The following is a 67404-nucleotide window of genomic DNA, read 5'->3' on the forward strand; positions in this document are numbered from 1 at the left end:
AGGAGTACTTGTGGCACCTTAGAGACTAACCAATTTATTTGAGCATAAGCTTTCGTGAGCTACAGCTCACTTCATCAGATGCATACTGTGGAAAATACAGAAGATGTTCTTACACATACAAACCATGAAAAAATGGGTGTTTACCACTACAAAAGGTTTTCTCTCCCCCCACCCCACTCTCCTGCTGGTAATAGCTTATCTAAAGTGATCACTCTCCTTACAATGTGTATGAGAATCAAGGTGGGCCATTTCCAGCACAAATCCAGGATTTCTCCCCCCCCTTTTTCACACACACAAACCCACTCTCCTGTTGGTAATAGCTTATCTAAAGTGATCACTCTCCTTACAGTGTGTATGATAATCAAGGTGGGCCATTTCCAGCACAAATCCAGGGTTTAACAAGAACCTCTGGGTGGGGTGGGGGTAGGAAAAAACAAGGGGAAATAGGTTACCTTGCATAATGACTTAGCCACTCCCAGTCTCTATTCAAGCCTAAGTTAATTGTATCCAATTTGCAAATGAATTCCAATTCAACAGTCTCTCGCTGGAGTCTGGTTTTGAAGTTTTTCTGTTGTAATATCACAACTTTCATGTCTGTAATCGCGTGACCAGAGAGATTGAAGTGTTCTCCGACTGGTTTATGAATGTTATAATTCTTGACATCTGATTTGTGTCCATTTATTCTTTTACGTAGAGACTGTCCAGTTTGACCAATGTACATGGCAGAGGGGCATTGCTGGCACATGATGGCATATATCACATTGGTAGATGTGCAGGTGAACGAGCCTCTGATAGTGTGGCTGATGTTATTACGCCCTGTGATGGTGTCCCCTGAATAGATATGTGGGCACAGCTGGCAACGGGTTCAGCGTTTTTATTCTGTGTTCTACAAAAGTGTATAACGATCCATTCACTCTTGGGAACAGGCTTCTGAAACATTTTGATGTATGGATCTTGGGCCCCAAAATTGTACACGGATGCACCAGGGAAGCAACTCCAAAGCAGACATGTGTTATTGCCCCTCATTATCAAAGTGGCTCCTCAAAGCCTCTCTGATGTTAATAACAGCACTCTGGGCTCCTCTGACAGCCCTAGCATCTGGCTATTCAAACTGTGCAGCCAAGCGCTCTGCCTCAGTGCTCCATACCTGAGCAAACATTTCACCCTTAGATTCACACAGATTATGCCAAGTGCAGCACACGGCTATGATCATGGGAATATTATCCTCGGTAAGGTCTAGCCTGCCATTGAGACACCTCCGGCGACCTTTCAAACGGCCAAAGGCACATTCGACTACCATGCGGCACCTGCTCAGCCTGTTGTTAAAACGCTCCTTGCTGCTGTCCAGGTGCCCTGTGTAAGGTTTCATGAGCCAGGGCTGTAAGGGGTAAGCCAGGTCTCCCAGGATTACTATGGGCATTTCCACATCCCCCACTGTGATTCTGTGGTCTGGAAAGAAAGTCCCCACCTGCAGCTTTCTGTACAGGTCACTGTTCCTGAAGATGCATGCATCACACACCTTTCCAGACAAGCCTGCACTGATGTCCATGAAACGTCTCTGGTGATCCACAAGCGCCTGCAACACCATGGAGAAGTATCCCTTCTTATCGATGTATTCAAAGGCAAGATGGTCTGGAGCTAAAATTGGAATGTGTGTGCCATCAATCGCCCCGCCACAGTTACGGAAACCCATGTCTGCAAAGCTATCCACTATGTCATGCACATTTCCCAGAGTCACGGTCCTCCGCAGCAGGATGCAATTTATTGCCCTGCACCCTTGAAGTAATACAGCCCCAACAGTGGATTTCCCTACTCCAAACTGATTTGCAAGTGACTGGTAGCAGTCTGGATTCTCCAGCTTCCACACAGTGATTGCAATATGCTTCTCTACCGAAAGGGCAGCTCTCAATCTGGTGTCTTTGTGCCTCAGGTTGGGGGCCAGCTCAGCACATAGCTCCAGGAAGGTTGCTTTATGCATCCTAAAGTTCTGTACCCACTGGGCTTCATCCCACACCTGCATGACAATGCGATCCCACCAATCAGTACTTGTTTCCATAGCCCGAAAGCTACGGTCTACCATATGCAGCTGCTCTGTGAATGCACAAACCATTGATAAGTAGCTGCTGTCCATATCCCACTCAGGTGCCTGTGATTCCTCCTCTGTCAGTAACTCTGCGAGTAACTGTGCTGCCATGCGCGATGTCCTCACGACAGTTAACAGCACATAGGATGGATCCCGCACGTCTCTCCTTTCTCACTGCAGATGCTGGCGCGCACTACAAAAGAATGACAGTTGGAAAAACGGCGCGAAAGGAAGCCAGAAACCATTGGAGGGCTGGGACACAAAGCAGTGCATGACGGGACATTTTGCATGTCCCAGGATGCGCTGCGCTCTGTTTCTGCATTCCCACAACACCTAGCCACAGATGGTGTCGCCAGGCACACCCACAGTCCATTGCTCTCGCTGTCAACAATGGTGCCCCGAATGTGGACATGATCTGTCGGCAGAGGAAGCAAATGTAGACACGCTTTGGCAACTTTGCTTTTGTCGATTTTTCCTTGTCAACATTAGTTTCATCGACAAAACTTGCCAGTGTAGACAAGCCCTTAGTCTGGACTCAACCCTTGCCTTTCCCACATGTAAATTCCTTTGTCTCTTCAGATACTATCAGCAGTCTTTCTTCTTGGGCAGGAAGGCAATGGAGAAGAGCCCTGTTTGCCTTACTTCCCAGCTTTAAATAAGATTTACATAAGGCAGGAATCTTTTGTTTCTCAGTCTTGACCTCCCTCTCCTTTTAGTGGCAAATTACTAGAAGTCCAAGATAGTGTTTAGTACCAGGTGACAGGACCACCTGACCTAGTAGTGTCACAGCTACAGCCCAAGAAGCCTCTCAGGAAGGAGAGAGATTAGTATCTTCAAAGTCTTATTGTTTCTTCCTAATGGCCCATCAAAGCTGATGGCCTGTTGTCTGGTGCGTGTCTCCCAAATGCACACACAGTTGTAATTGTTACATAGTCAATATTCCTAACTTTAGATGCAGAAATGATACATGCATACAAACTGGATAATCACATTCAGTAAATCATAACCTTTCCAATGATACCTTACAAGTCCCATCTTGCATAAAATATATCTCAGTTATGCCATATCCATATCATAAGCATATTTCCATAAAGGCTATGGGATGTAACGTCACAGAGTGCTAGGCGGGTTCTGGGTGTATGGGGTGAGGCTTGGCAGGGGTGTCTGGGTATGGAAGGTCCAGATGCACAGGGTTTGGGAGGATGGGGAAGCAGCTCCCCATACAGTGACCCCTCCCCTCGACAGCTGAGGTGTGATGGGGCAGGAAGCAGGGGAGGATGTTGAACTTCCTGCAGCTGGGGGAGGTTTCTGGGGGTGGGTCTGACACAGCCCCCGCCACTCCTTGCAGGGGAAGAGGAAGTCCCGTCTTTTCCTGCCTTGATCCCAGCTGGGACTAGCAGCTGATCCCGGCTCAGGGTAGGAGCCACTGGCTGAGGTGTCCCCAGCCCTGCGGTGATTTACCTGCTCCGGATGCCTGAAACAATGTACCTGCACTGGTAGGGAGTGGTGTGTGACTGCTCTTGCGGTTTCCCTTTGCTTCCTTGTCAGAAAGTCATTTTTCTGCGGGGAAGCAAAGAAATCTGCAGGGGACATGAATTCTGTGCACATGCAGTGGTGCAGAATTCTCCCAGTAGTAGCCCTTGGAGAGAAAGCACAATCCAGGTGCTGGCCTTTAGGCAGACTGGTTTTCTGAGGAGTTCACAGTGCATGGCAGGAACTGTGCAGCCTTAAAACCCCCAGTCAGAAGGGAGTGGGACAAGTGTCCCTGCCCAGAGACAGGTGAGGCTGGAATTCTGAGGCATGACTGGGCACTCCTGGAGAGGAACAGAGAGGGAGAATACAGGTGGAGTAACCCTGAAACTGTGACAAAGGCAAAATCTTACGAAGGAATCATAAGCATCTGCTCAAGACACCTGACAGCTTGGACCCTGTAATTGACCATGAGGTTGAACAGTCTGTTGCAGACAAGGATTTGACTAGAGACATTTTGCAATACAGCAGATTGGGAAGATTGCTGAAATGACCTAAGATACTGATCAAGACATGGTAGGGTTGTGTTTAAGCAACCTGAAGAGTTGTCAGTTATCGTATTTGCTATAGTAAGTTCTATAGCTTAATATATTGGCATTTTAGTTCAGTATGGAAATTTTAAAAGGGGAATCTAAAAATAGTGGGGAAGTGCTATGGAGTGAGTCCTTCAGGAAGTGTAGAGATGCCACAAATTCCTGTAAACTCTAGATGCAGTCTTTGGCTTCCGATGATACTTCCTGCTGGGGCAGAAATAAAGAACCGTAGGACAGGGCAGTTGCAGACTGCAGTTACACAGGGTAGTAATACATAGTTCTGTTCATAATAAAGCATTTACCTTGACACAGGTTTGCTCATTGGTAAAATACTACACTGAACCGACTGATCCCCGGGGTGGCTACAAGGGTGGCAGTGGGTGCTGGAATTCAGCCCCAATGAGAAAGACACTACACTGGTCATGAATGGATGGACAGGAACACCACTGAAGCTGCTTTCACCACATTAGCAGATGTCAATGAGCAAAATCTAAAAGGTCTTCACCCCTCTCTGTGGTAGGGGTTGGAGGGACTGCAGCATTTTTAGAGAGAGGCCTTCACTTACAGTGGGCTCAGGTCACAATATTCATGTGTATGAGAACATCTGAATTAATACAGATTAAGGCCCCAATTCTGCAACCACTTCAGTGGGACCACTCAGGTTCAGATGAGGAAAATTATGTACATGCTTTCCTTCTGATGGAATTCTGTGCCACTGCACAATGCAGAATTTGCACAGAATTAATGTTCTCCACATAATTTTATTTTTTTTCACACAGAATTTGTGATTTCCATCAAAATGCTTCCTTTTTCCAGTTTTTCCTCATCTGACCCTAGTGGCGCCATCCTCCCTCTTATTTTTAGGGGTCCACCAAATTTACGTTCATGAAAATCGTGCCACAGACCGCAAAACCTGGTCTTCCCCATGAAACCTGGTCTCCAATCACCGAGCTCTGAAGATAGAGTGGAGAGCGGCGGCTGCTGGCCAGGTGCCCAACTCTGAAGGCGGCGCCACCGCCAGTCACAGCACAGAAGTAAGGGTGGCACTTCCTGAATCTTTTTTGTTGTCTGTATTGTCACAGCCATACTTGCTGACAGGTATTTTGAAATAAATTACCAAAATAATTGAAATTGGCATGATTATATTGTGTTATTTTGACAAATAAAATATGCAGAATTTTAAAATATTGTGTGCAGAATTTTAAATTTTTTGGCAAGGATTAGCTCTTACTATGTGTTTGAATAGTGTAATACAGTAAGACCCCTGATCTCTAGACACTATCGTAATACAAATAAATAATAATGTGCTTGGATTAGAACCTAAAAGGGTGACTAACACAGTTCTGGTCTGTAAATACAGGTGCATCCAGCATGTCTATGTAGGATATAGCCTCTTTAATCTCAAGGTTTGCTGGGAATTGTAGTCTCTGGACAGAGCACATGATCAAGAAGGTCTCTGAGTAAGTATCATCATGTGACTGCCTGCTGGCAGCTATATAAAGGAAGGCTGCAGGACTGCTTAGAGAAAATGAGGGTGGAGGTAAGAATTAGAGGAAATTCCTATATGAGGCTCTGGTAGGAGAGCCTGGGAGGGTATGCTTTTCCTGCTAGGACAAGTGTTTTGAGTAGGAGATGACTAGTATCATGCGGTCTCATGCAGAGGTTTTGAATGTGAAGCTCGGCCAAGTGCTTGTAGCTTTCTAAGGGGCAAATGAGTCCCAGCTCCATCAAGCACCAGTATTGATGGGATCCTGGAGGAGCTGTGTGTGGGACCTCCTCTCTGCTGTGATTAGAACCATTTTTAAGTAGAGCTGGCTTCTGATCAACATCCTAAGGCAGCATTAATGTAGCAGGAGCCCTGCCTGGCCAGCAACTAATATGCACTGCACAAAGGAACAACTCTGTGGACACTCACCTGCCTCAAAAGAGAGATGGGTGGAGGCCATGCATGTCTTTGCAGTCTTGAGTTTGGAGAAAAGGAGGGAGTAACAGCGAACAGAGCTGAGGTGGTGCATGTAGACTGGGTGATGAACCAGGACGGGGGGGGATGCGTGCGTGTGTGCGAGAGAGAGATGTAAGTAGGTTATGGACCAGGACCTGGGGCTGGGAGAAGTGTGTACACTAGAGAATGGACCAGACAATATTGCGGGGGGGCAGTGTGTGTATGCTAGGTGATGGACCAGGAGCTGTTGGTGGCAGGGTGTGTACACTAGGTGATAGACCAGGAGCTGGGGGGGCAGCATGTACACTAGCTAATGGACCAGGAGATATGTGGAGGGGAAGAGTGTGTGTACACTAGGTCAGTGGTTCTCAACCAGAGGTCCGGGGCCCACTGGCAAGCCCTGAGCAGGTTTCAGGGGGTCCACCAAGCAGGGCCAACATTAGACTTACTGTGGCCCAGGGCAGAAAGCCAAAGCCCCACCGTGTGGGGCTGAAGCCTGGGGCTCCAAGCCCCACCACCCAGGTCTGAAGCCGAAGCACCTTCGCTTCACAGGGCCCACTGTGGCGTGGGGCCCCAGGCAATTGCCTTGCTTGCTACCTCCCAATGCTGCCCTGCCTTTTGTATGCAGAAAAACAGCTGTGGCCCAGCTGGGCCCTGAAGTTTCTATAGCATGGGGGGCTCAGAAAGAAAAAGGTTGAGAAGCCCTGCTCTCGATGATGGACCAGGAGCTGATGGGGGGGGGGGGTGAGTACATCAGGTGAAGCACCAGCCCTGGGCTTGGGGGGGGGGCGCACACAAGGTGAGGCCCCAGCTGCGCTCCACCCTCTCTCTCTTTGACTGGGCCCGAGGACTCGAGCTGCGGACCCGGCGCCTGGCGATCGATCGGCTCGGCGTTCCGCTACAGACCGAGCGCCCGGCCTGTCTCCTGCGTGGAGGCGCTCGGCGCTCTGCTGGTTCTCCCTGGGCGCCGGGTGGGTGTCTCTTTTCCCACTCGAAGATGGCGGCCGCAGGCAGCGGCGGAGGCGAGGCGGGAAGCAGCGGACCAGAGTGAAGCCTCCGCGGAGCCCCCTCTCCCCTGAGCGGGGCCGCCGCGCGGCAGGCTGCTCCCGCCTCCGGCCTGGGCCGCCGCCGCCGCGGGGGACCCCGGGGCCTGCTCTAGGGGCAGAGCCGCGGGCTGGAGCGAGGCTGGAGCCCGCCGGGGTGAGAGGAGACGCGGGCAGGGGGCGGTGAAGCGGCCGGGCTGGTTCAAATCGAGGAGGCGGGAAAGCGAGGGGGGCGCGCGCGCGCGCGCGAAGCCCCGGAGGGGAGGGCGGGGCGCCGCGCTGGGGGCAAGTGCGAGGGTTGCCGGCAGGGGGCGCGCGCGCGGGCTGGGTGACCGTGCGCCCCACCGAAATGCAGGGGGCGCTGACTGCGCTGATAGCCCCGGGTCTCTGCACCGGGCCACTGAAACCGTGCTAATGGCAGTGATCCTGCAAGGCCATCGCCCCCCTGCGCCCTGGAGCACCCTCCGCTGCTGGGCCAGCCACAGGGGCACAGCACGCACACAGCTGCCCAGGAAGGGAGAGACGGCCCCGGGCTCTGCCTAGGGCAGGGTGCTGCCCCGGAGGCTTCTGTTGTCCTCGTTGTTCCTTACACCGTTACCCTCCTTCCCCGTGGGCTGCTGTGAGTTCATTGCGTTGTCTGAGTGAGGGCCTGGTGCTGCAGCCCTTAGGTCCTCGGTCACACAGGTGGGCTTCAGTTGGACTCTTCGCATGGGAAAGGTTTGGAGAGTAGGGACCCAAGGCCCCCATCCTGCTAACGCACCTTCAGCGCTACATGTGTGTGTCCCATCAAAGTCCATAGGACTGCTTGTACATAAAGTTAAGCACGTGCTTTGCAGGGTCAGGGGCTTAGTTTGTGAGCCCTTCTGGGCAGGGACCTTGTCTTCTAAGCTCTACTCTTGTCACTTCCTTTCCCTAATGGGACTAATAAGGTATGTGCATAACCGTACACAAATCTGTTTTCTCTTGGTGTTACCCTCATCTTTCCCATCACACCCCACCACCTCTGTTGTCTCTTGACGAGCTGTATCTATGTTAGGTGCTGATCCTATAAACATTTACCATCAAGTATAGTGCCTTCTATCATGAGTGGTCCCATTGAAGTCAGTGGGACAGATCACAGAAATAAACATGGTGCCTTGTAGTGTTTGCAAGATGTGGCCCTTAACCTTGTAAGCTCATTGTGCGGAAAGGATCTGTCTTATTTTTATTTTTCTGTAAAGGGCTGTGCTGTGGTGTTCAATAAATTCTTTGTGTGAAATGCCAAGAATTATAGCACTAGGGATATATTACCTACCACCTGACCAGGATGGTGATAGTGACTGTGAAATGCTCTGGGAGATTAGAAAGGCTATAAAAATAAAAACTCAATAATAATGGGAAATTTCAACTATCCCCATATCGACTGGGTACATGTCACCTCAGGATGGGATGCAGAGATAAAGTTTCTTGACACCTTAAATTACTGCTTCTTAGAGCAGCTAGTCCTAGATCCCACAAGAGGAGAAGCAATTCTTGATTTAGGCCTAAGTGGAGCACAGGATCTGGTCCAAGAGGTGTATATAGCTGGACCGCTTGGTAATAGTGACCATGATATAATTAAATTTAACATCCCTGTGGTGGGGAAAACACCACAGCAGCCCAACACTAGCATTTAATTTCAGAAAGGGGGACTACTCAAAAATGAGGAAGTGAGTGAAACAAATTAAAAGGTACTGCACAAAAAGTGAAATCCCTGCAAGCTGCATGGAAACTTTTTAAAGACACCATAATAGAGGCTCAACTTAAATGTATACCCCACATTAAAAAGTAAGAGAACCAAAAAAGTGCCACCGTGGCTAAACAACAAAGTAAAAGAAGCAGTGAGAGGCTGTTAGGGTTCCTTCCCCACTCTGAACTCTAGGGTACAGATGTGGGGATCTGCATGAAAGACCCCCTAAGCTTATTTTTACCAGCTTAGGTTAAAATCTTCCCCAAGGTACAAACTTTGCCTTGTCCGTGAACAGTATGCTGCCACCACCAAGCGTTTTAAACAAAGAGCAGGGAAAGAGACCACTTGGAGACGTCTTCCCCCAAAATATCCCCCCAAGCCCTACACACCCCCTTTCCTGGGGAGGCTTGAGAATAATATCCTAACCAATTTGTTACAAAATCATCAAAGACCCAAACCCCTGGATTTTGGAACAATGGAAAAATCAGTCAGGTTCTTAAAAGAAGGATTTTGTTAAAAATAAAGAAAGGTAAAAATTATTTCTGTAAAATCAGGATGAAAAATATTTTACAGGGTATTCAGATTCAAAACACAGAGGATCCCCCTCTGGGCAAAACCTTAAAGTTACAGAAAACAGGAATAAACCTTCCTCTTAACACAGGGAAAATTTACATAAAACAAAAGATAAACTAATCCGCCTTGCCTGGCTTACCTATACTGGTTGCAATATTGGAGACTTGGATTGGGATGGGTTAGAGAAGATGGATTTCTGTCTGGCCTCTCTCAGTCCCAAGAGAGAACAACCTCGCAAACAAAGAGCACAAACAAAAGCCCCGCCCCCCTCCCCAAGATTTGAAAGTATCTTGTCCCCCTATTGGTCCTTTGGGTCAGGTGCCAGCCAAGTTAGCTGAGCTTCTTAACCCTTTACAGGTAACAGGATGTTGCCTCTGGCCAGGAGGGATTTTATAGCACTGTATACAGAAAGGTGGTTACCCTTCCCTTTATATTTATGACAGAATCAAAAAGGCATCCTTTAAAAAGTGGAAGTTAAATCCTAGTGAGGAAAATAGAAAGGAGCATAAACTCTGGCTAGCTGTTCTTCAAATTCTTTTTTGGTTACTTAATTATATTTTTACACTTTATTTGCCAAAGACAAAAAATAACAGAAAAAAACATTTTTAAGTACATCAGAAGCAGGAAGCCTGCTAAACAATCAGTGGGGCTGCTGGGCGATCGAGGTGCTAAAGGAGTACTCAAGGACGATAAGGCCATTGTGGAGAAACAAAATTAATTCTTTGCATTGGTCTTCACAGCTGAGGATGTGAGGGAGATTCCCAAACCTGAGCCATTTTTTTTAGGTGACAAATCTGAGGAACTGTCCCTGAGTGAGGTATAATCAGAGGAGGTTTTGGAACAAATTGATAAACTAAACAGTAATAAGTCACCTGGACCAGATGGCATTCACTCAAGAGTTCTAAAGGTACTCAAATGTGAAATTGCAAGACTACTAACTGTAATCTGTAACCTATCATTTAAATCAGCTTCTGTACCAAATGACTGGAGGATGGCTAATGTGACGCCAGTTTTTAAAAAGGCTCCAGAGGTGATCCCAGCAGTTACAGGCCGGTAAGCCTGACTTCAGTACTGGGCAAACTGGTTGAAACTATAGTAAAGAACAAAATTGTCAGACACATAGATGAACATAATTTGTTGGGGGAAGAGTCAACGTGTTTTTTGTAAAGGGAAATGATGCCTCACCAATGTACTAGAATTCTTTGAGGGGGTCAACAAGCATGTGGACAAGGGGAATCCAGTGGATATAGTGTACTTAGATTTTCAGAAATCCTTTGACAAGGTCCCTCACCAATGGCTCTTAAGCTAAGTAAGATGTCATGGGATAAGAGGGAAGGTCCTCTCATGGATTGGTAACTGGTTAAAAGATAGAAAACGAAGGGTAGGAATAAATGGTCAGTTTTCAGAATGGAGAGAAGTAAATAGTGGTGTCCCCCAGGGGTCTGCACTGGGACCAATCCTATTCAACATATTCATAAATGATCCAGAAAAAGGGGTAAACAGTGAGGTGGCAAAATTTGCAGATGATACAAAACTGTCAAGATAGTTAAGTCCCAGGCAGACTGTGAAGAACTACAAAAGGATCTCTTAAAACTAGGTGAGTGGGCAACAAAATGGCAGATGAAATTCAATGTTGATAAATGCAAAATAATGCACATTGGAAAACATAATCCCAACTATATGTATAAAATGATGGGGTCTGATTTAGCTGTTACCACTCAAGAAAGAGATCTTGGAGTCATTGTGGATAGTTCTCTGAAAACATCCACTCAATGTGCAGCAGCAGTCAAAAAAGTCAACAGAATATTGGGCATCATTAAGAAAGGGATAGATAATAAGACAAAAAATATCATATTGCCTCTATATAAATCCATGGTATGCCCACATCTTGAATACTGCGTGCAGATCTGGTCACTCCCCTCTTTAAAAAGATACATTGGAATTGGAAAAGGTACAGAAAAGGGCAACAGAAATTATTAGGGGTATGGAACGACTTCTGTATGAGGAGAGATTAATAAGACTAAGACTATTCAGATTGGAAAAGAGACAACTAAGGAGGGATATGATTGAGGTCTATAAAATCATGACTGGTGTGAAGAAAGTAAATAAGGACGTGTTATTTACTCCTGATAACACAAGAACTAGAGGTCACCAAATGAAATTAATAGGCTGTAGGTTTAAAACAAACAAAAAGGAAGTATTTCTTCACACAATGCACAGTCAACCTGTGGAACTCTTGCCAGAGGATGTTGTGAAGACCAAGACTATAACAGGGTTCAAGAAAGAACTAGATAAATTCGTGGAGGATAGGTCCATCAATGGCTGTTAGCCAGGATGGGCAGGGATGGTGTCGCTAGCCTCCCTGTTTGCCAGATCTGGGAATGAGCGACAGGGGATGGATCACTTGATGATTGCCTGTTCTGTTCATTCGCTCTGGGGCATCTGGCATTGGCCACTCTTGGAAGACAGGATCCTGAGCTAGATGGACCTTTGATCTGACACAGTATGGCAGTTCTTTAGTTCTTATGCCATGTCTGCCAATGGCATTGTACATGTTTTTGTAATATTGAGGGTTTTTAAAATTTCTGTGGTGGATGATTTTCCTAAAATATTTAAATGAATGCTGATTAACCTCTACCCCATGTGAATTGTAACAAAAATGTTTCCTACTTAGTTGGGGTGGTAGTGGTGGGTGTAGAGTGGTGGTAGGTTTGTTTTTTGTTTAGAAACCAGTAAAGCATGAATACATATTTATATTATAGTGTCAACACTTGTTTCTAAAGGCTGTAGGTATATGGAGAGCTTTACAAAACACACACAAGACAAGTTCCCTACCCCAAAGAGTTTAATCTCTTAACACCAGTATGGTGTCATGTTTGTGTCTCAGCCAGTCAGAAAACCGGCTGCTTGGTCTCTTACTCACAGATGAAAAAAAAGTAACTTCAGCCAGGTGAGAACTGGATAATCCCTGGAAGGATAACTTGGTTTTAAAAGTTGCACTTCTACCAAGAAGCTGGTCTCTGACTGAAGAACACAAGTTGTTTTCTGTGAGATAATCTGAATTCAGCTATTCCACAATGACAAAAGGTGCAACCTCTTACCTGCATCAGGATCCCTAATAGAATGACTCAGTCAGGAGAGACATGGAACTTCCTGAGCTGCCAGAGGCTGGGAGTGCTGCAGAATCCCTAGGAAAAGGGAGTGCTTTTTCCTTCTACTTCCTCTCCTATCTCCCAAATTGGGCATCAGAATTGCTAAAGTAGCCGGATGGGGGAATACAAGAATTTCAGAAAAGATGCACACCTCTACCCCAAAATCTCCAATTAATGTAGTAGATCTAAGGTCATTGGACATTGCACAGGACTGGTATCCAGCTGGGGTCCTCTCTCTCTCCACCCCAAATTCTTCATCCAAGATTCAGGGGTTTAGCATTTATCTCTTTAAAGACCCTACTCTTTGCTACAATGCTGACAAGAAGGGGTCATAACACCAACTCTGTTTTTAATTGTTTGTGTCAACATGGAAGCTAAAACAAGCCATTTGGTCACTCGTTTTACATTTTATTGAAATAAATGACATGATGTTACCAATTTGAGGTTTCATGAGGAAGAGGGGATCCTTGTTATCTCCCTGTAAAATCAAGCAACCCCTCCAAACTTTTAACATGTGAATCAGCTAAAGCAAACTACCCTGAAGTTTGATCTTTTTCTACCAATCTTCCCATCCCTTAGGTGTGAGCAAGAGCAGACAAGGAGGCACACTTCCTTGCTTTTCCTCTGCCACTTTCTTCCTGCGAGTCTCCATTCAGTTCCCCATGGGAAGTTCCCTTTTCTCCATTATGATTCCACTTTATGGGAGGGTTATTCTCATTCTCTGTTTCTTAGACCTTGTCCTGTAGACGGGAACGGGGGAAGGAGCCCAGACGTGGCAACACATTCTCAGGCTCCTGCAGGACCACCATGGCTTATGATGACTCCAAGAAAAAAGAAGGTATGACTGCTTCATAATCTGTGAGGGTGTTCAAAAAGGGTACCCTCTACAGCCCCTGCAAGCCCATGGAGTTGAGAGAGTGGGAAAGGAAGCCGGTCTCCTGCATGGCAGTACAGAATGCAAAGCCCTAGGGCATCAGGCTGGGTTTCTGCAGCATTCCAAGTCTCTCGTGGCGTCAGGAAGTGAGATACTGGGACTAGAAAATGGGTTTCACAGGTGGCATTTCAGACTGCTAACACCTTCGTTACTGAACTCTGCTCTTGCAGCATTTATTGTCCCTGTCAACTCCATAAAACAGGAATGGGGATAGAATTTAAATCTCCTTCACAGCAACATAGTAATCTCTAGACCCTGGTTTTAGTCTCAGCAGCATCCTGAGCTCCTTCTGTCTCTGGGGAGAAAGAAACCAAGACTAGGAATTGAACCTTGATCTCTTGTGGGGTACTGTACAGCACTGAGCCTTTTCCCTGCAGTTGGGGCAGCACAGCACACAAATTCCTAGTCCCCAGTATTCTTTTTTTTTTTTGCTTGGTTGGTTGGTTTTTTTTGTACATCAGTCTGCTTCAACTTTGGCCTCTGTGATTGTGTTGCATTTTATGCACAATGAATTTGATTTCATTGTTCCTTAATTGGGTATCTTCATCCTTCCCTTTCTCACCACACTCACAAATGCTAGAGTGCTTAGAGGGTGACCGAAGCATTGACGACGTGGGGCTGGCAGCAGGTAGAACCCAGCGAGAGAAAAAACGCTCTTACAAGGATCTGCTGCGGGAAGAGGAGGAAATAGCAGCTCAGGTCAGAAAGACCTCAAAGAAAAGGTTGAAGGTGAGAAAATGCACTTAAAACAGCAGTTCTCAAACTTTAGCAACCCGAGGACCCCCATTTTGATTTAAAATTTTTCACAGACCCCCAAACCTCACTCAGCCCCAGGCCCTGCCCCCACTTCACCTCTTCCCGCCTCCACTCCACCCCAGCCCCTCCTCTTCCCCGTCTCTTTCCGCCCCCGAGTACGCCCCGTCCCTGCTCCTCCCCCTTCCTCCCAGCGCCTCCTGCACGAGGCACTGGGAGGGAGAGGGAGGAGTTGATCAGCATGGCTTGCGGACCCCAGTTTGAGAAACGTTGACTTAAAATCTTCTGCTGGGATTGGGGTGGGTGAATTTGTTGTTTTCCTTTTGTAAAAATGGCCAGTGACGGACTATGGAAAGCAGAGGGAGTACTTCACATCACTCATTGGCAGCATACAGTCCTTCAAAAAGTGGTATTGATTAATTCTGAGAGGTAGTCAGGCCCAGTTATTGTCTGTGATTTGTGGCCTCAGGATGGATGAGTGGGGACTTCCTACCCCAGCCCTGAGAGGCATGGGAGAGCAGGAATTGTAAACTTTCATATAAAAAACAAAATTCTAGACCTTATGGTTGCATAGATAATTTACAGAATATGAACAGAATATAAAGTGATGCACTGTTGTCCTCTTGATTCTGCAGGCAGCCTGAAATGGTAGCTCTGAGAGGTATGAACTGCCCTATTCATCACCTGGAGGTGTTAATACTGAAACCTGATAGTAACCACTTTGAGCTGAAATTTCTGCTGCCTATTGTCAGTCCAGAGGTGACTAGTTTAAGATTGGGAGGGTTAAGACCTTTGCAAGTGTGGAAAAAATTGTTTTCCACTCTTTTTTTTTTAATTTTCCACCACTCAAATGGAATTCCCAAACTTCATTTTAAAACTTCAGAATGGTCAATACACAGAGAATGTATTTCAGTGGTGGGCAATCTGTGGCCCTTCCCACAGCTCCCATTGGCTGGGAATGGCAAACCACGGCCACTGGGAGCTGCAGGCGGCAGTGCTTGCAGATGGTCAATGTAAACAAACTGTCTCATGGCCCACCATCGGATTACCGTGACAGGCTGCAGGTTGCCCACCACTGATGTATTTAGTGACAAGAGTGGTTTCCAGAATTATCTGTATCAAGAGCCAGTATGAATTTGTTTTTGTTTCCTACTGGTTTTTCATCTCCTTTTCTTCTCTGATTCCAGGACAGCGACCTCTTCTTCTTGGGGACAGAATCTCATAAGAAGAAGAGGAGGCATTCCTCTGATGAGTTCTTCTACGGAGGTGAGAATAGGAAACATGTAGGATTGATGCTATGGGGCAGGAAGGCTGATCGGTAGGGCCCTACCAAATTTATTGTCCATTTTGGTCAATTTCACGGTCATAGGATTTAAAAAATTGTAAATTTCATTATTTCAGATATTAAAATCTGAAATTTCACAGTGTTGTAACTGTAGGGGTCCTGACCCAAAGGGTAGCTGTGGAGGGGGGGCGGGGGGGGTGTCTCAAGGTTATTGTAGGAGGATTGCGGTATTGCCACCCTTGCTTCTGCGCTGCTGCTGCTGGCAGTGATGCTGCCTTCAGAGCTGGGCGCCTGGCTGGAAAAAAAAAATCCTGACATTTGAGTGTTTTATCTCCAGATCATGCGTGAGGCTTAATTTCACTTAGAAATCGCTGTCAGCCCTGAGCTGCTGGGGCTCCTGCTGTCAGCCTCCCCTGTCCCGCCACCCTGGGGCTGACAGCGAGAGCCCTTTCTTGCAGACTCTGGTTGTCAGCCCCAGGCAGCTGCTCCCCTGCCACCCTGGGAAGTGGGAGAGGGGACCCCACTGCAGCCCCCACAGACCTGGGGAGGGTGAAGAACCCTAAGAGGAGCAGAAGTGAGACTGAGAGGGCTAACTATGGCCTGGGGGCTGTGGAGGAGCTGAAGTGAAGAGGTTGGGGACTGATGCGATTGGGGGGGGGGGGGGGGTCTGTATTGATGGTAGGCTCTGAGCAGATGTGGTGAGTGCTGGGAGGATGAACTGAGTAAGGTGTCACGTGGAGTAGGGGGCCTGAAGTGATGGGGTGGTGATGATGGAGACTGGAGGACAGGATTAATTGCTGGGCAGGAGATGAGCAGATGAGAGTTCCTGCAGCAGGGGCCAAAATCCCCTTATCCAGTACATGTGGGAGAGTGGGCAACACTAATTGTCACATGCACACACCCTGGGGATGGGCAGGCGTGCAAAAATCAAGAGACTGACCTAAAAACTCAATATAATAATTTTTTTAAATCTTGTGATTTTGGGGCCAATCTCATGATTTTGGGAGGTCCGACTCCTGATTTTTTATCTCTTGAAGTTGGCAATACTGCACATCCCTTTAGGTGGCTTTTGTGCTTGTTTTTACTCTCTGAAAGATCAAGCTATGGATTTTCTTAGCTCGTAAGCTCTTTGGGACAGGGACTTTCTTTTTGTTCTGGTTATGCAGTGTCTAGCACAATGGGGTCCTGGTCCTTGACTGGGTCTCCTTGGTGCTACCATAGTACAAATAATAAATAATAACAATACTAATAATACTCAAGGTAATACTGGCTCCTCTGAATTTTCAGTCACATATATTCATGTCATGGGATGGTCAAACCAGGCTCTCCGAGTTTAATATGAACACTGAATTATCCTAACAGTTCATACTCATAACTAAACAGAAGCCCACAGCTTCTGTTTCTCTGTAGCCTTGTTTCTTGTGACCAGCCTAGTGCTAGGCTTCCTTTGCAACAAGATTCAGAGGACTTCTCTCTAAGCCAGAAAGGTGTCCATTTAGCCCTGAGCACCAGGAATATTGTGGAACTCTGAACCCCTCTTCTTCAAGCCGGCATAGGAGGAGATATGTCACATACAGTCTCCCCTCAGTTTGATTTATTTTGGTCTTTTTCAGACCTTTCACCTCTGGAGTTGCCATCAAAGAAGAAGAAAAAAGCAGTCTCAAGTCCAACCTCTTCTGACACGGCCATGGATCTTCTTAAGGCTATCACCTCACCCCTTGCCACGGGCTCCAAGCCCTCAAAAAAGACAGCTGAAAAATCATCTTTCTCTTCCTTTGCTGCCACTGGCTATTCAGAGAGCAAGAAGGAGCACCATAAGAAGAAACTGAGTGGTAGCAGTGGAGAGCTCACACTGGATGATGGTAGCTTCCACAAATCCAAAAAGATGAAGCCACTCTATGTAAACACAGAGACACTGACCCTGCGTGAGCCTGATGGCTTGAAGATGAAGCTCATCCTTTCACCTAAAGAGAAGGGGGGCAGCACAGTAGACGAGGAGTCATTCCCATACTCCTCACCACCAGCAGCAGCAAAAAAATCCTCCAAGAAATCAGGTCGAGATGAACAAGGCTCATTCCTCCTGGGTCATGAACTTCAAAGCTTCCTGAAATCAGCTCGGAAGAAGCACAAGCCACTGCCAGACGCACATCCACCTCCAATCCCTGAGGGATTTGTCCCTGACACCTCTCTGTTCTCAGAAGGTCATGGGAGTGAATATGACCTTTCAAGTATGGAGCCACCACTGGAATCAGGTTCATCATCTGGTGGGGAGCTGGAGGCCGGAGAGCTGGTGATAGATGACTCCTACCGGGAAATCAAGAAGAAGAAGAAGTCAAAGAAAAGCAAGAAAAAAAAGGACAAGGAGAAACACAAGGAGAAGAAGCACTCTAAGTCTAAGAAGAGTTCTGGACTCCCTGCCTCTGTAGCAGTAGCTGAAGTTATGGTGACACCACCGCCACCCCCTCCACCCAGCACTCCATTTGTCCTTCCTGTGCCTCCCCCCCCACCTCCTGTTTTCCACACAGATGGACAAAGTGAGAAGAAAAAGAAAAAAGAAGAGAAGGACAAGGAAAAAGCTGAGAAAGCAGAAAAGGATAAAGAAAAGGTAAAGAGCGATAGCAGAAATTGTGATGTCTAAGACGCTGTGACATTGGGTAACACTGGATAAGACGCCCTATATTTTGGCCGCAGAATTAGCCACAGAACCATTGCCTTTGTTCCATAAGCTGAGCTTTTGTTTAAAAAAAATATATTTCTAGTGCTCATTGTTATGAAAATAACCTTCAAAATTTGAATCAAGTATAAACTGAAACAGTAGGTCTCAGAGGCATGAGCCATCCTGTCCATGTCAAATGGTTTTTAACCCTGAAACCTAAAGAAGAAAAACTAAGTATCAACATAAATTGTTTCACTGTTGAAACATTTTTGCGAAACATCAGTTATCGTGTGATATATACAACTATGCTTTAGGGCATAAACCATCCTCAGACTTTATCTAAAAGGAGAAGTAAGAAACTTCTTTTAACAAGTTGTACCATAATTGCCCATTTTGGGGTTTCTCGCGCCTTTTTCTGAAGCATCTGATTCTGGTTACTGCCAGGCAGGCTACTGGACCAGAGTGTCCACTGATCTGGTAAAATATGGCAAGGGAAAACAACTCTGTGCTGAAGTTGAAGTATTTTTCCACTATCTCCTAAATGAAAGAAAAGTAAGATATTAATCTTGTAGAAGGACCACATTCCCAGTTCCGTCCTGTGCTGAGAATCTAGGACATCAGGTGTCCATGGCTAATTTATAAAACTGCAAGTGGGGAAAACTTTTGACAGAGTATGAGTGGTGTGGCAGTAATCAGAGCAGACTGGACATAGAGTAGCTGGATTGTGTCAAGAATTAAGCAGGAATAACCCAAGTGAACCAGCCCATAACCACTCTCACTCAGTAAAATAGGCTCTAAAATTACATGTAGGATTTCACTGAGCACAGATTGGCAACTGCCTCTGCCACCACAGTTGCTGTACTGCTAGTGTCTTACTCCTGTAGAAATCCTAGGACTGGAATAAGAGATGGTGCTATTTGTCAGGACTGAATTGAAAGATCTATGTGACGTCCTAGACCACATCTACACCACAAGCTTGGGGTTTACTTGGCGCAGCTCCGCCATGCCTCCACTGCCACTATCTGTGCTGCTGAGGCCATGCTGCTATTTATACTCTCACTAACTCAGTGATGGCTAGCACAAGCATGGATACTTTAACAGGGGAATTGCACCCCTCGCTCATGTGGTAGACATAGCCCTAGGAATGGAATAAGAAGTGGTGCTGCGTGTCAAAATTGAGGTGTGTCAGCAGAACTGGATGTTGATCCTGAACCAGAATAGCAGGGGTTGCCTCAGGTCAGGAATGAAATGTATTGGCAGAGATCTTGCAGGAGTAACACAGATTATCCTTACATTTAAATAGGTCTCAGTATAATTAAAAATCTTCCTTGTTTTCTTTTCTCCTTGTGATTAGCCAAAGAAGAAGAACATGTCTGCCTACCAAGTGTTCTGTAAGGAATATCGAGTGACTATTGTGGCTGAGCATCCAGGGATAGGTAAGAGAATAACCTAGCCTCTTCTTCTGTTCATATACGTCTGTCACTGTGATAGTCCAGTCAGATTGGTTACCAGGGTGTATCCTTGTTTTGTCCCAGCACCCACTATTGATGCTGGAGTGCAAAGAGTCTGCCAGGATGCTTTAAATAAGAGGCAGCAAAGTGAAAAGGAAAGGCTCCCATGATCTAATATCATGGTGTTTCAACCCAACTGTGAATTTGGATAACTTCCTTTTACTGTGAAACTGCCTCCGATAGTATGTTGTGCAGCCTCCCATATACACATGTTCCTCAGTGGAGGTGTATTTGTCCAGCATCCACCTGTTCCTTTTAGGTTGACACTATAGGAAATAGTCTCCAAGCATGGGTAGTTCAACTGTGATACAGGCTCTTCACTAACAGCATATGCATGGGCCAGTTTCCTGAACTTTCAGTATTTATACGAACTTTCCACTGTCTTCTCTTTGTTGATTTTTATATTTGATTTTCTTATTAACCTTTCCCATTTTATTGCTACCTCCCCTTTTCCTCCTAGATTTTGGGGAGTTGAGCAAAAAACTGGCAGAAGTGTGGAAGCAGCTGCCTGAAAAGGATAAACTGGTACGTATGCCCCTGGATATATTTTTTGTAGAATAAATTCTCTACATTAGCTGCCTGGATCCTCTCATGCTGCCAGCTTTGCTTTTGCAGTGTAGGGTCCCTGGGTGTTAAAGTATGTCAAATAAACGTGCAACCCCCTGCAGTAAGGGAATTGGGTGCTCTCAGCCCCATAACAACAAAAATGTCCGGGTTTCTGCTTGTGAGACTTGCTTAGCCAGTCAACTATCCATAAAGTCACCCCATCTCCCAGATCCTGGCAGCAGGTTTGCCTAATGGTTTGAATCCTGCTTTTCTTTCCATGTTCTGTGCAGGTTTGGAAGCAGAAAGCTCAATATCTGCAGCATAAGCAGAATAAAGCAGAGGCCACAACAGTGAAGAGGAAGGCAGCTTCATCAGAGGGTGCCCCAAAAGTGAAAGGTAATAGCCACACCCCATTTGCTCTAGTCTTTGGGGAAAGGGGAGAATACGACCTGTGCATTAGGATATAGAGAGAGTGCCTTCTGCTCTTTCCCTCCTCCTTCCCCATGAGTTTGGTGTCTGATTATTCTCTAACTCAAAAATGATCCCTATAGAGGACTGAGGAATGGTGTTAATAGGTTTCAAAAGGGCATCCTGACCAGCCATAAGCTATAAATATGGTACCATTCATACAGCACATTGATGATGGAGTATATAAAGCAAGAAGGAACAGGAGAGAAGTTTGTGTAGGTGCTAGAGGCTGGAGTTAACAAAAACAAAGGGTATGGTTAGTTTAGCATCTGTTTAATGAGAGAATCTCCCACCACTTCTATATTAATATTAGTTATTAATACAGCGTCAAGAAGTGGGGTTGGTGCTTTGCATAAGTATGAGAGAGACCCTAGCTCCAAAGAGCTTACAATCCAAACAGACTTATCAGTAAAGGAATAAAAAAGAGATAATAAGATTTTTTTCCCCCCATCTATTTTAAGCTTCCCCAGCAGGTATGCTTTCACCTCATAAGAAGTCCCCTTCCAGCACTGTGGTGTTATCCTCCTCACCAGCCAAAGCCCCTGATACAGATCCCATTGATGTAGCTGCACATCTACAGTTGCTGGGTGAATCTCTGAGTCTCATTGGACACCGACTGCAAGAGACAGAGGTGGGTACAGAGCCAGTACCAAATCAGGGAATCTCATTTGTAATCCCAACATAACATGTGTGTAACCTGGACTCTAAACTGCATTAGGTTTAATGGGTAACAGTATAGTCTCACTCCCACTGTCCTGCATGCTTTATCACCAATAAAACGTATTTGAACTGCTTTTCCCCAGTGTCCCAACTGGGATTTTTGTACAGGGGAGTAGCTCCTGCCACTGTAAAGGTGAAAACCTCTTCCTTCACAGAAGGATGTGGAAAAGTAATTCCCCACTCCAAAAATTATGTTACCTTAGGGCAAGCCTAGCTACAGTCTTAGCTCCTTGAGCCCAGAGAGGCAATATTCTTCACTATGCTTCCTATTTCTGGGTTGGGGTTTAAGTATCTATTATCGCAATAGATGATAAAAATCATAAAAATTGTGACCCTAATAAGACATATTTACTCCAGTACTCTGCCTTTGTTTTCTGTTGTTTCCCACCCTTTTCCTGTATTTGTACATTGCCTATTGAGATCCTGTTGTAAACTATTTGGGTCAGTGATATATGTGTATGAAGTACATCACATGGCTTTGTTATGATACAAACAATAGATAGAGAAGTGGGATTGGTGCATAAGACCAAGAGAGAACTTGTGGTATCTTTGAGAGAATAGATTTTCCTGGTGATGGGATTGCAGTCTCCACTACTTATACCCATTCAATTCCTTTCTCCTTCCTTATTTCCAGGGGATGGTGGCTGTATCAGGAAGTTTGTCAGTACTTCTAGATTCTATTATCTGTGCCCTGGGCCCTTTAGCATGCCTGACCACACAACTACCTGAGCTGAATGGCTGCCCTAAGCAAGTTCTGGTGAGTTCCTTGTTGTTCTTATTTCAGTTCTAGACCTATTAGTCTCCATGGAAAGAGAGCTGGAGTCCTGACTAGCATGTCTTTGTGACACTGGTGAGTCTCTACTGCTACACAGGTGGATAAATAGTTCTGCTAGTGCACTGTTACTATCAGGGCTTTGGAGAGGAGCCCGCGGAGCAGCTCCGGAGCAGTGGAGCTGCAGGTTTTTGCCTGGAGCTGGAGCGGAGCCAGAGCACAGCTCCAAAGCCCTGGTTACTTTGGGAAGGATTTATGTGTCGGGAATTCACTGATAATATCTGCTGTAGGATATTGTGCATTAGATTTTCAGTGAAAGATACAGAGATGCTAACAGTTCAAGGGAACTTAACGTAACCTTTATTCCATTTATTGCAGTACTTGCAGCTCCTGTTTCTCAATGACTTAAACAGTAAATCTGGAGCAAATAAAACAACTGTGTGCATGCCAGACATCTTAATAAGCTCCAAGTTTGCATAAGAATTAAAAGGCCCTCTCCAGCTGGTGTATATATATACACACACTCAGTTTTTCTGTAACTGTGTAAATATCATTCCAGTGACCCGCAGTTAACTCTTAAGACCAGGATTCCCTATGTGGAGGGTGGGCACCTCAAAATATGTCAGTAAACTCCTCCAGGCAAGGGAGGCATGTGGTCTGTTACTTACAGCTTTTGGGTTCAGAGATACATATTCTCTACTCCATTCCTAAACAACACTTCATAGTGAGCCCTCGTTTGGCAGCAGGCAACTTGCAGTACCAGTGCAGCATGGTGGCAAATGCAAAGTTAGAACGTGAAAGAAGAGAGAGGGACAGAAGACACAGCAACAAGCAGGGGAGAAGACCAAGGCAGAGAAAAAGAGAGAAAGGGAAGGAACTGGAATCAAAAGGAGAAGACATACCCAGTAAAGTACACAGAAAATACTAGATGAAAAGCAAATCTGTCAAGGAAGAGAAAAAATATATTTGGGAAGAAAATGGAAGATAAGGCAAATTGTCCAGGGCATGATGTGAATGACCTTGGTTGGGAGGGTGGCCCAGACACTGACTCATCACAGGAAGGGGTCTCTAACAAAAAAAATAAAAAGGTGTGGCAACTTCTGCTGTAAACTCCCACAGTGGCCATGGGCACATTGCCTAGTATGTCAATCAGGTGCTGCCAGCTCAAGCCATGGCTATATAACCGTTGGACAATGCAGCCTACACTTCAGTCTCTCCCTCTTGCCAGAAGCATTCTGAGCGCAGGCACTCCCTCTCCACATCATTGATGGGGCTGGAAACTGGAACCTCTTTTTAATTCTGTTAAGAACGAGGGAGCTGTAGGTAGGTTAAGGCACTAATCTTTCACTTCTGGAGATGTGAGCTCAGACCTGGTCACAAGTGCAATTAGTTTGGTAGTTCCAAGCTAGTTTCCTATCTAGACATTTGTCCACATCAGTAAATGTGCTTTCGCCACAGTAAGCTAGAGTTGGCAGGGTTTGTGTGTCGTGTAAGGTGCTGTTTATCTCTTCAGCCAGTAGGTGGCATTGCTAAATTTAGAACCGATCAAGAGACTGCCAAGATTCCAATCCCTCATTCTTCAAGCATTAACAGGAATGTGTATCGAAGATATTGCTACCTGAAATTTATCAGCCAAAACTTTTTCAGCAAAGGGTGCAGATTCGGCAACACTAAAACATTCTGCAAATTTACTGAATGATTCCTTTTTTAAAAAACCAGAAAGCGGCAAAATGTTTCATTTTGACATTTTCAAAACTAAATGCTTTGATTTTTCAGTTAGAAATGACTTTTTTCCAAGTATCCTTCAAGTTTATATTTTAAAAAATCCCAAACATTAAAAAATGATTGACATTGAAATGAAGCATTTTGTTTTGGATTGAATGAAATATTTTGTTTGACCGAAAATGACATTTTTTCTATTTGCTGAAAATTCTGAAAAAGCTTGTTTAGAGTCCATCCCAAATGACAGGTTTCAGAGTAGCAGCCGTGTTAGTCTGTATCCGCAAAAAGAAAAGGAGTACTTGTGGCACCTTAGAGATGAACAAATTGATTTGAGCATAAGCTTTCGTGAGCTACAGCTCACTTCATCGGATGCATGCAGTGGAAAATGCAGTGGGGAGATTTTATATACACAGAGAACATGAAACAATGGGTGTTACCATACACACTGTAAGGAGAGTGATCAGGTAAGGTGAGCTATTACCAGCAGGAGAGAAAAAAAACCTTTTGTAGTGGTGGGCCATAATCAAAGTGGGCCATTTCCAGCAGTTGACAAGAACATCTGAGGAACAGCCAAGGGGAGGGTGAATAAACATGGGAAATAGTTTTACTTTGTGTAATGACACATCCACTCCCAGTCTTTATTCAAGCCTAATTTAATGGTGTCCAGTTTGCAAATTAATTCCAATTCAGCAGTCTCTCGTTGGAGTCTGATTTTGAAGTTTTTTTGTTGAAGAATTGCCACTCTTAGGTCTGTAATCAAGTGACCAGAGAGATTGAAGTATTCTCCGACTGGTTGTTGAATGTTATAATTCTTGACGTCTGATTTGTGTCCATTTATTCTTTTACGTAGAGACTGTCCGGTTTGGCCAATGTACATGGCAGAGGGGCATTGCTGCCACATGATGGCATATATCACATTGGTAGATGTGCAGGTGAACAAGCCTCTGATAGTGTGGCTGATGTGATTAGGCCCTATGATGGTGTCCCCCTGAATAGATATGTAGACACAGTTGGCAACGGGCTTTGTTGGGAGTGGATGTGTCATTACACAAAGTAAAACTATTTCCCCATGTTTATTCCCCCCCCAACTGTTCCTCACACGTACTTGTCAGCTGCTGGAAATGGCGCACCTTGATTATCACTACAAAAGATTTTTTTTCACCCCTGTTGGTAATAGCTCACCTTACCTGATCACCTTCATTACATAGTGTATGGTAACACCCATTGTTTCATGTTCTCTGTGTATATAAAATCTCCCCACTGTATATTCCACTGCATGCATCCAATGAAGTGAGCTGTAGCTCACGAAAGCTTATGCTCAAATAAATTTGTTAGTCTCTAAGGTGCCACAAGTACTCCTTTTCTTCATCCCAAATGAGTTTCTTTTCCTTTTTTTTTTTTTTTTTTTTTTCCGGAATTGCCAGAGAACTGAAAAATCCATTATTCGCACAGCTCTAGTCTGAGGCTTCTTTTGGGTAGCCAGCCACACCTCTGGGATTACTGGTGTGCTGCAGTCATAGACACTACAGGTGAAGTCGCTGGAACATGTTTGCTGAGATGCTGGGGACCACAACAATGTCCTTTAGGCTGCCAACAGCATTTGCAAAGAAAATCCAGGAGCTAAGACAAACTTTCTTTCACTCTCACCTTATTTCTGAAATATTTTCCTTTTTTCACACTTTCACATTACAAATTCTAGCAGAGTTTTTCATGAGTTTGTGTAGGCAGGGCATTTCTTCTGGATTCCCCTATTCCATTACCCTGGGTTGGGTCCTTCCTCACTGAGCTTCCCTCTGGTGGATGTGGGTTGGGTATGGATTGCTTCCCAATGCATCTGCACTGCTCTTAGCACTGGCCAGGTGGGATGAGGAAGCACTATAACGCACTGTGAGTGTTTCCCTTAACTCCAGATGCCCCACTGTGCTCTCAGTGCCTGAGACTGTCTTTCAGCTAGGTCTCCTTGTATTTCCAAAACGCCAAAGGTTAGCTAACAGTACTGGTAACTTCCAAGAGAATGACAAGATGAGGATCTCCACATCCCACAGCTCTGTTACACTGAAGCATTGTTTCTGTAGGATTTAGAATCACAACTGATTCTTTTAAAAAATGTTAAATGTTCTTTTTCCAGTCAAATACACTAGACAACATCGCCTACATCATGCCTGGACTCTGACAGGAAAGGACCCTGGGATGAACCTGCTTCCACGTTACCGACTTGTGTACATAGGCGCTATACCGGCACTCTCTAAGGGCTCCGTGTGTAGGGTTTTAAAGTTTTATATCTGTATAGTATATACATAGGATTGTAACTATTTTACTTTTATTAATTTTATGAAAAGTTGTGACATAAGCTGAGCAAATCCTTTCCTGTTGGTGGGAGAGACCTACTCAATGTATTCTCCAGTCAGAAGGTTTTTGCATGGTTGGAGTTTATAAAACTTTTGATATATCAGCCTTAAATTCAAAGAAGCCTTTTTGGGGAATTGGCCTGAGCACAGACTGTCTGTTAATGGACAAGTGCACAGGCTTGTTCATTTTGGACCAAGCAATAGTGCTGGACTCATCACCAGACCTGTTTCTAACTTTATTGAAATGCACTGCTTTGGGGGAGGACTGGATGGCTGTCAGAAGAAAGAGGCTTTGACCTCTAGGTCATTTCTTCCAACTCCCAGGTCATTAGTGTTACTGTCTGCTGACTGGCTGGTAGCTTGTGTTAAAATAGTTGTGGAGATGGTGAAGAATCTGTACTCTTCTAGTGGACTTGCACCTACATCATCATCAACACTAGATGCCAACCTCAGAAAAGGGCCAAAGGTTGAATGGACTGAGGAGAATGAACCACCCTCTTAATTCCTCCAGATCAGGGCTGTACCACCCTGATGGGGAGGAGAGGGCAATAGGTGGGAGAAACTTGCACTGCCTCTGCCCATCTGTACCTGTTTTGTGGGAAGAGGACTTTGTTTCTAAGAGTGTTGATCCTATTTCACCAGCAGTATTGAAAAAGAGTTATGGAATCCTGGTGCTGCTGGATTATCTAGAGACAGTGCTTAATGTTAAAGATCGAAGAGGTTCTTGCTGAGTGGAACATGGGTTGAGTGGCCAGATCCCACCTGAGCGCCTTCTCCTCTAAAGTGAGCTGCGGGAAAGCATTTGATTCTCACATAGGTGTGCGTGTGTATGTGTGGTGTATTTAACTTTTGCCAATATCTGTAATAGATTTTAATTTATCCTGTATATTTCTGTATATATATGTGTGTGTATATATATATATAATTTAAAAACAAAATAGCTTTCCCTCCACCAATCGTGTGTGGAAAATATGAATCAGCTGTGCTCACCCCCCACCCTACAGGAATTAGCTGCTCCTGTTGTAGCAGGCATAGACTCTGCAAGAGGGAATAGCAACAACAGGGTGTTAAGCCCTTGTGAAGAACAGTGTGTCCAGGGATGTTGGGTGGAAGCTGAAATGGAGACCTGTTTATTCTGGCCCCAGCCTCCCCGTCCCTTATAATTTATAGGTTTTAAAGTAGCAGAAGAAGGACGCTTTTGCTTCTGTTTTGAATTCTGGATTCTCTCTTTTCCGTGGCAGCTGGAAGTGAGCTGTATCTCAATATGGCTGAGCTCTAAATCTGTCACGATTAAGCAAATCCTTGGATGTGTAGAGGGAAGCTTCCACCCAGTCCCCTCTACTGTGTATTTCCCCAGCTGCACATACATGGTAAATGCTGTCTTGTAGGGCTTCCTCTCTTCCCAGTTCAATGCTGCTTTGTTGGTCAGTTAGTAGGGCTGGACTGGAGGGTGAAACAGAAGGCTCTTATAGAGCATATAGAAGATCTGGGCCTAGGCCTCAGACCTAGGCATACACATCTCAAAAATATGTGGCTAATCCTAAGCAGCATTTGAGGGAGGAGGTAGGGGTGAGCAGAGAGATATTAGTGGGCTTCTGAACCCTCACCAAACCCTCTATTCTAAGAAATGGCATAAAACACCTGACTGTGTTTCTAGCTCTCCACAATGGAGAGCACTGTAGTGATGATAGATACTCAGATCTCTATCTAAGGAGCATAAGGGGATCAATCAACTATAGCTTTGCCATCTATATAACAATAAACTCTTGAAGAGTTTTAAAAAGAACCAACCACACACACAAACCCTAATGTATTGTATTTTTATTTAAAATTTGTAAACATTTGTATAATCTGTATCTTGTGGTATTTGGTATTAGAGGGGAAACTTTGGACTGAGACCTAACAGTTTTTATATTTTTGTTATTTTTCTTGCCATTTGGTCCAGATTGCATTACAGTTGTATAAAGAAACTTTTGTACTGTACTTACATATAATTTTTTTAACATTTGGAGTTTGTGTCATTATTTTGTATTTATATCTGCATCTTCTCCCCAACAACACTGGCTACTAGTGTTTAGTATTACTAAATAGTGCATAGTAGTCTGTTTTATTAGCCTCTCCTGTTCTATGGGCAGTGTGTTCCAACACCTCATTTCTAATAGCACAATCTGCTTGATACATCTCTTGAAAATTACTGATAATTTAGACCCACTACTCCATACTTCTTAGCGGCATCAATGAGAGACATGCCTGAGAGCTGTCATCTAGCATTGCAAATATCCCACTACTGAGCCATGTTCCTGCCCCTGTGACCTTCCCTGCAGCTCAATTCATGTGTTGCAAGCAAAATAGTACTGGCGGTTCAGGATCAGTATGGTAAACCACTAGTTACAGAAATAGTAGGATCACATCTTGTCATTATATTCTTTAAAAATTCTGTTTTCAGGAGTTGAGAAACTCATGGACCAGTTGCAGCCTCAGAACTTGTGTGTTGGGATGTCTCAACCCATGATGATACAGAATATGACACTTCACCAACGCAAACTGTATTTTGTATTTCAACACAAGTTGACAAGAGATAAATTTTAAAATACATAACCACCTACCCTCACACATTTCAACATTCCAGGAAAACCACATTAAGAGAACTATTTAATATGTTGGCGGAAAAAGACTTACGTACTGAAGGTGGTTGTCAGTTCCTCCTACCACCATGCATAAAACAGAAACAAACAGTAAAACTAAAAGATGAAGCACTTAGAACTGTTCTGCGTATGTTAAGTGCCGCTGGCTATGTTCTAGTCCACCCCTCGCACTCACAACACAGCAAATGTAAACTTTGGAGCTGGCGTTGGCCAATTTAAAAGACCGCTCAGGTAGAGAGAGGGGTCCTAAACTCCCCAGCACAAGTCCCATAGCAAAGGAAGCAGTTCCGTCCGTCACTCTTCAGCAGCCTCCACCCATGTCACCAAAGCCCACAGAAGTAATAAGCCTGGCTTGATTCAGAGGCAGTAGAACCCAAACTACTAGGTCTGTTTTAAAAATAGATATGACACATACACAGGGTGCTATTGTGAGTTCATAATCTGCATGGATTAATAAATCAGTACATTCAGGCTTTTGGAGTAACATACTATGTTAAAACAATAAATTGCATTTGATTACTGTTGCTCCAAAAAGGTTTTTTGATTCTAAGACATTTTATGGATGGTATTTGCTCCAAAAATACTTATTGGTGACTTTCAAATGGTTCCCTTCTATGGAATAATTACTACAGAGACATATTCTTTAGTATCCAGTACCCTTGTTGTCAGGAATAACAAATGAGGCTGGTATTTTGATTGGCACATCTATTAAAGTCTTGTTTTTTGGTTGAGTACCACCAGTGTGCTAGACTTAGTAGGAAGACTAGCCCCTCTTGCCTGAAATTTTCCATTTTAGGTCATTAGGGTGAATCAATTCCTGTTAGGGAATTCCCACTCTTTCCCCTTCTTCCCACACTGATACCCCCGAGAGGCAACATCACCCTTAGATCTGTGTATCCAGACAGAAATTGCACTGGTTTAATTTAAATTAGTTCAGTTAAACTGGTGCATCTGTTGTATGTGAACTCTCTTGTATAGGTTTCAGAGTTATATTGGTTTAGCATGCATTTGTAAATTTATTGACAAGCCAAAATGCAATACGCCAGGTTTAATCTGATGGTGTCCACACACAAAGTTACACCAGTTTCACTGACTCAGTATAAAATTAGCCCTGTAGATAAACCAGTATAAGTTTTAGGTAGATCAGGCCTTTGTGTGATTGTGGAGTCTCTGAAGTCCCCAGACTTAGGAAAAGTAAACACAATTTGAAAATATTTAACTGTACCACTTAAAAATCTTTCCTGAAAGCCTCTAGTTGTAGGTTGGTGCAGGTTAACCCTTCAGCATGCTGACAGAACTCTAAGTCTAATTTCCTCTACCAGCACACCTTTCATCTGCAGATTTCAAAAATATTAGGCAGATATGGGTATGATTCCGTTTGGTAAATAGGAAAACCCAGGGGGCAGACTTGAAGTGATCTGACCAAGATTAAATGGGCAGTCAGTGTCAAAGCTCACACTAGCACTCCTGACTCCCATACTGCTCTAACCACCAGACCACATTTCCCACTGCCTGAAGTGAGGACAATTTCTGAGATGAAAAACAATCAGCATATCAGGTCAGGACGTAGGTGAGGATTTTTGTTCACTCAGGAGAGCACCTGCTTCGGCAGGGGGTGGACAGCACTGAGGTACCCCAGGCAGGGGAGACAGGCCAGCTGTGAATTTAATAGGCATGTCGCAGGGCTATGATAAAAGCCCTTGCAATTTACTTTGGCAGGATCCTGAATTCTTTGGGGGCATTGTAATGTGATAACATGACCTTGGGTTCATTGTTGCCCCATGTTATGCCTTACCTTGAAAATGAGCGAGAGCCCTTGCCTGGCTGCAGTAACGTGGGGGAGGAGCAAGTGCATCCCTTGCATAGGAGACTGCTGCTCTGCTCTAATCCATGTGCCACACAGCGCTGGGGACAGAGGCCTAGTCTACTCCTTTGGATGTGGGGAAAGAATGGGGGAGTGAGGTCTTTGTGGGTGCGGGTGAAGGATCAGGTCTGGGGGGTAGGTGGCGCTCAGGTCTGAGGGCAAAGGAAGGACAGGTCTTGTGGGTTGGTCAGTAGAAGGCTGGGGGGCAGAGGGGCCGCTGGGGGGATGGGAGAGGGAAGGAGCGGGCCACAGCGGGGTCCTTCACCTTCCCAGTGGATATTTCGCAGGCCCCTTGTGACCCTGCAGCACGATGACATGTTCTGTGACATCACACTGTGAGGTCACGGGCATTGCTGTGTGACGTCACTGTGGTGGCGAGCGCTACAGGCCCTCCCTTCACTCAGCACTCCCAGCGCTCTCCCCCGCGGCCACGCCCTCGAAGAACAGAAGGCCGTTTGCTTTCGTCACGCGTGGGCGGGGCTACGAGACACACCCCGTCCTGAGCCGGGGGGGGGGAGGTCACGTGACGGGCGCCCGCGCTGTCAGCTGATTACTGGGCTGTGCTGCGGCGGCGGCGATGGAGTTTCTCCTGGGCAGCCCTTTCAGCTCCCCCGTGGGGCAGCGCATCGGTGAGTCCCTCAGCCCCCCCTTACCCCACGTCCCGGCCACTCGGACTCCGCCGCCAACTCAGCCCCCTCCTCTGGGAAGCAGCGATAGCAGCTGGGTGCTGGGTAGGCGCGAGCGGCTGGGCGGGTCCTACGGCCTCAAGGCGGGATTGACACGGTTCCGGCCAATAAGGAGGCGAGGCTCATTTGTTTGACTGGCACCAGCGGCCAATAGGGAGCGGGCGGGGAGGCGGGCCCTGGGGGCTCCCCTTCCAGCCAATCCCCGTGCGCGGGGGTCTCGGAATTTTTCTTATTTAAAGGGCCCCGGTGGCGAGAGCCACGTCTCCTGCGAGGGGGCGGGGCTGGGAGCGGGTGTCCAGCCTCACAGTTCTCTGGGGCCTCCTATTGGCCGGGGTGGCGGCGACCCTGCAGTAACAGACCTGGCGCCTCTGGCTGCTGGGCGGGCCCGAGAAGGAGCTCACCGGAGCCGGGCGCCGTCGCCTCGGTAGGGGTGGTAGGTGCCTGTAGAGGAAGGGAACCGCAGGAACAGCCCGTAGGCGCCCGTTGTCGGGAGGGGAGCTGTAATATCTGCTCCCTGCCCTTGGAGCCGCCCAGCCCCACCGGTGCAATTATTGGGGCCCCAGCTAGTTTTGGGGGAAGGACACATGCTCATGGCAGCTTCACAGCCAGCCCTACAGGGCAAGGGTTGTGCATGCGTCTCTAAGTTTATGGCACTGTAATACGTTGTAAGGAGAGTGATCACTTTAGATAAGCTATTACCAGCAGGAGGGTGGGGTGGGGGGAGGTATTTTCTCATGCTTTGTGTGTATAAAAAGATCTTCTACACTTTCCACAGTATGCATCCGATGAAGTGAGCTGTAGCTCACGAAAGCTTATGCTCAAATAAATTGGTTAGTCTCTAAGGTGCCACAAGTCCTCCTTTTCTTTTTGCGAATACAGACTAACATGGCTGTTACTCTGAAACCTGTAATAACTGTATGCACCTGGCCCTGCTGTAAGCTAATTCCTTACTTGGCTCCTCACACCCTCCATCTTCTTGTGGAGTTATCCTTCTCGCCCCTGCCACAGGCCACAAGACCCGTGATCAGTCTTGATAGAAATCTGTGGGAAGCTTTGGCAAAATCTGTGGAATTTCTAACAGGGAAGTCTTGTTTGTATTTGCTAATCTGTTTAACTGAGCTCTCTTAATTAGGGCATCTTCCCTAGCTGAAGAATAGGCTCGTTCAGTGTAAACATGTTATGTTTTAGTACTGTATTGATTTCTACTCATTGAGTTAGTTATTAGCCGGAGTTTTTTTAGGATTGGACCCTTTTCTATAGCACCAGGTATTTCCCCAATGCTTTACAGATAGGGCAGGGAATGTGTCTTCATCTGTCAAGTTTTTAGAAAGGGAGGATATCCTAGACGTACATCACCTCTAAGAACTTGAGAATAAATAGCGTCCAATCCAAGACCTTGCAAATGTAGGAAGAACAGCATTCCTCTTAGTCTGTTGGCTGAGTTTAATGAAAGGAAGAGAGGAAACTAATATAAAGATAAAAAACTAAGGGTAGAACAAGAAATTGGAAAATTGTTTTAGAGAGAAAGTGCAAGAAAGGACTGGAGAAACAAAGCAGGGAGGGATACACAGTAAGTTTTTTTTTTTTTTAAGTATTTAACAAAGTTTCCTTTAAAAATATGTATAAAGACTGCCTGCTTGTGTGGTGTAATATTTTTTCAGTTTTTCAGGGAAATCTTGTGGCCCTGGGAACTAGGCCTGTCCTTGGTTTCTGGTCCTTTCCTTGTTTGCCTGTCAGTTCCACAATGTTTTGTTTCAGACTTTGCAACCTTCTGCAGACTTTCTTTGACAGCCTGAAGAAGTCACTCACTAATTGAACCCGTGATACTGATGACAGGCTGTTTAAGCACATGTTCACCACAGGAATCCCTGTGGCTATGCCACCACCACCAAGCCTCTGTCATGTCAGAGACCTACATTCCTCTCACCCATGGGGGCCTTCTAGTTCCTTTCACCCTTCCTCTCTCACAGAGCTGAGTCTACAGGGTGTCATAGGAGAAGAGGGAGGGTAGTTTGCTTGGCTGAAGAGGAGAAGAGTGGATACCCTTTTCTCCCTTCTCTTCCCTGCCCCCACCCACTAAAACCTTCTCCCTGATACCCATCAAAATCGTCCAGTGGATTTCCCATGACATTCTATTCTATTCAGGTTCTTACGGTGCACTCATCAGTGTGGTATCTGAATGCCTTCCAGTTGTGCTTTAAGCAATGTGACTAACATCTGTCACATGCTTGTTCTCTCATCCTCTCTTCAAGAAGAGAAGCATGTGCAATGGAGTGTCTTGTTTTGGAATTTACACAGGCGCACACCCATGTTGCTACCTAGCATCAGGCACCAAGACAGGGTGCCTTGGTCTTTCATCTTGAAACACTGGCCCCATGTTTATGTTGCTATAAGTGCTATTCATTCCAAAGAGCCCAAAGCACTGTAGAAACTATAGAATTAGAGCACTGCTGAAGTGTGGCACGCTCTGGAGTGGAGGGCAGCAGCCAGGTCCACAGTATGTGGTACAGCAGTGTGGGGGAAGGGGTCGCTCCTACAATGATTCCATGTAATCTGTAACAGACAGCAGGCAGATGCATTGTCAATTATTTTCTGGAGGAGCATTCTCCTGGACCCTTCAAGAATAACAGGTTTCAGAGTAACAGCCGTGTTAGTCTGTATTCGCAAAAAGAAAAGGAGTACTTGTGGCACCTTAGAGACTAACCAATTTATTTGAGCATAAGCTTTGGTGAGCTTCGTAGCTCACGAAAGCTTATGCTCAAATAAATTGGTTAGTCTCTAAGGTGCCACAAGTACTCCTTTTCTTCAAGAATAAGTGACCCTTGATTTCTGAAGTGAATGGATCCTGCATGTTACATTTGGTCAGGTTTGCTTAAACCCACCCTTAGATGCTACAGGCCTCCACTTCTTTCCCTACCTCATGTCCTGGTTGAATGGCGGTAGCCAGATCATGACCAGCTTCTCCTGAGTTCCTGTTTCTGATGTAGGAGGGGTTTCCAGGCAACAAGTCAGCAGCAAAGGGAGGAGGCCAGTGTATCCAGGGCTGTTGACGGAGGGGGACATGGCAGAGGAGAGCTTCCTGTCTGCAGTACTTGAGATGTGAGGGAGAGGAGAGCCCAGAGGGGTGAGGGTGTTGTAGCCAGTGATGAAGAAGCCAGCATGGAGAGGGTTACGGTTTTACAAAGGTGATGGGGAAAGAGCTGGCATCTATAAATGGGAACACGTTCTTTCCCTTTGAGCGCTGCCTCACAACGCCCCTGTGATGTTCTATTATCCTCACTTTATAGATAGGTAAACCTGAGACATAAGACAGTGACTTGCCCAGTGTCACGCAGCAGGACAATGGCTAAGTTGGGTATAGAACCCATGAGTCTTGAGCACTAGACCAGCATAGTGCTACTATTTCCACTGGTCTGCAGACTCAGAAGGATAATAGTGCAACAGCTTAAATGACTAGGGGAATGAAGCAACTTGGTGTGTCTGGTTTGTAAAGCTTGTAAAACGCTTTGCAGTGAAAGACACTGAACACAGTAATAAAAATACTTTGCACTTCTGTGGTGCGTTCCATCTGAGGAGCTCAGTACTTTACAGTATATCCCTGTTATTTTTCAGTTGGGGAAACTGAGGCTCAGAGAACCTCAGTGACTTGCTCAGCAAGTCAGTTGCAGGCCAGGAATAGTTTCTCCAGCTCTTGACTCCCAGTCCTGGGATTTAACCACAAGATCAGGCTCTATCATGTTGTTATATCCTGAAGGCCCTTCCCAACCCAGGAGGCCAGAAACTTCCTTTTAAAATAAGAGCTTTGACCAAGGAAAGAAACCTCCCAATCCACAGAAAAACATTCCATCTGCCAAGAGTGTGGATTTTCTGCACATGAGGGTTTCTGTGGTCCCTAAGAGCTACAAGAAAATCCCTAAGAGGGAAAAAACACAACAGTACAAGGATGCTCTCCAAGAGTAACAAGGCCCTAGAGACTCTAGGGGAAAGGGCAGGGAATCACCCATACCTCACACTCCCAGACCTTGACACCTGGAGTTTAAAGAAAATTGCAACACAATGCAGAACAAACAGAGCTTGGTTGTATCAGGGGGTGGGGGAAGAGAGAGGTCTGCCACTTCCTGTGGGGATTTCAGAGTAGCAGCCGTGTTAGTCTGTATTCGCAAAAAGAAAAGGAGTACTTGTGGCACCTTAGAGGCTAACCAGTTTATTTGAGCATAAGCTTTCGTGAGCTACAGCTCACTTCATCGGATGCATAAAGTGGAAAATACAGTGAGGAGATTTATATACACACAGACCATGAAAAAATAGGTGTTTATCATACACATTGTAAGGAGAGTGATCATTTAAGATGAGCTATTACCAGCAGGAGAGTGGGGTGGGGGGAGAGAAAACCTTTTGAAGTGATAATCAAGGTGGGCCATTTCCCGCACATTTCCAGGAGTTAGCAAGAAGATCTGAGGAGCAGTGCGGGGGAGGAATAAACAAGGGGAAATAGTTTTACTTTGTATAATGACTCAACCACTCCCAGTCTCTATTCAAGTCTCTATCCTGTGCGGAGGCATACAGGAGTGTAGTATTTAAGGAAGATGATAAATAGGAAGAGCTAAATTTAGAGGGGGGGGTGGGGTGGCAAAGGCCAGGGAGATATGAGGCCGTCCGTTGCGATGTACAGAGGTGAACAAAATATAATACACCGGAAACACCCTCTAAGCATTGAAAGGAAAGAAGTGAAGCCAATGCAGCATCCCCTCCCCACCTCCTAGAGGTCCCTCCATCCCAGCTCCATGGACTTGGGGCTTGCAGTTTCAGGGGGTGAGAGAGAAAAGAATCGGAGAGCAGCTGTTCTCTTCAGCATGCCCCCCCTCAGAACCACACAGGTACCTGAAAGCTAATGCTGCTGTGATAAGCATTAACACCTCTTCAGGGCCTGCACCCCATGGAAGAGCCCAGCACAGAACAGGTATTTGCCGTACAGCTTAGGAAACCGTGCTGCCTGATGGAAGGGGAGCAGGGGAAGAAGTGTAAAGGCCCACCTGCCCACAGGTTTGGAGCAGCATGTCTCTGTGGATCCTCAGCCTGGACATGGTTTTGAACCACACTCCCTCCCCTCTCTCTAAAGTGGAAACCCCTCCCTTTGAGGGAAGAATGTAGATAGAGTTTGAATTGTGGAGACTTTCCTGAGTTTGTATCTCCTCCCATAGGTTTCTTCACAGGAGGGGAGAGCATAGATCTTGATAGGGAGATTTTGTACAGGATTCTGAGTTGGACAGGAAGCCAGGGAGAACTGGGCTGGAGGGTGCATTGTCTCTGATGTCACTTTCTGCTGGATCTCCATGGTTATGATCCCATGAAATGCTGAGCACCCTCCATTCGAACTGAAGTCAGTGGGAGTTGAGTGCTCAGCCCTTTGCAAAACCTTTTAAAACTAGACTGAACAAAGCACTACAGGGGATGTTGGCAAAAGGCATAAGGATGAATTGGAGGAGGCTCTGGAGGGGATTATAGACTCTGACTTGTTACTGGAGAGCCTTTCAGAATATAGATAAAGAGAGGAGTTTCTGGGTGCTGGCTGACTTGTGAGAGGTTCTTCAATTCTGAAGAGAGGGAGGAAGGAGACAGAGGTCTTGGAGGCTGATTGATCTCTTCTGTCTCTAGCTTCTCCAGTACTCTGACTTGTTTGCCACATGACATCTTGCGGCCACAGGAATGGTTGTATGAGATCACAAATCCAGCACCGTGCTCTCCCCAGCAGGATTGGAAAGGAAGAGGAGAGAGACTGGCAAATTAATAAAGTCCCTAGGTCAAATTCAGTCTTGGAATGAGCAGGTGCGCCTCCACTGTACTACTTATGCCAGGTGTGGAATTGACTCCCATCTTTAGAACACAAATAGCTTTGATAACTTAGTCACAATAAGCAGGAAAATTTTAAAGAGCAGGCGGGAAGAAAAAGTGAGATTCAGTTCTTCGCTCATATATGCCTGGGCATTGGAGCTGCTGTTTGAGGGAAAAGAGGAGATGATTTGGGTTTGAAGCATGCCAGAATTCCCAGCAGCCTGGATCAACCTGACCATCCCATAGAGCAATATGGTTCCACAAGTTTCAGTGGTTCCTCAACATCTGGAGCTAGATTAACTGCCAAAATTAAATGGCTCTGAAGTTTCTATGGGGCGGACGTGCAGTCAGCTTGGAATGTGCTATTGCCAATCAGATTCCAGCTTTTGGGAATGCCATAGGATATTCTCTGATGACCCCTGCAATTTGGAATGTTGAGTGGCCAGTCATATTCACAAAAAGAAAAGGAGGACTTGTGGCACCTTAGAGACTAACCAATTTATTTGAGCATAAGCTTTCGTGAGCTACAGCTCACTTCATCGGATGCATGCAGTGGAAAATACAGTGGGGAGATTTATATACACAGAGAACATGAAACAATGGGTGTTACCATACACACTGTAAGGAGAGTGATCAGGTAAGGTGAGCTATTACCAGCAGGAGAGCAGGGGGGAAAAAACTTTTTGTAGTGATAATCAAGGTGGGCCATTTCCAGCAGTTGACAAGAACGTCTGAGGAACAGCGGGGGGAATAAACATGGGAAATAGTTTTACTTTGTGTAATGACCCATCCACTCCCAGTCTTTATTCAAGCCTAAGTTAATGGTATCCAGTTTGCAAATTAATTCCAGTTCAGCAGTCTCTCTTTGGAGTCTGTTTCTGAAGTTTTTTTGTGGAAGAATTGCCACTTTTAGGTCTGTAATTGAGTGACCAAAGAAATTGAAGTGTTCTCCGACTGGTTTCTGAATGTTCTAATTCTTGACATCTGATTTGTGTCCATTTATTCTTTTACGTAGAGACTGTCCAGTTTGGCCAATGTACATGGCAGAGGGGCATTGCTGGCACATGATGGCATATATCACATTGGTAGATGTGCAGGTGAACGAGCCTCTAATATTGTGGCTGATGTGATTAGGCCCTATGATGGTGTCCCCTGAATAGATATGTGGACACAGTTGGCAATGGGCTTTGTTGCAAGGATAGGTTCCTGGGTTAGTGGTTCTGTTGTGTGGTGTGGTTGCCTATAAATCTCCCCACTGTATTTTCCACTGAATGCATCCTGTGAAGTGAGCTGTAGCTCACGGAAGCTTATGCTCAAATAAATGTGTTAGTCTCTAAGGTGCCACAAGCACTCCTTTTCTTTTTGCGAATACAGACTAACATGGCTGCTATTCTGAAACCAATCATATTCAGGCTCTTGTGCCTCCTGCCTTAGGAATCTATCGCTGTTCTGTGCAGTACTCGGGCTTGCAGGCATCAGATTTCATGAGGTACAGACATCTCATGTACTAATTACAGCTCATGAAACAGGGCCCTGCTTTTTGATCCTTCATGTGAGCAATAACAGACTTTGTTTTCCGCCAAAGCTCTAACAAAGCAGTAAAGTCCAGGATTTCCTGTCTCGGAGAAAACTCTGTGTCTCTTATTGAGCTCAGGTAGTCCGTTATTGCATAGGAGCCAGAAGGATTATAAGGGAAATAACTCCAGCTATCTCAAAGAGCAGCCTGGAGGTGCAATGCTGAGAACAGGTGTTTTAAAATGGTCCATCATGAGGTAATAGAAGTTAGAGACAGAAAAGGCCTGTTAGATCAGCTAGTCCAGCCCCTACACTGTTTAGGGTTGTTCCTGGTGCTTTGTTTTTGGATCTGTTTCACAATCATACTCATATCTTTCCGTGCACTCAAATTAGGGTTGGCAACTTTCTAATCGCAAAAAAATGAACACCCTTGCCCTGAGGCCCCCCCCCGTCTTCCCCCCCCCCCCCCCCGCTGACTCCATCCCCCACTCCTTCTGTCACTCAGTCTCCCACACTTAGGGTGACCAGATGTCCCGATTTTATAGGCACAGTCCAGATTTTTGGGTCTTTTTCTTATATAGGCTCCTATTGCCCCCCCCCACCCCCGTCCCAATTTTTCACATTTGCTGTCTGATCACCCTACCCACGCCCTCACTCACTTTCTCATTTTCACTGGGCTGGGGCAGGGGGTTGGGGTGCGGGAGGGGGTGAGGGCTCCGGCTGGGGCTGCGGATTCCAGGTTGGGGCCAGAAATGAGCGGTTCAGGGTGTGGGAGGGGGCTCTGGGCTGGGGCAGGGGGTTGGGGTGTGGGCTCTGGGCTGGGGCCAGAGATGAGGGATTTGGGTGCAGTAGGGGGCTTGGGGTTCGGAGTGTGGAAGGGGGCTCCGGGCTGAGGCAGGGGGTTGGGGTGTGGGAGGGGGTACGGGCTCTGGGCTGGGGCTGCGGTTTCCAGGGTGGGGCCAGAAATGAGGGGTTCAGGGTGTGGGAAGGGGCTCCAGGCTGGGGCACAGGGTTGGAGTGCAGGGGTGTGGGGGTGGGCTCCATGATGGAGTTTGGATGCTGGAGGGGGCTCCGAGCTGTGGCAGGGGGTTGGGGTATGGGAGGGGGTGCAAGGATTGGGCTCCCGGTGATGCTTACCTCGGGGGGCTCCCCAGAGTGGCGACATGTCCCTTGCCTCCTAGGCGGAGGGGCCCGGCGGCTTGGCATGATGCACGCTGCCTCTGCCCGCAGGCGCCGTCTCCACTGCTCCTATTGGCCATGGTTCCTGGCCAATAGGAGTTGCAGAGCCGGCACTCGGGGCGGGGGCAGTGTGCGGAGCCTCCCTGGTCGCCCCTGCACCTAGGAGCTGAGGGACATGTTGCCACTTCCAGGATGTGCACGGAACCAGGTAGGGAGCCTGCCAGCCCCACCAACTGGATTTTTAACTGATTGAAACCGGCAGATTCCCTTTTCAACCGGATGTTCCAGTCAAAAACTGGACACTTGGCAACCCTAACCCAAATACTGCTGTCTACTCTGATTTTATTTTTTTTTTTGAGTGTGCATTGCATTTTTAGCAGGTGCACCACTTGTCATTGGCCACAGCCAGATAGGATGGCTGAATCAGTGAACCGTAGTGCATTCTTTTGTGGCCATTTGTGTACATATATGTCACCTATTTGGAATCCTCTCTTTCTGGTAGGTGAACAGCCAGCCAGAGGAGTGTATGCAGCTTGTTTGCATTCCTTTCTGAAATGTAAATACCCTCCCAGACCTTGAAAGGATCTCTTTGCATGGGGGTGATACAGTTCACTGTGTGAAATCAGGCCTAGGAAAGTTGGGGGAGGGTTGAGGGACTCTTGCATCCAAAGGAAGCCAGGATGGTTGTGAGCAGCTTTCTTTCCATCCCCACCCTCCAGTTTCTCTTGTTGCTGAAGATTGTCCAGCAGCCCCATCCATTGCTGCCTCTTCTCCTGTGCACAAGTGAGGTGGCTCCCTTTCTCCATCCACGTGTGATTGGGTTTTTTGGTGAGGTGGGAGAATGGTGTGCTTGTGTACACGCCCTTTTCAGTAGAGTGCGCGTGGTGTTACTTGTGCCCTTCAATGCAGGTGGACTGGTAACAGACAGTGTGGCAGAGTATGCAGCTGTCTTGGATTTTGTGCTGAGGTTTATAATGGGCAGGATGTACCCACCGGAGTACTGGGGAAGGGGGGAAAGGGGATATCTCAAAGACCAGCATTTTAAAAATTATTTATTGAAGTAGAAAGGGTCACCTGATCTGCCCGGAGCCTTCAGGGTACAGCAGTGGGGCAGGAGGCGAGCCAGACCTTTCCAGTGCTGCATTAAAGGGAGCAGATTGCTGGGCAATCACCTGCCTAGATTTGTAATTTCTGAGGGATGCATAGCCGTATACACAATGAAGGTAGCTATGGGCTGCATTGCAGAGTGTGTTCCCACTCCTGCATTAGTGGCATCATATCCAGAAATGCAGGGATTTTATTTTATTTCTTTATCTAGGAGTAGCAAAGACCTTCTCTAATCCTACCCCCCGCTGTCTTGTCCCTGCCCCCTTTCCAATGCCAGCAGAGAGGGATGCATTGTAAGGGACTACAGTCTTCTTCAAGACCATTAACTGTTGCTCTGATGATAGTAGAATGGTTGGGTCAGAAATGGGGAGGGAAGACAGATCTGCAGAGGGCTGTTTCTGAAGGGGAGGGAGAGGGGCATCCACATGACTCGAAGGGCCCCATATTCCAGAGAGCTCACAATGCTGAGTGCTCAGCACTTTTGAATATCTGGCCTTTAATTAGGTGCCTAAATGGGGCTGAGCATTTTTGAAAAACCAGGCCCAGCTTGTGGCTGCTGCGCACTTGAAACTCTGTCCCTGAGCTCTTCTGAAACTCTGGCCCCGTGTGATCAGTGAGCAGTTTAGAAAATGGGATGGGGAGTTGGGAAAGATCCTCTCTGGTCCCTAGCACTTCTGTGTGTGCGGCATGCCGATCAGTTGTATTGTGTTTACTTGTCTTCCCATGCCCATCCCTCAATTTCTCTATATATAGAGTCCCAGCTGCCTGTCTGCCTGGTTAGTGTTATTTTCCCCCTGCAAGCTGGCAGGATTCCTAACCTATCCAGTCCTCTAACCAGTGGGTGCAGGGTGGGACTGAGGCTTGGCTGATTACAGGGTGGAGGCACTGGTAACTCTGAGTAATAGCAGCTTGTTGCTCAGGATTCAGCCATGAATAACATCTTGGCAAATTCAGGAACTCCTAATTAAAGGAGACACAGTCAGAGTGGGACTGACATTGCCCCAACTTGGTGCTGGAACCCACTTCCCTTCATGCTCCTCACATTCTAAAGGGCCAGATGTTTTGGTTTCATGGGAAGAGAAACTTAAAAACTAAGCAGCTTTTTGTTTTTGTAGGGCCTACATAAAAACAAGGGGCGTGATTCTGCTCTCACTTAAAGCAAGAGTTAAACCAGAGAAATTGAGAGAAGGATCTGACCCGGTGTGGTGTTGCTCCCCTTGCTGGCTGTGCAGCATTGTTCCCAATACAGTGTCACTGTATTTTGGAGTTCACTGGCCACGCCTTCCCATCTGAGCCTCTTCCCCTAAGTCTGCAGTGTGAAGCTCAGTGAGGTAGTGAACAAAGTGGATGGGCAATGCTGACTTGGAGCAAAAACATTGCTAACCAGTAAAGCTATTTGCAATAGTGCCACCTACTGGGCAGCAGGCTCCCCTCACAAGGCTGGGTTGGGATTTTACAGGGATATTCTGGCCACATTCCTTTTGGTTAAGATTCCTGGAGGGGCATCGTTTTGGCAGCCTGGCTCCCACCACCATGTGAGAGCAGCCTTTCATTCCTAGGTGTCCGCACTCCTCACAGTTGACTACTGAGCAATAGTCAGAGGCAAACCAGGGCCATTCTTAGCCTTGTCCTGTTTCTCCTTTCCCCAGAGAAAGCTACCGATGGATCCCTGCAGAGCGAGAACTGGGCCCTCAACATGGAAATTTGTGACATCATTAACGAGACGGAGGAAGGGTAAGGGAGCTGGCCCCACTAACCGATGTGCATGTACATGCTGCAACCCCAGAGTCTGCTGTGTATGCATCTCCAAAAACACACACAGGCACACACCCTGTACAGTCAGATCTCCTGGCAGCATGGGATGGTGGGATTAAAAAGCTGGGTCACTGGACACTCCCAGGGTAAGGGCTTTGGTAGAGGGAGTTAGAGGGGCAGCCTAGCTAATGTCAGCTGCCAAAGGCCTCATTCATTATGCCCCAGAATTCCAGCATGGGGAGCAGTTTATCAAATGGGCCATCAGGTTCCCCGCTTACACCCGGTTCAAGCAAGTTCTCATCCCCTCTGATGAAGCACAGTTTAAAATTGTTTTATTCTGTTGTATTCCTTCTTTATAGCTTGCTGTTTCTCTCCCTGGGAGTTGTGCTCTCAGGTATTTTCATACACAGTAAGTCAGACCTATGCAAGGGGGTGGGAGGTCCAAGGTCCTCTCTCCCTGAGCAGCCTTAAGACAAGACATTCAGAAATCCAGGGAATGCCAGGCATGTTAACTCAGGACCCTATAAATAACCCGCAATGGGTTTGCTGGTGAGCTCCAAAGGGGCCATTGCCTCTGGCTGCAGAGACGTCAAGAACAGTATGTAACGGGAATGATGCTACATGAAATCCAAAACGGGGGCTTTGCTGCTCCCTCTGTCCCGCCCACAGCAGCGTGGGACTGGAGTGAGAGCTCCTAGGATGGCCCAGTCTCCACTTACAAAGCTTTTTATTCTCTGAATCACCCATCTTTCCAGCGCATCTCAGCAGCAACCTGTAGTATCTCTTCTGTTCCAGTCCTGGTGTCCTCACTGCACACACACTCCTAGCTCTCTCCTTGTCCCTCAGGCCTAATCTGCAGTCCCCTTGCTGGTCCAGCTCTGGGCTCCAGACAGCTCAGCCAATGCACCTCAGTCCTGACCTGCAGCACCCCCTGTTACTCCCATCCCATCCCCCATAAAATGCACTTTATTCTGACCCTTCGGCACCACCTGCTATTACAGCCTTGACCCCAGTCTCGGTCGGCTCTGCCAGCGCACGACAGTCCATCACCCAGTCCTCACGCAGTATTGAGGTGCACTTGTGCCTCAGCACTTTCATCCTGACCAAGAAAGTGTGAAAGGCACCAACTCAGTTACAGCTTGTCTCTCTTGCTTTCTGACATGACACTGCCACTGTGTCTTCCCTGCATTGCAGCTGGAAGTTCATTCCATCGGTGGTGCATTTCCTAAGGTTTCAGGATAACATCTCTGCGTAGAAGTGGAATTTCCCCCTTCCGGCACAGGATTTTGCTCTGTCCCAGCTGGTGAATCCAGGAATGGTGTGTTCCTAGTGCAGCTCCTTTTGTCTGCTCTTTCTCGCTCTCTCTGCCTCGCTCTGCACATGGTGGATTGTCAATGGTGTCAGCACAGGTGCCCGTGGCTCCAGGAAATGTAACTTGCTAGTGTTAACGACTGCTCCCGAGGCAGAGCCACCACGGGGAGCCAGCTCACTCGTTGTTGCTTTGGGCCACCCCAAAAGCCTGGGGGCAAATCGTTGGCTGATTACAACCCTCACTGCAAGTCCCTGGAAACTGGCAGCCGTATTGTTTTGTGTCTCTTCAGCCAGTGCAGCCCCCTGTGTAATCTTTCTCCAGGCCCAAAGATGCCTTCCGAGCCATAAAGAAGCGGATCGTAGGAAATAAGAACTTCCATGAGGTCATGCTGGCTTTGACAGTGAGTGGTGTGATCCCTTTCTCAGCTCCATGAACCCTGCTGTAAGGCTAGGTCCTTGGGTTGCTCTACCATTGTCCCTTGCCATCTCCAGGGGTTACCACAGTACAGCTCAATTGGTCACTGTCGGAACCAAATAAGACAGGGAGGTTATGGAGTTGTCTGTGGGAGTGGTATTCACAGTCTGGGAGTGGGGACAAGGGGGCTTGGACTAAGGTGTGGGATGGTACTGTAAAGGGAGTCTGGGATGTGGAGTCAAGAGGATGGTGCAGCGGGGACGCTTGCATCTTGGGAGCTGCAGAGTGAGTGACACCATGTGATTCCTGCTGTCTGAGTAGGGAAGGCTGGGGTTCCTGTAGGAGCCAGGGTTCCCCACGCTCGGGCATGTGGCAAATCTGGCAGGCTTTACTTCAAGTGCGATGAGGGATACCATCATGTGGGGTTTTCCTTTTAGAACCCTGTGTACCAGGTGATCCTGAATTGGCTCAGGTAAAGCCACTCCCCACCCTTCAGCTAGGAAGCTGAGCTAGCCAGCAGTTATGAGGATCCCACCAGGGTGAAGGGTCCCTCCCTCCACCCCCGCCTTCCTCCCACTTCTCACACCTCTACCGTGTGGACATTCCATCTCCAGACACCTGGAGGATGTGTGGTGGAAGCGCTAACACCTCCCCTCAAACTGAAAGGCGGGGACTCCATTCCCCCCGGTTAGAGGAGCGAGGCAAACTGGTTGGGATGGAGGGGCCTGTAACTAACGCCCCTGTGACTCCGCAGGTTCTGGAGACGTGCGTTAAAAACTGCGGCCACCGCTTCCACGTTCTCGTGGCCAGCCAAGATTTTGTGGAAAGCGTCCTGGTGAGAATCATCCTCCCCAAGAACAACCCACCTACCATAGTGCATGACAAGGTGCTGACTCTCATACAGGTGAGTGAGGGACGGAAGGAGTCGGCAAGTCTGATTGCCGGGCAGGGCCCCTCTCTCTCCTCCCTGCAAAGCACTTGGCAAGATGCTGGTCAGTAGGGGAGCAAGGAACCAGGGTATCCCACAATGCTGTGCTGAATAACAACTTCTAGGCCACCGGGCCTCACCCCCACAGCTCTTCCAGTCCCTGGAGCCGAGAATGGGATGTGAATCTCTGGCACAGCAGTGCCAAGCACTGATCTCCAGAGCATGGGCCATGACCTGGGTTATGTTGCCCTTAGGTGCTTGTGTGGAAGGGTGCATGCTTTAACTGCTCATGGTATGCACGTCTGCTTCTCTCCCCAGTCCTGGGCAGATGCATTCCGCAGCTTACCAGACCTGACAGGCGTTGTAGCTGTCTACGAAGACCTGAGGAGGAAAGGCCTGGAGTTCCCCATGACTGACCTCGACATGCTGTCGCCCATCCACACACCGCAGAGGGTAAATGGGGGGGGGGGGTCTCTGACGGGAGGGGATATGGCTGCTGCCATATGGGAGCTGTGGGGCTGGGGCATGGGACTGTGACTGCAGCCAGCCCACAGAGCTTACCTTAGGAGTGAGGATCTCTGATTGCAGTCTACATGTGGGGCCCTGTGTGGGTGGAAAGGGGCTGTGCCCAGAGCGCAGAAGCCATGGGAGTGGGGTGGTGAGGGGCACACAGGGGCCATGGAAGATATGGAAAGGAGAAACAGGCAGAGCTGTTGGAAAGAGTGAGTTTGTATAAACATGCCTCTCTAGCGGCTGTGTCCTCTCGCCTGTGAGCTGTCTGGTTCCTCTCTCTTGCGCTGTGCTTGTTCTTCTCTCTCTCTAGACTGTGTATAGCTCTGACTCTCCGTCTGAACAGAACTCACCTGCTGGCGACTCCCCTCAGGGAGTAGACTCCATCCTGCACCCTGTCTCCTTGCCGGTGGGGCCGGGTGCCTCCAGCGATGCCCCCATCACACCCACACCAGAGCAGGTAAGCAGAACACAGGCCCAGTACTGCTGCTGCTGCCGCCTCCCCTCGCTTTGAAGCTCTTGGTCACAACACAGCTGCCCCTGGGCTCCCCCTTCCTCCGGACAGTGCTGCCACTCTAGAACGCCCTAGGGACTCAGTCACGCCAAGCTGCGATGTCACCAGCACGGAGCAGTGACATCCCAAAGGAATCCGCCCAGGATGAGCTTAGAAAGGAGATGGCATCTCCTGATGCACAACCACACAGGTGAGGAGTGGTGCTGGGACACAGATTTTACAGGAACAGGCTCCTGGCTTCCATTTCCTCAATGTCTCATCATGGCAACAGTTTGCTCAGCCAGTGCCTCATTTTCATCTCTCTTTGCCCCACTCCCAGCTGATTTTCCTCCACGTGTATGAATGACTCTCCCGGCTGTCAGCTCTGCCCGGGGAGGAAGTGTCCAGAAGCCAGTGATTCCACTCTTTTCCCTGTCCATGCTCCTCCACACTGCCATTGACTCAACATGATGTCAGATTCTCACCCCCCTTCCCCTAGAAGGATGGAATTATCCAGCTTCTAGCGGACTTAGTGCCCTTGCACTAATGGGAGGTGAATTAACTGCTCTCCCAAGGCTTATTAGCCACTTCTGTCACTCAGCGCAGGCTCATGCTCGGACTGAGATTAATTTTGTTCTCCTGCACTGTTCATTTTGCAAGTGAGACTCTCTGAATGGCTGCAAAGGGGGACCTGGGTCACAACAGCAGCTTGTGCCAGTGCATAAAATGCAGGAACTCAGCCTGGAGATTGAGGCCTGGCAGCAGAAGGTATTGGTGGTGGCCTGTGTTCTATCTCCAGCAAATGGAGCCCCTTGAGATGGTAACTAGAGGGCCTAGAAAATTCCCAGCTGGTAGAGCTCCTGAGACTGTAACCAAGGAGTCAGAGTCATGTCTGCCGCAGTAGCAGTTCTCTTAGCCCTTAACCCTGTAGCCTTCCTTAGCCCAGGCTGTGGGCAGTCAGATCCTGGTCAGCACTTTCCTCTTGCCTTTGCAGATTGGGAAGCTGCGCAGCGAGCTGGAAGTGGTGAACGGGAACGTGAAGGTGATGTCCGAGATGCTGACAGAGCTGATGCCCGGACAGGCTGAGCCCTCTGACCTTGAACTCCTTCAGGTAAGGAATCTCCAGCAGACGTCCGAGGCGGAGAGAGAAATACGGATTGCTCGGCTAAGTGCTGGCTCAGTGAACTGAGTGGTGTTCACGCCCTGCAGGGAGAGAAATTGCACTTAGCTGCTAGGGGGCTGGGCATGTTACGGAGAGAATTATTTAGGGTGGGCTTTCACAGAGTATAATGAGGAGTGACAGGATGAAATTTAGAAAGGGGAAAATTTAGTCTGAACTGCAAGGAAAAGCTGCCCGCCAGTGAGAGCTGTTAGGCCACGGAATAGTCTCCCAAGGTGGTTGACTGTCTATTTCTGACTGGGAAATAGGGCATTTCTACTTAACCAGGGGCCCAGTCTTTAGGTTTTCCGAGCTGGGAGACCCAACCAGGCCAGTAACCGTAAGAGCCCCTCATGCTAGTATCCATGGGCTTGGCTTTTACCTCCTTGCTGGCAGAGACCCAATAGTCTTCGACTATTAAACCCAGAGCCCGCAATGCTGTGAACTCTCAGGCTACCCCTGTGTCCTTGGCCTGACCATTGCTGTTCCTTCTTCTCACCATGGGCAGGAACTTAACCGGACATGTAAAGCGATGCAGCAGCGCGTGCTGGAGCTGATCCCCCGTATCCTCCATGAACAGCTAACGGAGGAGCTGCTCATCGTCAACGACAACCTCAACAACGTGTTCCTGCGCTACGAACGGTACCCCGAAGCCTCGCGCCCCCATCCTCTCCCTCCCTGCCTCTCACACAGCAGCCCAGCTCTTTCCCAAGGAACAAGCCACGGGCTTGTTCTCCCATGGCAGCTCCCATTCTGCCCCATGTACTGTCTGTGTCTTTCCGTGAATGTAACTGGCAAGGCCTATCAACCCGGGTCCACCGTCTTCCCTCGACTCAAGAAAACGCATGGTTGTCTCCGCTCCAACTTGTGTTGGTTCATCTCTGTCCCTTCATGATGCTGGCCTTTGTGTAATTATTGATGGGACATAAAGAGATCTCTGCAGCACAGCCCTGAAGGGGCAGATGGGAGGAGGGATCTGCCTTTGGGCTGCATAGGAGAGCTTCAGAGCAGGCCCCCAAGCCGCGAGGCTGCTGAGTAGAACAGAGAGGGTAGATACCCAGACCTCTAGCATGGGCAGAGGCATCGGCCACTCTCCTACATTCCACCTGCCCCTCCTGTAATACTAGTAGGAGATTTGAATGAATCCTGGGAGGAAGCAAGGGGATTTCCCCCTCTCCCATCAAAAAGGAAAAGCTACTCCTGGGTCACTTGGGGTGGGGGGGCATTAGACTCTTTCCTGTGCCATCCGCCAGGACATGCCCCCTTTGGATTTCCTCCAGTATCTGTTACCTTGGGTCAGACTCGGGTCCCAAACAGGGGTCTCTCCTTCCTCCAGGTGTGAAGGGGCAGGCCGAGCCAGCCCTTGGGGTGAGGGGTTAAGCCAGAAGGATCAGGGTGAATAATTGCTTGAAATGCTTGGAAGCCATGAAAGCTCTTGCCATAGAAAGTCGTCTCATTTCACCTCTCCCTTGCAGGTTTGAGCGGCTCCGGGCTGGCCAGCCCATTAAGGTAACTCTGAGCTACCTTCCCGTGCAAGGTTCTGGGCATCTTGCAGATAAGAATGTACCAAAGCCTGGTTTGCATCCTCCATGTCCTGCTGTTTTTGGGTTGGGTGGAGGGAGAATCGCTGTGCCTTTCTCACAGGCTGTAAGCACTGCTCTGAAACCCAGCTGGTCTGCTGCACTGGCTTGGCCTGCACTGGCACGTGGGAAAATGTTTCATTCCCAATCCCAAAGTCTCGTCTAGGGCTGGCAGCAATGTGGGTGTCCAGCGTGGTCTCTCAACCTGGGGTTGTGACCCCTAGACCGACGGCAGACAGGTGTCAGGGTAGCAACCACCACGGTCGTCTTGTATTGCTCAGCGATGGGCAGGTCCCCACGTGGAAAAGGATCAAAGGCACCAGAATCAGCACTGCTATGGCCTCTGAGCTAGCACCTGACCTGCTGGCATCCGGGAGAGACGGGAGGATGGTGACCTAGGGAGAATTTGCTTTGACACCATTCACAGCCCACTCCCTGCAAGGAGAAGGGGGCAGACCCTGTGGCCTAGGTCTCTTGCTGAGGAGGGCCTCCCTCTCAGATGCATGTGGTGAGGGGAACGGGCAGGGATCAGTGAGGGCTAAGCCCAGGCTGCAGGAGTAGAAAATAACTCTCCTCTCTCCCCAAAGGTCCCAATTGAGGTGGAAAACAGTTGGATCAACACGGGGCCCAGTGCTCCTCTGATAGACAAGCCGCCCGAAGCTGCCAAAAGCCTCTCCTCTCAGCTGGCTGGCATAAGTAAGTAACCAAGCAGTGGCCCCTACAGGGTGTGGACTCCCCAGGGAGGGGCGCAGGGGCGTCAATTGGCTAATGTTTGTAGAGTGCTCTGGGGACAGGAGGCATGAGGGAAATCAGATGCATTGTTTGTAATTATTAGGGTGTAGCTCAACCTGTCTTGAAGGGACATCACCCGGGAATCAGTGCAGTAAGCTGGTGAACCTGGTGCTCTTGATGGGCCCTTGCCTGAACTGGAAATGCATCCACTGAATAGCCGTAGAGATGGATTTTCCCTTGCAGCCACTGCCCAGAAGGAGAGGAAGGGGGCCCTGAAGCAGAAGTTGAACGTGTTTTAATTAGCATCAAGCTTTCAGACTAGCTCCACAAGCCTCCACGCTCTGTCTTGTGGTGTGTCCCTTGTGCTGTGGATGTACCTTGCTCCCCTCTTGCCCCCGCAGATCTGGGCTCCGGCAGCGTCAGTGCGGGGCTGCAGTCCCTAGACAGCTTTGGCAAACTGGAGGAAGAGTTTGACATGTTCGCCTTGACGCGGGGCAGCTCGCTGGCTGAGCAGCGCAAAGAGTGAGTGGCGGCACCTGTTTTCTGCTCCCCTTCATGTTCTCTGAGCGTGTTTGATTGCAGGGTACAGGGAGGAAAAGGATCACCTGAGTTGGGAGACCTGAGTTCCCAGCTGCTAATCGATCCTGAGAGTCCTGAGGCTGAGGAGGGAGCCAGCGCTTTCCATGTACTATTGTGGGGCAGGGTTTCTGCTCTCATTGCTTTGCTCTTAGCTGTTTCCCCTAAGGCCTTTGCTATGCCCTGTCAGGGGATGGGAGAAGGAATGTCTGTATGTCACTTGCCTGTTGGTCACAGAGGGGGTGGCTGGGCTGGGCAATAAGGGATGGATACATAGGACTGGAGTGGCTGTGCCTCCTTGGCGCTGTCTGAATTTTTGTGTAACACAATACCCCGGGTGGGCTGGCAGCAATGGGGATTGAACTTGGGACCTCTAGATCTCAAACCATGAGCACTTAGCGGGTGGCAGTGTGACCTAGTAGATAAAGTATTGGACTGGGACTCGGGAGACTTGGTTTTTATTCCTAGCTCTGCCACTGGCCTGCTGGTTGACCTTGGGTAAGTCAATTCTCCTTTCTGTGCCTCAATTTCCCCATCTGTAAAAGAGGTGGAGATGATGGCACTGCCCTCCTTTGTCAAGTGCTTTGAGATCCGCTGATGAAAAGCGCTGTGTAAGCACTATTGCGGCTTCAGCTAAAGAGCCCAGCTTCTGTAGCTCAGCCTCTGCCCTTGGACTAGCCACTAGAGAGCCACGCTCTTTGGTTAATCCTGGTTCTGGTGCCTGTGCTTCAAGTTTAAAACCATGAGCTCCCAGGCCCTAACCCACAAGAGTGCGTCGTGCTATCCTCTGTTCCTTACAGCAGACCGAGGGAGTCTTTAGGATTGTTCCTTTCCTGCCCAGTCTGCCTCTCACACTGCTTCTGGGAATTGAAGCTGCAGCAAAATAACTTGCAGCTTTAACTGATTCATTCTTAGCAGCTTTAACCAAGTGAGACGGAGTTTATTAACTCCTTGAGTGGAGCTGGTCGATATAGGAACGTTGCTGATGAGGAGCAGGGCTCTCGATTAGGAATACAAATCATCCCACTAGGTGGGCCAGTGCTCTGTGGAATCTCGCCCTGGCCTGCTGTACGGGTTTAGATCCTTGATCCATCTAGCCTGGTGTCCTGTTTCCAGGGAGTCCAACCGTTAAACATTCTGGTTCGTTTCTGGTTCATGTTCATCGATATTTCCTAACTCTCTGGTTCAGGAGTGGCGGAAGCACCCTAAAAGTGGGAAGCCACAGGTGCCCGAACCATGGCCCCGCCTCCATGCCACCCTCAAGGCCCTGCCCCTTCTTCCCGAGGCCCCGCCCTTGCACTGCCTTTTCCCTCCAGGACCCTGCCCCACCTCGTTCCACTCCGCCCGCCCTCCCTCCCTCCCCCGTCGCTCGTCCTTACAGCTGGTAAAAAGCAGGGGGGGCGGGGGCATGGCCCCTGCCCACCGCCCCCATTCTGGCACCCCTGCTCCAGTTTGCCTCTGGTTCAGGCACTAACTTAGAATGATGGTTCAGTAACTGGTTCAACCACGCTGAACCTGTTTGAACTGATTCAAATACATTCCTGCGGATTAAGATCACGCACTCTTATGTTGGCGTTGTAACTCCTAGCAAAAGAATACAATGATACATATTTCTTTCACTGTAGAAAAACGATTTTTTTTTTTAAACAAGTTCTTTGCACACACTAGTACAACATGGTCCAGAACTCTGTCGTATTTCACCGCTGAGGTGACAAACTGAATGTCAGCCCAGAAAATGCCCTATCTACACTGCCTTGTGTAGCAAGAACAAGCAGGAGGAGGGAGGAGGCGGGGGGGGGGGAGGTGTTTGGGGGGTTGTAGTTCCCTTCTGTGGGCAGTCCTCTACCTGGGCACAACAGCCAAGAGAACTACCCATCCCAGAACCTCTCTCTTGGCTCATCTCCTCCTCTGGCTTCCTGGGAAGTGTAGTCTCTCCCCCTCTCTTTAAGAGTGCAGCCAAGACAGACCCTTCCTCAGGACCCTTCTCCCCCGAAAATGCTCCCTCATTGTCTGATTATTGAACCTGTTGTTTTGAACCAGTTACCGGGTTTTGGTTTTTTTGGTTTCAATTCCAATTCGGGCTCAATGTGACTGAGAGGTTTTCAGGTCAGAGTTTATTGCGGTTCACTCAAAGCACTTCTCTGAACCGGTTTTCGGGTGCGGTTCAACTCCCTGCCTGTTTCTGCTGGTGGCCAGTGCTGACTGGACCAGAGGCCAAACACTGATTGCCTCTTCTGCTAAGCCAGTTCCACCTGCAGAGCTTACCAAGTGGACGTGAAAATGTGCAGTTGTGTGACAGAAAGCCTGGTTCCCGGGTCGATTCAGGCAACATTTTGGCTTGGTAACTAGCTCTCTCTGCTGCCGCTGGGACACATGTTATTGAGGGGGTTGTGCTTGAATACAGACACCCATGAAAACTCGTCTGGGTCCCAGGATGGACGTACCTGGCACAGCACTTAGCACTGAAAGGTTTAATTCCTGTCACTTTTGCCAAGCAGTGGTTGGGCTATAACCTGAAAGCAACCACGTGAGGACGAGGGTGCACAGGCTGTGCGCGTGATGTGCTGCGGGCAGAGTGCTTTCAACGGGCCATCTGCAGAGAGCTGGGGTGCAGTGGAGCTGCATGGACAGAGGCAGGATGGGGAAGGAGCATCGTAGCCAACAGCACCTGATTTTGTAATGAAACCTGACCTCCTGGCGCGTGCTCAGTGCGCTCCCTTCCCCCACCGTGCTGGACGGCCGTCTACGGGCTGGGCAGGAATGGAAGTGTATCCTCGCCAGCATAACCCGATCCTTCAGGGACAGGGACTTGTGATCGTTCCAAAAACGAGGCATCTTCTATTTATTTCTTGCCACCCCCTTCAGCCGGCTCTCGCCGCCCTTGCGCTTGCTCTCCTGCCTGCCAGCCTCTGCACTCGCTGACTCAGGCTTCCTGTGCCACCAACCCTGCGTCTCCCTCTCTCTGTGCTGAGCTGCTCCCCCGCTGCTGTCGGACCAGGGCGCCTCTGCAGGAGATCCCAGCAGCGGGGCCAGGGCGTCCCCCCGGCCCCATGACTCATGGGTACCTGGGCTCAGCAGTTCTGGAAGCACCTCAAGCCCTTCTTGCCCTTCTTTCTCATCAGCGGCATGGTGGCAGTGCTCTACTTCATCCTCAACGCCATCGTCCACAGCGGGCCCTTCACCGACAAGAACTTCTTTGAAAAGTTTGAGCGCAAGTGGCCCAAGCCCCTGCCCTCCAATGAGAGCAGCTAGATGACAGGAGCTCCCCAGCTCGCAGGCCTCCAGCGCTGGGACATCATTCAAGGTGGCTTCGTTGTCCTGGAATAGGAGCTAGTCTCCCCGGCCTGCACTGGTCCGATGGGGACTGCAAGCAGCTTGAGAGGGAGTGACGTAGAGGAGGAGGCAGATAGGTGGTGTGTGTCTGAAAGAGAGAGAGAGATCTTGGGTGAGATGTGTTTGTGTGTGGCGAGGTCGTTGTATTTGCACACTCATGGGTGTTAAGGCCAGAAGAGACCATTCTGCTCGTCGGGTCTGACCTCATGTGTAACACAGGCCGTGGAATCTCAGCCGCTAGTGGGTTCATGACTGTCAGTGAGGGTGTGATGGGTGGGGTCTGTTTGGGGGACGTGTTTGCGTGGGGAGGGGTGAGGTGGGTGAAGTGTGCTTGTGTCGGTGCGGGGTTTTTGTTTCGCTCTGGGCCCTTGTACAGCCATTGTAACCCACTGGTCGGTGTGTATTGTGTTCCCCTCTCTGCCTAGTCCAGAGAGGATGTCAGTCTGTTCCAGATCTCGGGCTGGCTCTCCAGCTCTAGCTTTTAGCTCTGGAGGTCCCTGGTTTCATCCTTGGTGTTGGCCAAGATGGTGGCCCAGCCATCGTACAATAATGTCCCAGTACCTTCTTGTGGTACCTCACAATCTTGCTGCAGTGTTTGGATTGGACCTTACTGTAGTGTTTCTAACAAGCCAGGGTTTGCACACATCTGAGATCTCCTAAATCTCTCAGGGAGATCTTCAGAGTCGCAGCAAGCAAGCTGTAGTGTGGTCAACAGCCCTGAATATTTATATGTATGAATTCCGCTAGGAGCTTGCCCCCTTGTGTATTCCTGCCACTTCTATGCGTTCACTTTAGCCTGCTGCTCTCTTTCAGGGTAAAGTATGAAGACCCCCAAGCAAACAAAGGGCTGGCTGGAGCCCTAGATGCCCGGCAGCAGAGCACAGGAGCGGTAAGTGGCCGTGGGGCTTTCCACACCCCACCAGTAATGGGCCCATCCTTCTTGCCCAACGGCAGTGCCAGTCAACGAGGTCCATTAGGGCAGAGCCTCCCAACGTATTTCATGCAAGCCAATCCTTAATCAGTGTGATGGTGGTAATTTCCAGTCGTCGCTAAACCTGGGCCTGGATTGGATTTGGTCCCGGAGTGGTGTGAGGCTCCATATCCCCTTCTCCAAGCCCCCGAGCAGAGGTGGACTCCTTCTTTGTCCTGTAGACTCCCCTTCCCCACCCTCCTGGAGTTCTGGATGGTCAGGGATTGACTTGCTCTGCTCCCATCCTCTCCTCAACCTCCCACTTCAAAAGCAGCCCTCAGTGCAGACTCTCTCTTAAGCAGATGGAACCTAGAGCTTCCATTGATGGAGCCCCACTAACTAACTGGATGGTGCAGCAAGGAATGGTGAGGAGGCGCATAGCCGGTGGAGAGCAAAGAGAGCCGGGGCTGCTGGGCTAGGGTGTGAAACTGGCACAGCGTCTGGGCACACACAGCAGGCAATGGGAGAATGGCTGGGCAATGAGGAGCCTGGCCAAACCCCAGCGTTCCTGAAGGGGACCCTGGTCTGGGCAGGTAGTAGAGACTAAGAGGAAAGAAGCCAGAGGCTGTGTCTTCTCGCCTGGTATAATCATGCCCTAGGAGAAGTCTGTAGGGATTGAACCCAGGGCCTCTGGATCCAAAAGCATGAGCATCTATCGCTTGAGCGAAAGGGCCGGGTCTGGATAGGTGCGCAGGTCTGGTGTTCCGTCTCTGTCAGCCTAAGCAAGGGCATCATGATGAGTGCTGGGATTTGAACGGCTGCTGACCTCTGATTCTCAGGACTGGGGAGTGTGCAGTGCACATTACCCCAGTGTGGGGTGTTGTCCCTCTCTGGTAGCTGGACTGTGTAAATTGGTTTGAGGCTGCTACTGCCTCGAAGCTACTGAGCCTGGTCCTTCAGCTCAAGCAGCAGGGCCTGTGCTTTTAGACCCAGACGTCTCAGGTTCAGTCCCTGGGCCAGCAATACACTCACAGGGCTTCTCCTTTCAGGCTGAGGCTTCAGGCTTCCTAGCAGCGCCCAGCCCAGAGAAACCTCTGGTCTGGGAAGTCCCCACACGCTGTCCAGTTAGCCTGTAAAAATCTCTAGTCTCTCTAGCCTTGGGGATCCCGCTCAGGACAGATTGAAACCTCCATAATCGGAGCCTGCCCCCCACCAACCATGGTAACTACCTGAGGGCTTCTCCTCCCAGAGGAGCTTCATCTTGACACCAGGGAGGCTGTGGCAGTATCTGTCCAGAGGCAGGGGACTGGTTTGGAGGAACCTGCTCTTGGGAGGAGAGGGATGCCGCTGAGCTTGGCTTTGCTGTTCCTTGTGGAGGGTTCCATGAATTTGGGAGACGAAGGGACAACAGCCTCCAAACGACCACCTCCTATTTCTGCTCGGGGAACCCGCAGCTGCTGCTTCTCTCTCAGCTGGTCCTGGGGCATGCTCTTGGGATAAGGATCTGAGGCTTTGGGCTGGTGTCGGGTGACTAGTTACCCCTGGACACAAAAAGGGTCCCTCTCCCCTTCCACAGTGGAATTGGCCAATGGTGAAAGCACATCTGAAAGAGGCGCTTCCATGGGGGAGCCAGCGGTCACATATCTCCACCTTAACTGTAGAGGAGTTTTCCCTCCTGTATGCATTTCCACAGCTTCCCCTGTGGCATCTCCAGCAACCTTCCCCTGCCCCTTCATTCCACAGCGAGCCACAGTTACACCTGGGCCTTCCTCCTTGCCAGGCTCACCTCTTCCTCAAATCTGACTCTACAGCGGTGATGTGAAGCCAAACCTGTGGCAGCCCCCTTGTCTGCAGTGTGGTGGGCTGTGATGTCGCATGCTGTGGAACGGCGTCAGACGGGAGATAAAATCTCATGCTCTTTGGGTCAGAATTGGCAGCTATAGCAAGGGGAATCCGGAAAAGTACCGCTGTGGACGTAGCTTCCTGTCTGAGCAACCTGGCTGAGTTTGAGCCAGTGCTGCCCTTCCAGACCGAGCTGTGCTGGAGAGGGGAATGAGCCCTGTAAAGGGGATAGGCCAGTGTCAGTGCCCCAGCACCAGTCTTAAACCTCCAGCTCCCTCAGAAAGGCCCGTGTACTAGAAGATACGTCTGTGGGTAGGGAGAAGGCATAAAATGACACTGTTGGCTGGAAGAGCTGTGGTGGGATTGGCCAGTGCAACAAGGGGCTGGGGTCAGTGAACCTTGTGAGAGGGGGAGAGTTTCTGCCAGGATGGGTTGGAGAAATGTCCTCTCTTTCTCTGCTTCATTCCTCTCTCTTCCTTCAACTCCAGATCCCGGTCCCCCAGGCTGGCTTCATGGAGGACATCGAGCAGTGGCTTTCCACTGATGTGGTAAGTGAGGGGCAGAACGGGGTGGTTCCTTTGGCATTTCACTTACTGCTCAGGGCTGGCAATGAACTGTTTCTCCCCCTGGGCCCCAGGAGAAGCTCAAAATTCCCTGGGTGTTGGCGATGACCGTCCAAGGCTCTTGCAGGTGGCAGTGCGGAACAGGTCGATGTGGGCAGGGGTTTCCCTCATGCTCCCTTCCTCCAGAACACACCCCACTGACCTTCCCGTGCTCCTTCATTCCACACTGCCATCCTCCTCCCCACCTCTCCTGATGGCCACTATGCCCAACCACCTCCTAGAGCCTGATCCTGCAACACTGAGGCGCGTGCTTAGCTCGACGTGTGTGCGTCGCCTCGGTGAAGTCAGCCAGGGTCTTGGAGCAGGACCTCCTGACTGAGGGGAGAGGGTGGGTAACAGGACCGGGAAAGGCTGTGCAGCGTGCCCCCAGTGCACTGCTGGGAGGGGGCAGCTGAGAGACAGCAGGGCGACCCAGGTCACCAAGGCTCTCCTGGCTGTGTGGTGAGCAAGGGGATTGGTGGGGTCTCTCGTGGCATGGAAGCAGAGGGTATCTGTCTGCAGCCACAAGGCTGGCAAAAGGCTTCCAGAGAAATCTGATCTGGGTGAAGAGTTTTCTTGCCCTCCTGCCAGCTCTGTCAGCTGTTCCTGCTGGGGGTTGGGTAGAGAAACCTCCCCCTTTCCTGTCAGTAGGGGTGAGGATTGCAGTCCCATCTGCCTCAGTGGAGCGGAGCGCTGTGTCCACCTGGGGTGCTCAGGCCTGCTTCCCAACATGTCTTTCTTCTCCTTTCCCAGGGGGAAAAGACGGAAGAGGCAAAGGGCGTCACCAGCGAAGGTAAGAGCCACTGGCCCCTCCTTCGTCCTGAGCCCTTCTCAGAGCCCTCCTCCCCCTCCTCGGCGCTAACTCTCTCTTCCTGCCCCAGAGTTCGACAAGTTCCTGGAAGAGCGAGCAAAGGTGGCGGACCAACTGCCCGCACTCCCCAGCCCCCGAGCAGGGCCACCTGCCACCTCCAGTCCGCACCGGAAGCAGGAGAAGGAAGACGACACTATGTTTGCCTTATGAACCCTATGGACTGGTGTGCTTTGGAGCAAGAGGACACACGCTGTGGTGCTCCATCCCTGCCAGGGGCCGGAGAGGAAGGGCCCTGTGCCCCCATTGCTCTCCTCTCACTCCTCCCCCCCACTTACCAATCTTAGGCTGCTTTGGGGTTAAGTTAATTATTGCTGTGTTTTGGGGACATCATGGAGCAGGCCCGTGAAGAGCGCTGGTGAAGCTGCTGGAGATGTTGCCAGACGAGTCTGGGGGCCCTGGGGTATCTTATTGTGATGGGGGCAAGCGGAGGGCTCTCCCCACCCTTCTTTCCAGTGAAATCACTGTAACCCCTCCTGAGAACTGGCAGCCGGGAGTTGTCCGCATCTGGGGTCTTTCCTGCTCGGCTGCTCCCTTTGGCTGCATCTCCCACGTCTAGCTGGGGCGCTCTGTTCTAGGCTGCTCTCCAGAGTGGGTCCCCTCCCTCCCTCCCTGCTGCTCTCAGGGCTGAGCTTTGCCCATCCCCTGCTGCAATGGGACGCACAGGGGTGGGGCGATTGCAGTGATGGGGAGAGCACTGACAGCAGGGAGGCCTCTAGTATTCGTTTCCCTGTCGCACAAGCACATATATGCAACACCCCCCTTGTGCCCCCAGAACCCTACCCAGGGGCCGTGTGATTTTGTCACCCATAGTCCAGGTACCGAATCTCATGGCTGGAGATGGGGAAGGGGCTGCAAACGGTACCAAATCTGAGGGTGGAGGGGTGCGTGCAGTCCCACTCTGGAAAAGGGGGCAAAGGGGCAGATGTGCCTTCAGCAAACGCTTTGAGGTGAATTGCTTTGATTCTTGGATCTCCTTTAGTCTCCGTCCCCCCGCCCCGGACTTAACTCCCCCCATGACGTCCAGCTAAGCCTCCTCTTGTTCCCGCTGTGGAATGGGAGGGGTGAGAGGAGAGTGTCTCTGAGAGAAAGAGGAGAACACTTTAAACAAACAGTGCATGCTGCCCTATGCAGACATGGCAGGGGAGGAGCGTGCAAGGCCTGGGGCTAATGCTGATTATTCCATGTAACCTTGGAGACTTGCCTTTTGTATCGCACATTAAACAAGCAACGTCCTGACCCTCTTGGAGAGTGTGTGCTGCCGCCCTTGTGGGCAGAGGAACCTGGGGAGCCAGGCTGCTGAGAGCAGGAGCGGGCACCAGCTTGGGGTGGGAGAGGAGTGGGGGGCCATGGCTGCTGAGAGCGGGCACCGGCTTGGGGTAGAAGGGGAGCGGGGAGGCCATGACTGCTGAGAGCGGGCACCCTCTGAACCTTCATATTGTGATCACCCTGATCAATGTCCTGAACCTGTGGGAAGTGTCAGCAGGAGCTAACCCCTCCTGTCTCCAGCAGGTAGCTGCTGCTGGATCTGCTCTTTGTTCATTTAAAGATTTCCACTAAATAAAAGCTCTGCCGAAGAGGTGGGGAGGGGTGTTCCCTCTCCTGCCATGCACTGCGAGCTGCTAGACGACTGGCTCGCTTGGAAGCAGCGCAGGGATGGGGGTCACTTAAAGGGCAACTGAATAAACTGGACACTTTCCTTTTGCCCCGCTCTGTAGGAAAGGGTTAGATCAGTGGAAGGTGTTTGAACCTGAAAGCCTTTCTCCACTAACCTGGAGCCTCAACTGAACACCTCAGAGACAGAGAGAAGGAGAGTACAAGAGCTGGGAGCCGAGCTGGTATGTGCTTGTATGTACCTGTGCTGGAACAAGTTGGGTGGCAGTTCAGGCTACCCTCCTCCTTTGCAGAGCAGCTGGGCTTAGGGTTTATTACCTGGCCTCTCCAGCTTTCCAAGATGATGGGAGCATCTCAACTGGGTTGTCCCTTAAGCCTATGAAGCAGGATATCTCATTCCAGTGCCTGCAGCTGCAATGGTGACCTGCGTGTGATTCTGGAGGAAGGAGGAGTAAAGGACCATGGGTGGGAACTCTCCATCCAGCTGCTGTAGAGTGGGTTTAGACAGGAAGGTTCAAGTTGTGCAGCAGATCCAGCCTCCTATTCTCTCTGAATGCACTTTCATCTCTGACAAGTTACCATCCCTTTGAGCACAGGTGGGCCCAGCAGAGAGTGGGAAGGAACTGCCAATCGCCCTCTGTCCCAGTTCTACCTGATGATGTCTTCATTTAGTGCCTTACTGATGTCCGGAAGCAAGGAGGAAGTTTATTTGTCATTGCTAACTCCCTCTGGGTGTAATGATTTTGGGTGTCCCAGTCAAGTCCCTGATTGGGACAGGCGTCCACATCACAAAAATGTACATGACGTACCTAGGGCATTGTAGAGGTTAATCAGGTACCGTTTGTAAATTATTCTGTTGGAGTTGAAAAGGGATATGTATGTGCTTTGTGTCTCCATTATGCTTATTACTAGAGGGCTTATGGGTGCCTATTGCATCCCAGGAAGAGCTGGTCAACGTCCCCCCAAGACTAAAGGCCTGCACCTCAACTGAGGCGAAGGAGCCACAGAGCCCAGAGAGCAACTGATTCCAGGGGAATCAAATGCAAAAACAAGGATGGGAGTGTGCAGGTCACAGGGTCAGACCCAGGGATCCCACGGGGGACACCAAGCAGAGCATTCTGTGCCCGCGGCTCGTCAAAGGAGTCCAAGGAGCCAGTGGACACCACCAAGAGGAACTTGCCCCAGATATGTGAACCATCAAGGGAGCAGAAACAGGCCCCTCAGTCACAGAGAACTACCTCCATCAAACTTCCTCCTGGTCTGATGGATGGCTGTCTTGGCCGTTGCCAGGAGCAGGCTGAGAAGGAGCTCTTGCGACTTTGTGGGGCCACGGCTGGCATATGCAAACCAAGGAGCTGCGGAGAACAGTGCAGCAGGAGGCTCTGGGGGAGATGGAAAAGGGATGGCAGCAGGTTTGCAGGTAGTGAATGTTGAAGATAAGGCAGTTTAACGGCAGATTTCTGTTAGGACCCCATTTTCACATGCTCTTGGTTTGCTCAAGCATTCTCCCTTGAGGACTGAACCAAGGCTTGAGGGACAACAGAACTAAAACGAGGGGGGATGCTGTTTCTTGCAGAGATTAAGTTGTTAGAAGAGCTCTCATTCTAGCCTCTGTTGTAGCCCCTTTTTTGAGGCTCAGCCACCACCAAAGAGCCTCAAAGCCCACTTAACCATGAATATTGCCCTCCCTCCCCATGCAACCCCTGGTGTAGGAGCAGGAAAAGGAGGCAGGGGTGTGGCTGGAGTACTCCGCACTCTGCTATTCTGGGCTGATAGAGGAATCTGTGGGGTTGTTCTAACATACACTGGGGATGTCACAAAATCAGGGCAACAGCGCCTGTATTTTCCCATTGTGGTCCAGCCAGGACACCCACTATCATGCTTCCAGTTCTCCAGCTGTTGCCTCTCTTGGGAGGAGGCCTGCGTTTCCCTCCCTTCTGACCAGGTGTTTCCAGGCTGCACACGTTCCTGCCTTCACTATGTTCTTCCCAGCAGAGACAGGCTGCCTATGGATACCTGCTTGCTTTCTCTTTAGAGACGGTTAACAGGTGTAATTGCCACAGTTATGTTACCCACGCAGCACTTCCTACGCAAGCCTACTTTATCCTAAAGTAAAAAGCACTACAGCAAAAATATTAAAAACAATAAAAGAACCTGCATGCATGCTAATAAGCTTACCAGCAATCACACGGAGTCTGGCAGGAGCAGGCCTTCAACACCCCGAGCCGGGGGGTTTCCTTTGTGATTGCAAGTTCATCATAGCAACAGCTCAGAGCAAGTACCTAATCTTATGGGGCCTCAGCCCTTCCCTAAGGATTAGGACCCTCCATAGACCAGGGGTCCTGTCTGCCCAATCAGGAAGAAGGCCCTGAGCCAGTTTAAAACCAGGCTATTTGTCCAAACCCCTTTCTGTGTCTGTTGGTCCCTGGAGAATTCAGTTTGAGCTAGTGTATGCATCTGTCTCCGGGGAGGGTGGCTTCAAAGAGCTGACAACAGAGGCATACGCTAGCATCCCTGCCCCTAGAGAAGGTACGTACAATGCCACAATAACACATACACAATTGCATTTTTAACACAATGGACTTCAAAGGTATTAACCCTAATTCTATAAGGTTTATCTTAATTCCATAAGGTTTGTCCAGAATATTACAGGATATGGTCAGTCTGTCAGAAGGGGCTGGGCCTAGAATTCCAGAGGCACAGAGGTGGCGTAAAGCTGCTTTCTCCAACCACCAAGCTGTACTTCCGGAGAGATGCAGCTCAGAATCTGGAATGGCGCATCTGCAGGCTCTTGCTGCCCCCATCCAGGGCTGCCTGATTGAAGAAGGCAGTATAATGGAAAGGCAGCTGTACCCTGGCCAGAAAAGATCAAAGATCAGCACTCTATCTGAGCTCCCTATCTAGAATAGCCAGCGAGCCTGCAAGATAGAAGGCCAGAATAAAAGCACTTGGACGCCCTGGGAGATGGTCCCTCAAGCTGCAGACCCAGAATACTATAGGTACAATTGGTCCTCATACAGGGCTCTGTGTCTCCTTACTATCCTGCTCACCAGCTGGTTGGGTTAAGAAGAGTTTCTTCTTCAGAATAATGACAGGTTTCAGAGTAGCAGCCGTGTTAGTCTGTATTCGTAAAAAGAAAAAAGAAAAGGAGGACTTGTGGCACCTTAGAGACTAACAAATTGATTTGAGCATAAGCTTTCGTGAGCTACAGCTCACTTCATCGGATGTATCCAATGAAGTGAGCTGTAGCTCACGAAAGCTTATGCTGAAATAAATTGGTTAGTCTCTAAAGTGCCACAAGTCCTCCTTTTCTTTCTTCAGGATACTTTTTGTTGTGAATGTAGAGCTTTTGAAAGGTGCCAGGCTATCGGATGACTGGGAACGGTGAGTGGAGTCCAAACACTAAAGCAACACAAGGCCTGGCCCCCTCAATTGAGGGAGGGGCCACGGAGCCCAAACATCAACTGTTAGCCCTGGAGAGTTAAGATGTTTTATTTGTCCAAAGAATATATGCCATCCTGGCAGAAGAAGTGCAAGGTTCACACTACCCTACTACTGTGCCTTAAGTCTGAGCTGGAGGGCCCACCTTTGGCCTGTTCGTTCCTTGGTCTGTCTGTTGAGACTACCACAATTATAAAACTCGAGCAGCAATTTTTATGAAAACACCTGTCCACTGGGAACTGGGCTGATGCTATCATTTCTAATTTAACAAAGCCCAACAGATGGTAATAACGTATGAGCACTGCAAAGCTGGAGTCTATTGGACGCAATGACCTACAAGTGAAAGGTTCTGCATCATGTTACCAACACCCTGAGTCAGGCAAGTCCCTCAAAGTCTTGGTTCTGTCTAAACAATGTTCTGTTTAGGCTCAAAAATTAAACCAACAGCAGAGATCAGTGTTGGTTTAATTTGTGACTTAAAGAATGAACGGGCAGTAGATTTGATCATGTGTTTGGGGGGTTTTTCCCCCGTACAGTGTGGAATAACTTGTGTAAGTCTCATTGTGTTCACCAAAGTAAAAGGTAAACAGAGAAAATGCTCCTAAGCGAGTGTGAAATGTTGCTTTACTATCAGCTGATCCAGAAGTATCTCTGAATTCAGATGGAATTGTACAAGGTCTGTTTTTCTTTTCAGATTCCTCCCCAAAATTGTGAAGTTACCCATGAAACAACTTAAAATGCATTATTTCAACAATATGGCTATAAAAAAGACAAAATTAGACCACATTTAAATTAATTAAAAATGAACTTTATACACTTGCATTTTCAAATATTGAGCTTTTTTTTTTTTTTTTTTTAAAGTAACTTGATTATTTTGTAAAACAAGGTGACCGCTAGAGGTCAGGTCAGCAGCAAGCTACTGTGCTCAGGACATGCTGTCTAAAATCAGACTGAAAATCTTTCAGGGCTTTGGTTGCCAAAGACCTGGTTAGTGGTTACCAAGCTGTGCAACCTTATGAAAACTCAGTACAGAATGTTACTATATTCTGTGTATTCACTCCTACCATAAACTCTTACAAAGATTCCTAGGGTGACTACTATAGAATTTACTTACGCTGATCTTTTGACCAAATTATGCTGTCTGGGCACTATTTAGCCAGGCTGCAAATGGCCATAACATATTTACACCAGATCTGAATTTGGCCTGTGTCTGTAGAGAGTTACTCTATAAAGCACATACTATTCTGCATTATGTTCACAAGAATTTTACTCTGATTTGTGTGTGTGTGGCTGTTAAAATATCAAAATCACACCCCTAGAAGCATGAAAAATTAGGGCCATTTTGTATCTGATGATAAAATCCAAAGAGTTTTAGGCTTTTTTTTAAGGACTTTTAACTAAAATACATCCTAATTCCCCAGTGATTGCACTGTAGTCTTGAGAATGTATTCAAAGGTAACCCCTTCCATGCATGCTCCTATCTCAATTTAGTATGGCTTTCAGGTGATTTGCCATTTGAATATTTCCCTAAAAGTGCTTTGTGATGGGGTGTGCTTGCCCCGCACTGGACAAGGAGGGCTTAACCCCATACTTTGGGCAGAGGAAGCCACGCCCCCTTCCCCTGCTGGGCATGCTCTAACTGGAGTGACAGTATAAAAGGGAGCAACCCAGCTCGGGTCAGGGCTGACTACCACTAAGAGGGAGGATGGCTGCTGCAGGCTCTTGCCTGGGAGCTGCTGGAGCCCAAGTCTGCAGAGACGAAGCCCGCTGAAATCTGGACAGACACTCAGCTACCTGTAGACACCCAGGAGACGTCGGAACTGTCTGCAGCTTCACAGGCTGGAGACCCAGAGACCATGTTGTTGGAAGACAGGGCAGGAAGTAGCCCAGAGGGACTAGCCATTGATCCAGTTGTAGGACCAGGAACTAAGTCAGTGTGTTTTGGTTGGATCCCTGCTGACCTAGTGTTAAGTATGCTCACTGCTGACTGGGACCTGGTGGAGTAGGGAGAGCCTGGGTCTCCCTACTCTGCCCACCACACCCCATGTGGTGGCCCATCCCCCACTAGCCATTGGGACACCCAGCCCTGTGAGGGAAGGTAGCTGTATTGAATCTGGCCACTAGGCTGCATAGCCCTGCGAGGGAGGGCTGCTGTATTGACTCTGGCCCCTCAGCCATACAGCCCTGAGGGTAAGGGTGGTCACACTCAGCTGTGGGGCTATAATGCCCCTCTCCCTGCCCCAAAGGGGGATGCGGTATATTTCTCTGTAACATGCTTATTTTGGAAAAATAAGGGAAATTGTTTTCTGATGTGAAATTAAAATCAGTTCTGATTTCCTTTAGGTGATTCCTCCAAGGCAGTGTCCTGTGTTAAATACTTGATACCTTGTAAAAGGCTAAAAAGAAAAGGAGTACTTGTGGCACCTTAGAGACTAACCAGTTTATTTGAGCATGAGCTTTCGTGAGCTACAGCTCACTTCATCGGATGCATAGCATATCGTGGAAACTGCAGAAGACATTATATACACACAGAGACCATGAAACAAAACTTCCTCCCACCCCACTGTCCTGCTGGTAACAGCTTATCTAAAGTGATCATCAAGGAGGGCCATTTCCAGCACAAATCCAGGTTTTCTCACCCTTCCCCCCCCCCCCCCCACAGACACACATATAAACTCACTCTCCTGCTGGTAATAGCCCATCCCTCTTTGAAACCTCTCTTTATAATGCGCATGATAATCAAGGTGGGTCATTTCCAGCACTAATCCAGGTTTTCTCACCACCCCCCCCCCACACACACAAACTCACTCTCCTGCTGGCAATAGCTCATCTTACAATGTGCACAGCAATAATCCAAGTTTAACCAGAACGTCTTGGGGGGGGGTTTGTAGGAAAAAAACAAGGGGAGATAGGCTACCTTGCATAATGACTTAGCCACTCCCAGTCTCTATTCAAGCCCAAATTAATAGTATCCAATTTGCAAATGAATTCCAATTCAGCAGTTTCTCGCTGGACACTTTACTGGTGAGCTCTTTTACACCTTGTTGGCTTATATACTGTATAGTGGCCAACTTTACTCCTGAGGGCATTCTGTGCCAAAAAAAATTAAATTCTGCACACAATATTTTAAAATTCTCCAAATTTTATTTGACAAATGTGGAGGCTCCAGCATGGCACTGGGGAACACAGGTCACTGTGCAGCTCCCCACACAGACTCAGTGGTGAGGCTGCACCCAACCCTAACACAGTGCAAGGACTGGGCCTGCCCTGGAAACACCCCAGGACCCTGCCCCTCCATGCCAGGTGTGGGCAGGCAGGCTCCGCAAGGCAGGATCCAAGTGTGGAGGGGCTTATTGTGGGGGGGATCCAGGTGTGAGTTGAGAGGGTTCTGTGTGGGGCAAGCTGGATGCATAGGGGCTTGTTGTGGGGTTCTGGGTGCCATGATAATGGGACTCTGCACGGAGGTCCAGGTGAAGGTGGTTGGGGCTCAGCAGAAGGGGGGCCTATGTGTAGGGAGGATAGAGCTTGGCAGGTGGGGTCTGGATGTGGGGGGCTTAGTGGGGGGTCCAGATGCTGGGGGAGTGGGGCTTGGTTGGGTGGGGATCTGGAAGTGGGTGGCTTGTTGGGGTGGAGCAGAGTGAAGCTTGATGGGAGGGTCTGGGTATGAGGGGGTCTGGATGCATGGGAGTTGGGCAGATGGGGGAGCAGCTCCCTGTACAGCAAACTTTTGCCCGAGGGCCACATCGGGGTGCGAAACTGTATGGAGGGCCAGGCAGGGAAGGCTGTGCCCCCCAACAAACAGCCTGGCCCCTGCCCCCATCTGCCCCCTGACAGGCTCCCCAGGACCCCACCCCCTATCCAACCCCCCCCGCTCCCTGTCCCCAGACTGCCCCGCCCCCTATCTGCACCCTCTAACAGGCCCCCTGGGACTCTCATGCCCTTCCCAACCCCTGACTGCTCTGCCCCATCCAACCACTCCCTGTCCCCTGACTGCCCCCCAGGACCCCCTACCCAACTCCCCCTGCCGCCATGTGTGCATGCCGCCACCACCCCCTTACCATGCCGCTCAGAGCAGCAGGAGCTCGCCACCCGTGCAGCGGCATAACTGAGGGGGAGGGGGGACAGCAGGGGAGGGGCTGGGGGCTAGCCTCCCCGGCCAGGAGCTCAAGGGCTGGGCAGGATGGTCCTGCGGGGTGTTGTTTGCCCACCTGTGCTGTACAGGGATCCC

At 48.8% G+C, this 67404-nt stretch overlaps 2 protein-coding genes across 6 annotated transcripts; both read left to right on the plus strand.

Moving 5' to 3' along the window:
• The first annotated feature begins 7195 nt into the window (after positions 1 to 7195).
• HMGXB4 (HMG-box containing 4) lies at positions 7196 to 28217 on the plus strand. 4 transcript variants are annotated; one of them, XM_074941351.1, is made up of 11 exons: positions 7274 to 7288; positions 13297 to 13402; positions 14079 to 14227; positions 15439 to 15517; positions 17150 to 18141; positions 19547 to 19628; positions 20164 to 20228; positions 20540 to 20645; positions 21179 to 21348; positions 22072 to 22194; positions 26060 to 28217. In XM_074941351.1, the coding sequence occupies exons 2-11, from the start codon at positions 13372 to 13374 to the stop codon at positions 26102 to 26104; spliced, it is 1842 nt and encodes a 613-aa protein (XP_074797452.1). In that variant the 5' UTR covers positions 7274 to 7288; positions 13297 to 13371; the 3' UTR covers positions 26105 to 28217. The 4 variants fall into 4 exon arrangements, with proteins under 4 accessions (XP_074797462.1, XP_074797452.1, XP_074797439.1 ...); XM_074941361.1 differs by lacking the exon at positions 13297 to 13402 and having other exon boundaries at positions 7196 to 7288; XM_074941338.1 differs by lacking the exons at positions 7274 to 7288; positions 26060 to 28217 and adding an exon at positions 25356 to 25409.
• Positions 28218 to 31263: 3046 nt separating this feature from the next.
• Positions 31264 to 59354, plus strand: TOM1 (target of myb1 membrane trafficking protein). 2 transcript variants are annotated; one of them, XM_074941383.1, is made up of 15 exons: positions 31264 to 31417; positions 42757 to 42841; positions 44496 to 44574; positions 45343 to 45492; positions 45835 to 45969; positions 46373 to 46486; positions 47514 to 47630; positions 48187 to 48320; positions 49154 to 49187; positions 49846 to 49954; positions 50392 to 50512; positions 54713 to 54788; positions 57140 to 57199; positions 58007 to 58046; positions 58135 to 59354. In XM_074941383.1, the coding sequence occupies exons 1-15, from the start codon at positions 31366 to 31368 to the stop codon at positions 58272 to 58274; spliced, it is 1446 nt and encodes a 481-aa protein (XP_074797484.1). In that variant the 5' UTR covers positions 31264 to 31365; the 3' UTR covers positions 58275 to 59354. The 2 variants fall into 2 exon arrangements, with proteins under 2 accessions (XP_074797484.1, XP_074797474.1); XM_074941373.1 differs by having other exon boundaries at positions 31265 to 31417; positions 46340 to 46486.
• Positions 59355 to 67404: the final 8050 nt, after the last annotated feature.

Source organism: Natator depressus, chromosome 1 (assembly GCF_965152275.1).
Source record: "Natator depressus isolate rNatDep1 chromosome 1, rNatDep2.hap1, whole genome shotgun sequence".
Lineage (NCBI taxonomy): Eukaryota > Metazoa > Chordata > Testudines > Cheloniidae > Natator > Natator depressus.

Coding starts and splice junctions, on each gene's coding strand:
- HMGXB4 (XM_074941351.1), top strand. CDS start 13,372: ATGGCTTATGATGACTCCAAGAAAAAAGAAG. Junction 13,403..14,078: donor TGACTCCAAGAAAAAAGAAG/GTATGACTGCTT, acceptor CACAAATGCTAG/AGTGCTTAGAGGGTGACCGA. Junction 21,349..22,071: donor ACCGACTGCAAGAGACAGAG/GTGGGTACAGAG, acceptor CCTTATTTCCAG/GGGATGGTGGCTGTATCAGG.
- TOM1 (XM_074941373.1), top strand. CDS start 31,366: ATGGAGTTTCTCCTGGGCAGCCCTTTCAGCTCCCCCGTGGGGCAGCGC. Junction 45,493..45,834: donor AGGTGCTGACTCTCATACAG/GTGAGTGAGGGA, acceptor TTCTCTCCCCAG/TCCTGGGCAGATGCATTCCG. Junction 48,321..49,153: donor GTGTTCCTGCGCTACGAACG/GTACCCCGAAGC, acceptor TCTCCCTTGCAG/GTTTGAGCGGCTCCGGGCTG.